The sequence below is a fragment of the Lipophrys pholis genome (genome assembly GCF_963383615.2).
Source record: "Lipophrys pholis genome assembly, chromosome: 13".
In the NCBI taxonomy this organism is placed as follows: domain Eukaryota; kingdom Metazoa; phylum Chordata; class Actinopteri; order Blenniiformes; family Blenniidae; genus Lipophrys; species Lipophrys pholis.
This window is the reverse complement of record NC_137632.1, coordinates 2,644,566-2,710,669: the sequence shown is the minus strand read 5'-3', so window position 1 is coordinate 2,710,669 and position 66,104 is coordinate 2,644,566. Positions and strand designations below refer to the sequence as shown.

Below are 66,104 nucleotides of genomic sequence, written 5' to 3'. Positions count from 1 at the left end.
TTAAATCGCACCATAGACACACACATTGCATCCACCTCTTCAAAACACAAAGACACACCCTTACATACATCCAACACACATATAGGGCAGGGGAAGGGCGGGAGACGTGGCTCCCCCCAGAACCTCCCGCTGGGGTCCCGCCTCGGCCCGGGGTGAGTGCGGCTGGGATGCGGGGGGCGCGCTCCCTCGGGCATGGCGCTCGTGGGGGGGCTGGGGCGTGGTGCTCCTTCTCCATTTGCTGTTGGATTGGTGGAGGTTGGGACAACGCGGTGGCCGGGTGGGGGCCCGGCCGGTGGCCTGGGGGGGCGAGAGTCATCACTCCCCCCCCGTCCCGAGTGTGTGTGTGTGTGTGTGTGTGTGTGTGTGTGTGTGTGTGTGTGTGCGTCTGCGTCTGCGTCAGGGGTGGGTGTCTGTGGGGGGTGGGTCAGGGGTTGGGTATTTCAATTAAGACCGGGGGGGAGGATCATGGGGCGGGTGGGATATGAGGCTCCTGGGGGTGTAGAGTTGACTGTCCTCCGACCGGGGCCTGCGCCGGCCTTCGCTTTCCTGGGTCTGGGGGCGGGGCTGGTCCGGGGCGCGGCGGCTGGGGCCGTCTCTGCCTTGCCGGGTTGGGGGGGGGGCGGTGGGTGGGCCTGTTCCCGGGGGTGCGGCGGGACTCGCCGCCGGGGTTGGGGGGGCTCTCGGCCCGCTCGGCCCGGGGGCCCTGCTCCGGCCTTTTCTCGGCTTGGCGGCTTGGGTCGGGGCCTGGGGCCCTGTGCCCTTTATCCTTCTCTTGTGGGCCCCTCTTGACTGGGGAGGATTCCTCTCTGCATTCTCCGTCGGGTGCTTTTTGGGCGGGGACGTGGCTCTCTGGGGTGGTTCGCTGGGGTCTCCCCGGGCCTGGGGGGCTTCCGTCTGCCGGGGTGGCGGTGTCCGGGCCCGATGGCCTCGGACCCCGGGGTGTCGCCACGGGTCCCCCCACAGCAGTTCCGGTCACACCCAGTGGACAAACCACACACACACACACACACACACACACACACACACACACACACACACACACACACACACACACACACACACACACACACACACACACACACACACACACACACACACACACACACACACACTTCCACTCCTCACGAAAGGTGCTTCTGAAGTTGCTTGTTCTCTATCATCATTTGCTCAAACTTTAAAAATCATGTTCCTCTTTTGTTGTCACCTCATTGTTAATTCATGTTCCTGCTTCACGTTCCTGTCTAGATAGAGCTGCTCAGGCTGGTTTAATCTAAGAAATCATTTTACTGTCTAGATAGAGCTGCTCAGGCTGGTTTAATCTAAGAAATCATTTTACTGTCTAGATAGGGCAGCTCAGGCTGGTTTAATCCAAAAACAGTTGGAAAATATTTGGATCAGTGTGATAACTGCAAATAATATATGTAGCACAACAAGGATATTGTATGTTATCCCCCTCCCCCTCCCCCCCTCCTCCCTCAACCTTTTTCTCTCTTTTCTCTTCTCTCTCTCTTTGAGCGTTCCCCCCCCGGTCGTGTACAGCAGCCATGCCAACTTCTGACGGAGAAGGCAACAGGAGGAGACTCCAGGTCTCTCCCTGTTGCAAGACCAAAATCTGTTCTGACTCCGAAGGCTCTCAATCACATCATATTGTTGGCTCAAGCTGCCGAACAGGACAAGGGCGAAAAAAAAAAAAAAAAAGAACCGAACTTTCTCATCAGAACTCTCCTTTCCTCTCTTTTACCAACGTCGCGCCGCACGCACACACTCGTCACCCTCAGCGATGGCGATTAGATAAACGCTCACACACACAGACAAGGAGCAACCAAACTGCTACATTTTGCCATCGTACCTCCGTACGGCCACAAGAGTTCTAACTGCATGTTCCCACATCCAATTAAAACTCCAGCGTTCAGAACCGGGCCAACAAAGTCGTTCGGTCGTCACGTGACCTTGGGAAGCATCTTTCCGTTGCAACAGCAACAGCAACAGCTCTGCGTCGGTGAAGAGCAACAGAAGCTCCCAGAGCCAAACGCCTCTAGTGGCTGTGTGGGTCGTTGCACTCCCTCGGTGTACCACCACCCGGTGGACGCTCCGAGTCATTGCATTACCCGGCGCCCTCTCGTGGCTGTCACGGTCATCACATTGACCCCCGAAGTTTGCCTCCCCCTGGTGGATGCTCGAGGTCATGACACCCATTCTCACACACACACACACACACACACACACACACACACACACACACACACACACACACACACACACACACACACACACACACACACACACACACACACACACACACACACACACACACACACACACACACACACACACCAAATACTATGTAGTGTGTGTGTCTAGTAGATTAGATCTCCATGTAAGATCACAACAACTGAGTCCAGTTTGTAATAAACTCTTTAACAGATCCTTGGAAGCACAGCAGGTCCCCAGGATCTGGAAGGACGCTGTCACTGTCCCGGTCCCTCTATCCAGTCGTCCCACGACTCTCAGTGACTCCAGACTGGTGGCCCTGACATCAATCATCATGAAAATCTTTGAAAAACTAGTGCAGTCTGAAATTTTACTGAAATTTTACTAAATACTGAGAGTGCAATTGATAAATTCCAGTTTTCCTCCAGGCCCAGAAGAGGAGTGGAGGACGCTACGCTCACTCTGCTCAACATGGTGTTTAAGCTCCTGGAGGGGAGGACGCTACGCTCACTCTGCTCAACATGGTGTTTAAGCTCCTGGAGGGGAGGGGGCGTCACCCACCGAGTTTTCTTCAGCTTTTAATACAATTCAACCACACAATTTAACCTTTAGAACGGAGACTTTTAGAACATTTTAACCTGAACAATAATCTTGTGGGCTGGATTATAAACTTTTTTACAAACAGAACACAGAGGGTGAGAGTCAATGGGTGTCTCTCTGATAACCTGTGCTCCTCCACAGGCTCACCACTAGGGGGTGTGCTCTCACCATTGTTATCTATTCTTTACACTAATATGTGTCAGAGCACTTTTAAAGACCGATTTATTTTAAAATATGCAGATGACTCGGTAATTGTGAGCCTGCTACATGCAAATGAAAACAGTCATGTCCCTTTCATTGACAACTTTGTCAGGTGGTGGGAAGACGCACACCTACAGCTGAATATATCTAAGACCAAGGACATGGACTCTGACTTCAGGAGAAACACACATACAGCTGAGCTCACCATCATCCAGGGACAAACGATTGAACAAGTACAATCATATAAATATCTGGGGACTCTCGTTGACTCAAAGTTAAACTTTAAAGAAAACTGAGGCAGAGAACAAGAAGGGACACCAGCGTCTGTTCTGTCTGAGAGAGTTGTCCCGTTTCAATGTGGACAAACCTTGATGACAATATTTTATCGTGGTTTTATCGAATCCGTTTTATCTTTCTCACTGGTGGTTTGGTTTGGAAACCTTCATTTAAAAGAGAGGAACGCTGTCAGTCAATTAATAAAATGGTCCAGTCTGCTGATTGGACAGTCACAGCTGAGATTACAGTCCCTGTACAACAGGCAGCTACAGCGGCTGTTCTCATCTCCATCTCTGGAGATGACTCCATCACCTGACCAGAGAGCTCCAGCTCCATCTCTGGAGATGACTCCACCCCTAGCCAGAGAGTTCCAGCTCCATCTCTAGAGAGGACTCCATCCCCTGGCCAGAGAGTTCCAGGTCCATCTCTGGAGATGACGCCATCACTAGACCAAAGAGTTCCAGCTCCATCTCTGGAGATGACTCCAACTTTTATGTCTTTCTGTTTGCTGTTTTTATTTATATTTATTGATTTTTATGCTTTTATGTTTACTGCACCACGGGCCAGCCAGAGAGAAACAGCATTTCGAAACCCTGTATGTGCTGTACATATTGTAGTATCGATAATCAATTTGACTTTGACTTTGACTTTGACATGCTGCATGCTCGCTCTACTGCATTTACATCTGGCAATGAGAGTGAGTACGAAGCAGCAAAGTAGGAACTGAGGAAGGCCATCACAGTACAGAGAGAAGCTGGAGGACTTCTACTCTACTGCTGACTCCGGCCGGATGTGGCAAGACTTGCAGCACATCACTGACTACTGGACCAGCTCCAGCACCATCAGCGCCTCAGACAGCTTGCCAGACGACCTCAACACCTTCTACGCACACTTTGAGACCTCCACCCCCAGCACAGAGAGGAGGAACCCAGATACACCCCCCCCCCCCCCCAATCACTCCAATCATTATGAAGTGCTTTGAGAGGGTGGTGCTGAGCCACATTCAGAGCAGTATACCGGACACATTGGACCCCCTGCAGTACGCCTACCGTCTCATCAGGTCCACTTCGGATGCCATTGCTGCTGCCCTTCACTTTTCCCTCTCCCATCTTGAAAACAAAGCCTCCTCCATCAGGATGCTCGTTATTGACTACAGCTCTGCTTTCAACACAGTCATCCCCCACAAGCTCCCCCACAAACTGCTTTCTTGGACTTCACCCCACCCTTTGTGACTGGCTCCTGGACTGTTTGACTGGCAGGCCCCAGACTGTCAGGATTGGGCACAGGACTTCAGCCAGCATTATCACGAGCATTGGCACTCTTCAGGGTTGTGTCCTCAGCCCCACCATCTACACCCTGTTCACCCACGACTGTGTCGCCTCCCATAAGGACAACAGGGAGGTGTCCAGTCTGGTGACATGGTGTGAGGACAACAACCTCACTCTCAACACGGACAAGACGAAGGAGCTGATAGTGGACATGAGGAGGCAGAGGGGTCCTCATCAGCCACTGTCTCTCTGAGAGCTGAAGTGGAAAGGGTGAGCAGCTTCAAATATCTCGGGGTTTACATCAGTGAGGACCTCACCTAGACCTTACCTGGACCTCACCTGGACCCTCAGCACCACACAGCTAGTGAAGAAAGCTCAACAGCGGCTGGACTTCCTGAGGAGGCTGAGGACATTTGAGACGTCCCCAAAGATCATCAGCAACTTCTACAGCTGCATGGTTGATCCCATCCTGAGCAGCTGCATCACCATGTGGCACGGCAGCACCACTGTCATGGACCACCAACACCTACAGAGAGTGGTGAAGACCACTGCAGAGATCAGCAGGACTCCACTGTCCTCTCTGCAGAGATCAGGAGGACTCGACTGCCCTCTCTGTAGACATCACCAGGACTCCACTGTCCTCTCCGCAGAGATCACCAGGACTCCACTGCCCTCTCTGTAGAGATCACCAGGACTCCACTGTCCTCTCCGCAGAGATCACCAGGACTCCACTGCAGGACTCCACTGCCCTCTCTGCAGAGATCACCAGGACTCCACTGCAGGACTCCACTGCCCTCTCTGCAGAGATCACCAGGACTCCACTGCCCTCTCTGCAGAGCATCTACAAGCACAGAGTCACAAGAGTGAATGTGAGACCAGCAGACTGAAGAACTCTTTGTTTCCCTCTATCAGACTCTAAACAGCTGACAGGAGTCCATCAGACTATTCATGCCCCCCATACCTCTCGTTCACACTGAATTTACACAACTTCTGTACTGAATATGCACTTTAGATGCACACGTGAACAGTTCACATCTGTCCCATCTACTGCTGACTACCTCACACCTTATGTACAGACTGGAGCTACAGTATTTACACTTCCACCTTCAACTGTATATTTTATATTCACTTGTATATATCACTTGTATTTTGCAGTTTTAATGTATAGGTTTATATTTCTACTGCTTAAGTTTATTATAGTTTTTAATTATGTGGCGTTCAGTGTGGGCAGCAAAGTAAGAATTTCATTGTCCAGGGACACACGTTTCTTTACTGTACACACACAATAAACACTTTGAATCTTGTGAATTATTTATGAATTAATACGCCTTTGTTAATAAATGCCTGTTAGCTAACGATTCTTGGTGATTATTGTGTATTTATTGTTGACAACTCACTGGTTTGTAATAGTCTGTGCTCAGATCTCACACCTTCCCTTTTATATAGGATTGTTGTATTTTACACAGTAATATTAACTAACTTAAATAAACCTTTTTCTAAAGGTGACTGATATTTTGGTATTAGCTATTTCCAGATTCTCTGGTGGTGCCCCTTTGATTATTAATGAATAAATAATGAATTTATTCAAATTACAAATTTTTCATTAAAATTTTTTTTTTAATAATTCATTAACTCTAAGTAATTAATCAATTACTTTAGGAGTTGTTAATGAGTAAGTGACAGTTTACTTCCATTAATAATTTCACTATTTCATAAAATTACTTCCTGTGATTTATTACTTTCGGTAATCTATTACCTGCAGTAATTTAATGCTAATAACCAACCATAAATCCCAACACACCTTTGGGAGCCGTTGTCAAAATGTTGTGTTTTCAGTGGCTCGAAGCATCGTTGCCAAGTAAATGGAGACTCAAAATACAATAAGTTTTGGCGTTTTCTTTTGAAAAATGGTTGTGTGAACGGACCCTGAAGGTAAAAGCTTGAACTGACGAGGTAACGGACATCCAGCTCTACTGGCAACTGAAACTGTTGATCAAAGCTGGGAACCGCCCCCTCCTATTTAGAGCCATCCAGTCATCTTGTTTCCTGAGTAGTCCACATGAGGTTGGGGTCATATGGAGAGTGAAGACGCCCAGACGTCCCTGTTACCCACAACTTCCTCCAGTTCTTCTGGGAGAATCGGGAGCCACAGACCCACCCCAGGAAAACCTCTGATGGAACACTCAATTTGTAAGAGTGGGATTCCACTTTGATTCAACTTTCTCAGGAACAATAAGGAAACTCATTTCAGCTCTGTGTATCCAGAATGTTATTTTACTTCAGTCGTGACCTCAACTTCCTGGCCAAGGTGAGGGACAGGATGTGGACTAACTTGTCAAAAGAGCTTTGGTGTGGAGATCTCACTGGGCTCCTGCAACAAGCCTGGGAAACAAACATTACGAAATATATGGAAATTAAAAAACGACTCAGTGAGCGGTTTGTGTCCTCATTATTTTGGTAGGCACACAAAGAGAAATAAATAGACAAAAAGGTACAGGAAGTGAATTAAAAGTAAATTTACATGAACAAAGGAGACATAAAAACCGTCACCGTAAACGTGGATCAACAGAAAGTCACTTGTCGTCTCTTTTTAGACTTTGCGACCTCTGAGGAGGATTTTCCACATTTTGAAGCGGATACACCTTTTAATATGAGAAGTTGCTGGATTAAAACTCAGCAGTAGAAAAATCCCAGGATAATTTTCCGGCTCCTCTCAGCGGAAGCCCACCCTCTGCCGGACCTCTCTGAGCACAGGCTGGGCCAGTTCCCGAGCCCGCTGGGACCCCCGGGCCAGCAGCCCCTCCAGGTGAGCCCGGTCTGCCCTCAGTCTCTCCAGCTCCTCCCTGATTGGCGTCAGCCTCTGGATCACGGCCTGAGCCACTATGTTCTTGTATCCCGCCGTGTCGACCCCCCTGGCCTGCGTTACCGCCTCCTCCACGCTGATCCTCTCCATGGCGGCGTGGATCGTCACCAGGTTGGAGACCCCGGGACGAGTCTCGGGGTCGAAGGTGACTTCGGAGATGAAGTCTGTAACAGCGCGGCGAATCTTCAGAGCGATGTCGTCGGGAGAGTCGGTAATGGTGATCGTTGCCAAAGCGTAAGGGTCCGACTTGGACATTTTGGCTGTGGGCTGGCGGAGGGATTTGACCTTTCGTGTCGAGCCTGAGGAGGGAAAAGAGAGATGTGGCTAAATGAAGCAAACAGAGGAATACCACTGGTGACCTGTGGGGGCAGTGTTGAGCAGCATAACTCATATACAACTAGCAAAAGTAGACGACAACAGAAATAAGAATCTCTTCAAAGAACCACTGAATCTGCGTGGATATGAATAACTCTACAACATGACCTCACCTGGACGTCTAGACAGAGAAGCTTTGATGACTGCGGGAGGAGTTTAGAAAAGTCTTCACCAGCAAAGTAGGAAAGATAAGGCAACAAATCATCTTCCCCAACCAAATCTTGAATACTACTAGGGGTACGAATACTTATTTTAGTTGTTTGAAGCAGTTTTATTGATGTTTGGATTAGATCCCACATGAAACCATGAACATCCCCCCGGCTAGCTCAGTTGGTAGAGCAGGAGACTCTCAATCTCAAGGTAGAGGGTTCATGTCCCACGCCGGGCGCCACCTTCCTGTGGCTCACCACCTGCATGTGATCTGGGTGACGGTGCTCAGACTGACACCCCCGCCACCCAGAAATGGATAAGAGGGAGAAGATGGATGGATGGATAGAATGAAACCATAAACATGCACTGCCCTCTACTGGGTGTACTGATTAACAACTACAGTAAAGGACAAATGACACGCAAAGGAAGCATATCTGGTAATGGGACAAGAGTTGGCTGATTGACGCTGATGTTCACACTTATTTTTCAGTCTTAAAATGGAGGGAATGTGGTGTTTTTGTGATTTCCATGTGTTACGTGTCAGTGGAGGAAACTCCTTTCATGTGGCGCTCCAGTCGCCTCACAGCCAAGTGAAGAGTGAAAAGCCGATGGGGCATTTACCAAACCGAGCGGTTTACCTCAGTGGTAAATTAACTAATTTGTGAAAAAAACAACAAGTCAATATGTTTCTTATGACCTGCCTCGTTGTGTCATACACTCTTGACTGAGGTTAGCTCGTTCTCCCTCGTGCTTTCATCGCTAGACGTTGCCATCTTTGATGTGACGCATCGATGCACATCATCACTAATCGATGTATTTACATCAACGTGTCACCCCAGTACTGACTAATTTAATTGGCTGATATATCGGTTATTCATTCCATAATGTCAGAATCGGCCCCAAAATACCCATACCAGTCACGCTCTACTTTAAACAATATTGGAAACACTGAAAGAAGAGAAGGATTTGATTTGAGACACAAATGCAAAAACACAGCCATTTCCAGGCCTGTGAACTGGGGTGTGGTTCACTTATTGAAGTGTTAAACCTGCTGATCAAACATTGGTGCACATCCCTACCCATACCCCCTACCCCCCTATCCCCGTCCGGGGTCTAAGGCCCCGTTTACACGACAACATTTCACGTGACAACACCTAATTTGCTTAAAACAAAATGAGAGTGTTTCAACTGCAGCAGCAGACACACCGACAACGACGACGACGTAAGTAAGTAAGTAAGTAAGTAAATTCTATTTCTATAGCGCTTTTCACAGACATGGAGTTACAAAGTGCTTCACAGTAAAAACAGATAAAAACAGATAAGAGAGAAAACCATCTTAAAAACACAACAAATGCCGAGAGTCAGTGGCAGCGTGGGTCGATTGGACTAGAATGCTTTGGCAAACAAATGTGGTTTTAGGCACTTTTTAAAGATGTCCACTGAGTCCAGAACTTTTTAAAGATGTCCGCTGAGTCCAGAACGTTTTAAAGATGTCCACTGAGACCAGAGAGCGCAGGTCCAGTGGGAGTTCATTCCAAAATCGGGGCACAGCAGCTTTGAATGATCGGTCTCCCCGGGTTTTAAAACAGGTACGTGGAACCTTTAACAGGTTCTGCCCAGACGATCTCAGGCTCCGAGTCGAGCTGTAGGGCTTTATGAGGTCAGCAATGTAAGGAGGAGCTTGACCATGTAGGGCTCGAAGCGTTAGCACCAAGATTTTATATTGAACAGGAGACTCAGCAGGGAGTCAGTGAAAAGATCTTAACACAGGGGGAGATGGTTCCTCCTGGTGGTGGTGGTCTAAAGTCTGGCGGCTGAGTTCTGGACTAACTGTAACCGAGCAGCTCTTTTTTGTTGAGGCATGTGAATGAAGAGGCTGTTGCAGTCGTCCAGGCGTGAGGACACAAATGCATAGATAATCATTTGGAGCTCTTCTCTGGACATCATGGATCTGAGCTTGGCGAAGCAGTTCTTTACCAGCTGTCTACAGTGATGATCCAGGGACATGGACTGGTCAAAGATCAGCCCTAAGTTCCTCAGCTTTGTTTTGGCTGAAAGGCTCAGTTCACCCAGGTACTGTTTGATAGTGGGGGTAGCACTATCTGGGACCATATTAAGTGTCTCAGTTTTGACAGAGTTCAGTTGGAGACTGTTTTCACTGAACCACTGCTTCACTTGTGTGAGACAGTTAATTGAGCTCAGTTTGTAGAGCTCAGAAGTTTTAAATGAACAGTACAACTGAAGATCATCTGGTGGTAGGACACGTCACTGAACTGTTGGATTAACAAGAACAGGAGAGGCCCCAAAACAGAGCCTTGGGGCACACCGTACAGCAGATTGCCGGACTCTGACATTATATGGTTGACAGACACTCTGAAGGTTCTACCACTCAGGTATGAAGAGAACCATTGAAGCACTAGTCCCGACATTCCAATCCGGTCACGTAACCTGTTTATCAGGATCAGGTGGTCGACTGTGTCGCAGGCTGAGGAGAGGTCCAATAGGACCAACACCGTGCATGTCCCCGAGTCTGCAGACATCACGATGTCACTGGACACTTTCAAAAGAGCAGTCTCTGTGGAGTGGTGTTTACCAAACCCTCTGTAGAGTGGTGTTTACCAAACCCTCTGTGGAGTGACCCTGATTGAAACGTATCAGAGATGTTATGAGACTCCAGAAATGATGAGAGTTACAATGAAACCACTTTTTCCAGCAGTTTGTCCAAAAAGGGAAGTTTAGAAATGGGCCTGAAGTTCCTGAGGTCTGATTGGTCCAGATTGGATTTTTAAGTTTCGGTTCCACAATAGCGTGTTTGAGCAAATTAGGAAACCTGCCTGAAGAGAGCGCCAGATTAAAAATCTTGGTCACCCATTGTCCTGTTGTGTCAAAGGTATTCACAAAGAGCTTAAAAGGCAGTGCATCTACAGAACTGGAGGAGGGTTTCATTTTAGCCACCAGTGCAGAGACGTGTCCAAGACACACAGGATTAAAAGAGGACCACAGTTGGGAGGAGGTTCAGTGGGAGATGGGCTACATAAAGAAAGGTGGGGTTTTAAGCTTTATGTCCCGGATCTTGTTGATAAAAAAGTTCAAAAGGTCATTGCTGTCTTCCTTACAGAGGACAGGAATAGCCATAGTAGCAGGGGACACAATGGAGTCCATAGTGTCAAACAACACTTTAGGATTTCTTTTGTTGGATACAATCAGTTGCGAGAAATACTTAGTTCTTGTCTCCTTGATGGTTTTGTTTAGGGAAGACACTAGATCCCTGAGATGTAGTCTATGGACTTCAAGCTTGGTAGATTTCCAACAGGATCTTTTCAGATTCCTGATATTGTCATCAATCCAGGGGCAGGACAGATTCGAGAGACATTATTGGGTTATAGCGGTGCCACCTGGTGGAGAATAGAACCACGTAGTTAGTCTGCCGGGCCACAGGAGGGCGCTGTTGCTTGATTTTGTAATGAAACTACACAGACGTGTGTGCAGAGAACAAAACACTATAAAGGTGAAGAAAATGGAGAGAACCTGACATCCGTATGGACTGATGAGGCATCGGATGATATCAGGGAGAGTCTCAACTATTAAACTACTGATCTGGACCATAAAACTAGAATACGACCGCGAGTCAAACCACTACGGGTCGTACCACTACGGGTCGTACCGCTACGGGTCGTACCACTACGGGTCGTACCGCTACGGGTCGTACCGCTACGGGTTGTACCACTACGGGTCGGACATGTTTGTTTACACCTGGATGATCAGGAGGGAGGGGAGGGAGGGAGAGAGGCTCAGTAAGAGGCTCTGTAGCCTCCATCAGTCTCTGCAGGAGGGAACAGTGACCATGAAAGAATCTTCCTCCTTGGGAGCCGAGATAAAAACTTGAGGGATACAGTGGATCAGAACACCGGTGCCGTGTAAACAGAACCCCCAAAAGGGAAGGAAGTTTTGCGGATACACTCGTATTCATTGTCGTGTAAATGAGGCCTTAATCTACCCCAATCCGTCTGCCTGTCCTCTCCTCTCCTCTGTCCTCTCACCCTAACCCGAGTCTGGTTTTGGTAAAGGTTTCTTCCTTCCTTTCCACCGTTGCTCATGTGGATTTGTTGGGTTTCTCTCTGTTCAAAGCACCTCGAAATGAGTGTGTTGTATTTGGTGCTACGGAAATAAAGTTGAATTGAATCTACTAGGCACAATTAATTACAAAAAAATGGTCACTTTTCTTAAAAAAAAAAAGGTTAGACTGACGTCTGAAGCGCCTCGGCCCTAAAAGGACCAAACACAGGATGTGAAGCAGCGTTTCTCTAACTGTTGTGCGTAATGACGGGATTCCTGCTGCTGTTTTAACACCTTTCTTCCTTTTATAAGCTGTTGATGAGTTCTTAGCTGGTAAAATTCCCACCGCAATAATCCGACATGCATTGTGCTGCTTTTAAGTCCTCACACAGCTTTTATTTAGGAAGTCATATCCGTCCTAACATCTGTCCAACATGTATCTCCTTTACATCTTTTGGTTCCACGTTAAAAATAGTGTGAGTGCAGAAGGGTAAACTTTGACTTTTTATTACGGCGTTCAGTCCAGACCTGGATCGCACAGTCGTTAGCAAGTTTTAGTGCGCCTTCAAAGTTTTACAAGTACTGACATGTAAAGAAATCCCACTTCACTAAGCTGCAGTGTAGAAAGTCCAAATAAAACTGTTGAGTCGGATAAACTGTCAAAGGAAAAACTGTAAAACACAAGATTTTGAAACAGAGAAACTGCATGCCTTCATTTTGCAAACAGGAAACACAGTAAATCGGATTATTAGTGTCACTGTTGGTAACTGTTGGTGATGAGCCATCATCATCATCATCATCATCATCTAGTTTCTGTTGAAGAATGTGACTTGATGTCATTGATTTTTTGTGTTTTAATGTCAGATGTGACTCATGCTATGAAATACACCATCCAATACAACTCTAAAGCAAATTTTGGTTGTGTTTATATTTCACTGTAAATCAGGGAGTTAGACACATTTTAGTTCAGCTGCCACATGCCATCTCGAGTGGAGTCAGTAAAATATGGGTATAATAATCTTTAAATTTAAAGTTTTTCTTTGTCGTGGCGCAGAGTACCGGTATACGTAATGAAAATGTCTATATTTTCACAAAAACCAAACAATTCCTACTGAAAATTACTGCATTCTTGACATGAAGCCAATTTTAATAGAATAGAATAGAACTTTATTTATACAGCACCTTTCACAGACGTGTGTCACAAGGTGCTTAACAATGATACCTAACAGCATGGCGTTGAGACTAATGCTCGTCTGCTCGTGGTCATGGCAGCATCACATATCTCAGCTGTTGTGTTGCTACTAGTGCTGTCAAAAATAACGCATTCATTTAAGTAATTGATTTAAAATGTTTAATTCGGAAACATTTTTTTTACATAAAAACAGCAGGTTGCCATGTTGGCTGACCAGCAGCCACCAAACTGCTAGAGCTGGAGGAAATACTGGTAAAATATTAATTTCTTCTCTTTCTCTCTTTCCCAGGCTCTCCTGTGTACTGTGTGTGTGTGTGTGTGTGTGTGTGTGTGTGTGTGTGTGTGTGTGTGTGTGTGTGTGTGTTACAGTATATCATTGCCACTTTGTTCATGTAAGAAATTACAACTTTGTTTGTAGAAATATTCAAATTCTCAAAGTGGTGGACCTGCACTCTAACAAAACCCAGACTTACGTTAGATGTTTATTAATTCATTTATGTTTTTATTATTTTGCTGATCTTGAAGCTAAAAGGACGTTATAAAAATAGTCTTTGAGTTTAAATATACTGTAGTCTCTGTGTGTTGAGTCGACATTAATACCGTGGTTTTACCTGAATAAATATCCATTACAAGCTTCAGCCTTCAGTAGAATAACAATGTGATTAATCACAATTAAGTACAGAAAATTGTGCAATTAATTCGTAAATTTGGTTAATTGATTGACAGCACAAGTTGCAACACTTTAGATACAGTATTTGCAAAAAATTCTTTGAATTGTTTACAATTTGCTCGGTGGTTTGGCAGGATTGGAGCCTCTTGTGGGCTGGTTTTGCCCGACAGGCCTTATGTTTGACATCTCTACTGTAATGTGTGATCCTGTTGTGTTTGGGGAAAAACATGTTCATGTAATGGAACTTTATTATAGGAGGTAAATAAACAGCATCCATCCATCCATTTTCTTCCGCTTATCCGTTCCCGGGTGGTGGGGGTGTCAGTCTGAGCTCCGTCACCCAGATCACATTGACCCATTAAGAACCTTCCTGCAGGTGGAGAGCCCACAGGAAGGTGGCGCCCGGCGTGGGAGATGAACCCTCTACCTTGAGACTGAGAGTCTCATGCTCTACCTACTGAGCTGGCCGGGGGTTATAAACAGCATCAAATGGGGAAACATGTTTTAAAAAGTGAGTACTTGTATAAATACTCTACACTAGCAAACACTCAACTGTAAGTACTCAGCCTATAAAACAAACTGATATCAATACATTTATTGTTTTAATATTTAACAAAAGGTAAATATAATGTTTGTTTTCATTGGTTCTTGCAAAAAACAACATTTGGGGGTTTCTATTTTGAAGTTTCCTGAAGAATTATTATTATTATTTTTTTAATCCTAACAAAAAGATCCACATTGCTTTCTATTGCTTCTTATTCATAAAAAAAGTCAAACCTGGAAACTCTCGTCCATAAATACACAGATTAGAAGCTACACATATGAGTAATTTGTAAAGACAAAGCAGAGTGTCAAAGTTGTTTAGATCAGATAAATCCATTGAGAGAAAGTTTCTACAATAATACATGTCAGTGTTTGATGTCATTATAAATTTCAAAAACTTAAAAAAGCTCATATCTGATTGAGAGTGTACATGGGTGGAGGTTTCTTACTCAGCAGAGCGCAGGGTTCAGGGAACAGCTCTCCGTAGTGGTGGTTGAAGATGCGAGCGAGGTCCTGAGCCAGTTCCAGATGCTGGACCTGATCCTCTCCGACGGGGACGTGAGTGGCCCTGAGAGCAGAGCCCAGAAATGAGCCACAGGTGAGACCCCTGAAGTCACCTGAATTAACAATCCAAATTGGTGGGTTTGATTTTGACAGTCACCATAATAACAATCCAACTTGGTGGTTTGATTTTGACAGTCACCATAATAATAATCCAACTTGGTGGTTTTATTTTGACAGTCACAATAATAATAATCCAACTTGGTGGTTTTATTTTGACAGTCACCATAATAACAATCCAACTTGGTGGTTTTATTTTGACAGTCACCATAATAATAATCCAACCAAGTACTTTTATTTTGACAGTCACCGTAATAACAATCCAACTTGGTAGTTTTATTTTGACAGTCACCATAATAACAATCCATCTTGGTGGTTTTAATTTGACACTCAACATATAAACAATCCAACTTGGTAGTTTTATTTTGACAGTGACCATAATAATTCCAACTTGGTGGTTTTATTTTGACAGTCACCATATTAACAATCCAACTTGGTAGTTTTATTTTGACAGTCACCATAAGAAAAATCCAACTTGGTGTTTTCCCAGTGATCTTTATTGTTCTCTGCTGTGTGTGTGTGTGTGTGTGTGTGTGTGTGTGTGTGTGTGTGTGTGTGTGTGTGTGTGTGTGTGTGTGTGTGTGTGTGTGTGTGTGTGTGTGTGTGTGTGTGTGTGTGGTTTGATTACAAAAACAACCAACAGCACCAACTAGTGGCCTGGCATGCTCGCTATACTGTCTTCAGTGTTTCTATCATTTTCCAAATGTTGGAGTGTAAATGTGAAACTTTTCTGAAATGAAAACGCAAAAACTGTGCTTTCTCTTGAAACGAGGCCATTTTCAAACTGACACAGCAACTTCTGCAACTTTTCACTTCACTGCCAATGGGACATTTGCCTCAGACTCAGTGTGACGAAGGTCCAAACGTCACAGTTGACAAGTCAGACGCAGTTTGCACCTCATGAAAACCTTCAAAATTGACAGAAGTGATTTCAGTGTAAATTTGGAATTTCAAACCGATGCATTCAGCAGCAGCTGCTCTGGAGGAAACTCTTCCTGATGGAAACTGACAGAATAAAAACTAGTTTGATGTTGGAGCATTTTTCTATTCCGCTCCATCTGTGTGTCACTTTACTGTTAGTTTACGATTTAAGACATACTTGAAATGACAACATTCTAAACATGGAAAGAAAATGAAATATTGCCTTGATGAGCATATTTAAGATGAAAATCTCACTTGTAGAGCAGAATGTCAGCGGCCTGGAGGACCGGATACGTGTAGAGACCCACACTGCCTTCGTTCTTCAGTTTGCTCTTCATCTGGAGGAAAAGATGCATCGTTCAGACAGAAAAACAATCTGTCAACATTAAAAACCAGGAAAGGTGGAGGCAGGCTGGGGGAGGGGCTGTTCCTTTCCCCCCACAAAGAGCCATTCGCACTTCTACGACTCATCGACTCGCAGACAAACGGGACACGGATGAGGTGACGCAACATTTTTCAGCGTGTTTGAGATCCACTCATCTGCTGGGTAAACAAGAGGTGTTTTCTGTGTCCCCCCCCCCCACCCCCCTCCACCCCCACCCCCCTCCTGGCTCCACCTCCCATATGTTCAGTGCTGGAGGTCACTCTCAGTCAGCTGTCCATCCAGAACCAGGAGCCCCACCGTCCCTCACCCCCCCAGCGAGGGGGACCTGGAGCGCGGCAGCAGGGGCCAGCCCACCCCAGCCCACCCCACTAACCGCTGGCCTCCAGCCGGGCTGGTACTGGGCCCTGGGTGTCTTGGACTCTGCTGTCCGGCCGACATTATTTCAATGTACTCTGCACCAGCAGGTTTCATTAACATTGTCATCATGTTGAGATTGTAGTAATTTCCCAGTCATTGTTTAGTTTTATGAAAATGTTGGAATTTCATCATGTGTATTCTGCGTCACAACAAAGAAAACCGTGAAAGTTAAATTATTTAAAGTCGAAGCTGTCGGAGCCGCCGCTGCAGGAAGGAGCAGCTCTTTCTGAGAGGAAGTCATTGCAGAATACAGATGTTGTACTCACCTTCCATTGTGGCAGGTGGCGTAGGCGAGGCATGCTGGTGAGGCAGCCGAGGATCCAGGACAGCTCAGTGTGCTCGGACACCTGCAGGAGGGGGGGAGAGGGCGGAGACATCATCATCATCATCATCATCATCATGTTCTATATACATTATCTGAGCGAGGATGGCTGGACGTGGAGCTGATCCCAGGGGGCTGAGTACATCACTGGACAAACAGACACAAGACTGATTGTTGTTTTATGGAAAGCCCAGAAAACCTGCAGAAAAAAGCCAGACATGCACAGGGAGAATATGCAAACACCACACAGACTGGAACTCTTACTGTGGTGAGGCAATAATGCTTTTTACTGACGTGGAATGAATAAGACATCTTATTTTGATGTATGATCAACATACCAGGAATTTCTTTAGGCCTTTCTAGGCAGCAGAAAACATAATCAAGGACAATTACATGTAGTTAAATAACATTTAAACGTATTCAAATAAAGCCATAAAACAATTATTAATACAACCTTTTTTATTTTCCTTATAACTACTAATAAAGGAATTAAACACTCAAACGCAACATAAAAGAACCTCCAATTTACCAAGTCCTTTTTTTAATAAACAATTATGTAAAAATGACTTAACTTAAAAATACTTAACTTAATGATTTGGGCCATTTTAATGTAATAAAGCAAACTAAACTAATAAAGCATAATCAAATCAAACTTTATTTATACAGCACTTTTCATACAAAAGGTTGTCGCACAAAGTGTTACACACACACACACACACACACACACACACACACACACACACACACACACACACACACACACACGATCCAGGAGAGAAACCCCCTCCTGGGGGGAGAGAAACCCCCTCCTGGGGGGCCGTCCACACTGAGAGGAGCCACAGCCTGGAGCTATGGGGCCCCGCCACAGGGGCCCCCACCCAGCAGGTCAGGAGCCCACACCACGCTCACTGAACCACAGTGCTGAGCTCCACCGCCGTGGACACAACAGTCCCCAGGAGGACGCCCCCCACAGGCAGACCAGACTCAACTCCCAATGCGGAGCGCCCCCATGAGGAGGCGCTGGGATAAAATAAATAAGAGCTTTATGACATGAATCAATAAATGAAAATATACGAAATAGAGCTAAAACATTGGTTACATCAGACAGAAAAATAAAACATAAAATAATCAACTAATAAAACTAAATAGGAGCTTTTAAAATGATTTGATAAATTAAATAAAAAAGATTAAGCTAAAACATTGACTACATTGATTTTACTGACTTTATTCTTCTTTTTCCTATAAAGTCAGTAAAATAGTCAACAAATTAAAAGCTAAATTAAAAAGGTGTGTTGTGAGCCTCCGTTCATAACATTTTGCCAGTACTTTATTGTATTTACATTATTGAAGTAGCAATAATAACATTTGAAAATGTAATGACTGCAGCCAGTGACGTACAAATACATAAATGGGACTGATTTTCTTTGGAATAATAGATTTTCATCCCTTTTCTGTGCCGTTTGTAAATGACAAAGACGTCATATTTATTGAAGAAACAACAGAAATCTGTCTCAGTTATGGAGAAAGTTATAACCTACAAACTCTTTTTGAAAGTATTGTACAACAACATTGACTTTACTTCTTTTAAAATAAGTAAAACTCTTATTTTATTGACTGTGTTACATTGTTGGCCATTAGAAGATTGTTGGTTGCTATAGCTCATTGTGTGGTATATCTGTGCATATAACTGAGCTATTTTTAGCGTATCTAACATCATTTTATTTGTATAAAAGGGCTATTTTTATTGTTGTCCATTTGATTCTTGTAAGAATGACTAAAAATGTGAGTTCCTTTCAGGATTACAGCATCTGTTGGTCTATTTGGAGCTGCTTGGTGGTGTAGTGGTGAGTGCTCCTGCATCGCTGTGAAAATCTCCCTGGTTCGAGTCCAGCTGGAAGTTTTCCCTTTGTGAAGTTTACAAGTTTGAACTGTGTTTGTGGGAGTTTTCTTTCCTGGTTTCCTCCTCCAGCCCAAAAACACACATCTGAGGTTATATGGTGACTATGAATTACTCGCTTTATGTAATTCAGGGTTACAAGGGGGCCTGAGCTGATGTGAGCCAATTCTTACTAAATTGATTGTGCACTAAGTCAAATGTTTGAAAAAATGTCAGTAATCTCTTATTCTAAACACATTTGTACAATAAATGTCTTTACTTTCTTTATGTACAGCAAAACGCATGCACCCAGTAATCAGAAGTGAATGAAACAATAAACAAACATAATATATAGTGTATGCCTGCACACATACAGATCTAAAGTTTAGATTAAAAAAAACAAGTATGTCAGTAATTAAGTGCTGAATGTTTTTATGTAGAGAGTATTTCTAATTTCTGGCTTTGCTGTCCATGCATATTTAAATACATTTTTCAAGTGCAAGTTTCAGTTTTTATCCTCCTTTTGGCAATTTATTGTAAAAAAAAAAAAAAAGAGAGAGAGAGATTTTAAGAAACAAATTGCATGTGGATTAAATTATATAGATGCTAATGTGCATTGCAAAGAAGTGGTGAGGAAGTAAATATTAATAGTGTGTAGCCGCTGCATCTGGCTGGCAGGGCTAAATGATCTCCAATAAAACACAGTTTGAAGGAAACTGTCCTAAATGTTGTGTGTGTGTGTGTGTGTGTGTGTGTGTGTGTGTGTGTGTGTGTGTGTGTGTGTGTGTGTGTGTGTGTGTGTGTGTGTGTGTGTGTGTGTGTGTGTGTGTGTGTGTTGTGGATAAATTCCTTCTCCTTCAGCAAATCAAAGTTTATAGTTGTCGGCCTTTTTCTTTTCGTTCTGAACCTTGTTCTCTCGTTCTCGTTACATTCTGGAGATCATGACGTCGACACCAGACGGCCGAGGCTCAAAAACAGGATTTCTGACTCACATGTATGAGGATGGTGTCGATTACACACTGCAGATACGCAGCAGTGAGGACAGATGTCAGTGAGAACGCATGACGGGGAGCAAAAAGACTCATTCATGCGGCAACGCACAAATAAATACGTCTCATCTAGATGCGTATGAATCCGCAGCGTCGGTCGTTATGAGGGCAGGAATGTCACTCGTGACTGTGTGAAACATCACTCCTGATTTATTGAAGGAAACTGATGGTGTCTGACTTTAGTTTATGAACTCAATAGAAACGTATTTTGGATATTTAAAAGTAATATAATTGCCTCAAGTGCAAAGGACACCAGGCTTTATTGTAGGTAACATGACTTCTCTGATATTACCTGTGAATAGTGAGGAAACTTTACCATATTTTCTGGACTATAAGTCACATTTATGTTTCCCTGTTCAGACGTGACTGCAGTGTTGGTGATGCTGGTCCAGAACCTTCGGGGAATTTGTTCTTCAGCTTGTATCCCATGATTAGTACTTCTTTCTTTTATCCATTACAGTAACCGTTTCTGTTTTTCTCCAGTCACCCACAACTTTCTCACACTCAGAACACATTGATGCTGTTTCAGTTTTCTGCAGCACATTACGTCTCTCTTGGTTCAAATTCTGCCGTGTTGCTTTTTCTTTTTGGGAACGTTCTTGCACCGTCAGTCGAATCGAGTAATGATGGAGGTTTTCTTTTTCTGTGGTGCTGCAGCAGCTTTCTGTTGTCATGCAGTGAAATACAAGTTGGTTCTCAATTAAAATCCCATGACTTCTCAAACAACTAAAACAAGTGGAGCTTATAGTCCAAAAAGTAGGGTACACAGAAGGTCAGAGAGAGAGAGAGAGAGAGAGAGAGAGAGACAGAGAGAGAGACAGAGAGAGAGAGAGAGAGAGACAGAGAGAGAGAGAGAGACAGAGAGACAGAGAGAGAGAGACAGAGAGAGAGAGAGAGAGAGACAGAGAGACAGAGAGAGACCGAGAGAGGGAGAGAAGAGATAAAAATGGCAAAATAGAGTGAGAGAAATAGAGAAAGAGACACCGAGAGAGAGTAAGCGAGAAACAGAAAGGTATATACAGAAAAAACTAAAGTGATATACGTGACACAAATGAGGACGAGACAAAGGGCAAATAAATGGAGATATTGAGATCAAACTAGAAATCAATGTAGAAACAGAGAAAGATAGAAAGTGACAGAGAAGGTGAAGAAGAAAATATAACATAAAACAATATGCATATCATCACACACACACACACACACACACACACACACACACACACACACACACACACACACACACACACACACACACACACACACACACACACACACACACACACACACACACACACACACACACAGTGAAGGAGACCATACTTCAGATCATATCAGCCCAATGTTGACAGTCTTTTCTCGTCACACTGAGGCTCCGTTTACACGACAACGTTTCCCGTGACAACACCTAATCCGTTAAAAGATAAAAGGAGAGCGTTTCCACTGCAGCAGCAGACACACTGACAACAATGTAGTTAGTATGCCGGGCCACAGGAGGGCGCTGTTGCTTGATTTTGTAATGAAACTACACAGACAGAGAACAAAAGACTATAAGGGTGAAGAAAATGGAGAGAACCTGACATCCGTATGGACTGATGAGGCATCGGATGATATCAGGGAGAGTCTCAACTATTAAACTACTGATCTGGACCATAAAACTAGAATATGGACCGCGAGTCAAACCACTACGGGTCGTACCACTACGGGTCGTACCACTACACTATGCGGCCGCCATGTTTGTTTACAACTGGATGAGCAGGAGGGAGGAGGAGATGAGCAGTAACAGGCTCTGTAGCCTCCATCAGTCTCCGCAGGAGGGATTTGCACCGTGAAAGAATCTTTCCACCTTGGGAGCCGGATTAAAAACTTTGTGGATACAGTGCATACGCAATCTGGTGCCGTGTAAACGGACCCCCCAAAGGTGAAGAAAGTTTTGCGGATACACTCAAATTCGTTGTCGTGTAAACGGGGCCTAGAATAAAAACTCTAAAAACTGCAAAGTCAGCAGTTTGAAGAACAGCTAACGGTGGTCTCAGCTCAGTAAATCCACTTTTCTCCTCGGTGCTGCTATAAAACCCGGTGGTATCGAAAGTGAAGGCCATGAATCAGCAGATCCACAAATCCTCAGAGCTCAACTCGTCACCGGCTCTGTTCGCTTTTTCAATGGAGTTGAGTGTTTTCTTTGGGCAGCCGAGGTATTTTTACATGTGGAGCAGGCGTGTTGAACACGGGGGCCGCATAGTTATTTGGCATGAAGCTAAACGGTGAATAAAAATAGTGCTGGACGTGTGTGAGGAGGAGGAAAGGTGGCAGAAAGACACAGATGGACTAAACATAACTCCCCCACAGACCTCGTGAGAAAACCTGGAGAGAAATGAAGACCCAGCGGGGATCAGGAGGACGATGGAAAGCAGTCTTTTGTTCTCTTCTAATTTTCTACCTGAAGTGTGTGACGTGCCGTGAATGCTGTCGTTATCCTCTGCATGTGGCTGAAACACGTCTCAACAGCTCGTTTCTCCAGTTTCCAGAGTGGACAGCACCGATGAGAATCAGAGAAAAGGATAAGCCCTAAATGTGGGTCTGCATGTCAGCAGATAAACATCAGCCCACAGCTGCAAAACAAACTGATTTTAAGTCGTAAAGAGAAAAAACCGTCACATTCAAAAGGCTTTTTGCTGGTCCAGTCCCTTCAAGGTGAAATTATTCCTCCTCTGGCCCCTGAACTAAATATATCCCTGCCTAAAGCAGTTCAATTTGAAATATTCACAGTAAAAACATTGAAGTGATTCAGTTCAGATTTGCAACTATTTCTGATCAAAACCTCGACTGTTCAGACGCAGAAAGCTTTTGGTTATCATGTTTTCTTAAGTGTAGTGTGGAGCGCCACGCGGCACGGCGCCACGCGGCGCGGCGCAGCAGCTGGACGAACAGGAAGCACGTCAGTACCTCTTCTTCCTGCTCCGTTCCCTGCACGTGAAGGACCCGGGCACACATGGTGTTCACCCTTTTGTACCGTTTATGGGATTGGATGTTCTGCTTCTTTTGTTTTTTACATGTTCGAAATCAAACTTCAAATCAAAGCAACCAAGCCTCCATCATCAGCTGCTCCAACCCACCTGAGACTGCTGGAAGAGCACCACCCTCTCCGGGTCGATGCCGCAGGCCAGCAGGCTGGCCGCCATGTCCAGGATGCCGGCGCGGAGCCGTGCCGGGTCCTGGGGCTGTGTGATGGAGTGCAGGTCCACGATGCTGTACAGCACAGACGGGTACTGGTTCTGCAGAGCCACCCAGTTCTCCAGAGCACCCAGGTAGTTTCCCAGATGAGGTACTCCAGTCGGCTGGATCCCGGAGAACACACGGCCACATCCTGACGGCTCCTGCAAACCAAGCCCAAACATGACTCAACTGATTCCATCGGCACTTTACTGAATCAGCATTCAGACTGAATTAATATTTAACTGTTTGGCCTCTTGACAGAAGTAGAGTGAAGTAGAGTGTCTGTATGTCACACATGTACTATGTTCATTTCTGTGCTCTGTCAAAGTACAGGTGGCAACTGACCTCTGAGAATTAAAGGAGTGATGCTCAACTGTCATAAAACTCTTTGTTATAGAGGATCAACAGACTCATTTCAAAACCAGAACACTGAGGAATTTAGGTTTATTGGCCTTTCTGTGTAGTGTGCGTACTCTCTCTCCTTTCTGTGTACTCTCTCTCCTTTCTGTGTAGTGTGCGTACTCTCCTTTCTGTGTACTCTCTCTCCTTTCTGTGTAGTGTGCGTACTCTCTCTCCTTTCTGTGTGTAGTGTGTACTCTCTCTCCTTTCTGTGTAGTGTGCATACTCTCTCTCCTTTCTGTGTGTAGTGTGTATTCTCTCCTTTTTGTGTGTAGTGTGCGTACTCTCTCCTTTCTGTGTAGTGTGCATACTCTCTCTCCTTTCTGTGTAGTGTGCGTACTCTCTCTCCTTTCTGTGTGTAGTGTGCGTACTCTCTCTCCTTTCTGTGTGTAGTGTGCGTACTCTCTCTCCTTTCTGTGTAGTGTGCATACTCGCTCTCCTTTCTGTGTGTAGTGTGCATACTCTCTCTCCTTTCTGTGTAGTGTGCATACTCTCTCTCCTTTCTGTGTAGTGTGCGTACTCTCTCTCCTTTCTGTGTACTCTCTCTCCTTTCTGTGTAGTGTGCGTACTCTCCTTTCTGTGTACTCTCTCTCCTTTCTGTGTAGTGTGCGTACTCTCTCTCCTTTCTGTGTGTAGTGTGTACTCTCTCTCCTTTCTGTGTAGTGTGCATACTCTCTCTCCTTTCTGTGTGTAGTGTGTATTCTCTCCTTTTTGTGTGTAGTGTGCGTACTCTCTCCTTTCTGTGTAGTGTGCATACTCGCTCTCCTTTCTGTGTAGTGTGCGTACTCTCTCTCCTTTGTGTAGTGTGCGTACTCTCTCTCCTTTCTGTGTGTAGTGTGCGTACTCTCTCTCCTTTCTGTGTAGTGTGCATACTCTCTCTCCTTTCTGTGTGTAGTGTGCATACTCTCTCTCCTTTCTGTGTAGTGTGCATACTCTCTCTCCTTTCTGTGTAGTGTGCATACTCTCTCTCTCCTTTCTGTGTAGTGTGCATACTCTCTCTCCTTTCTGTGTAGTGTGCATACTCTCTCTCTCCTTTCTGTGTAGTGTGCATACTCTCTCTCCTTTCTGTGTAGTGTGCGTACTCTCTCTCCTTTCTGTGTCTCGTGTGTGTACTCTCGCTCTTTTCTGAGTGTAGTGTGCGTACTCTCTCTCCTTTCTGTGTTCCGATACCAACGTAAATCACGGATTGTAGAGTTCTGCTCCATGATCCTGATCTGCTTCATGGTGCTGAAATGACTCCACAGTGTTTCCCTGCTGCTGCTCTGCTCGCTGGCTGCAAACTGTGGACTGGATTTCCTGAAGGGAGGCGGGTCTCAATGAGACGTGGAGTAATGAGTCAGCAAATCCATCCCACATTTTCCAGCCAGCGAGCAGGCTAGGGAAGTAGCACTGTGCTATCCATCTTTTCATGACAACATGTTGCCGTTTGGACGGATTTTACACTCAAAACACCACAAAGCAACACAGCAACATAGCAATGTTAGCAAAGCAACACAGAACGTGGATGTTAGCAAAGCAACACAACAACGTGGATGTTAGCAAAGCAATGCAGCAACGTGGATGTTAGCAAAGCAACGCAGCAACGTGGATGTTAGCAAAGCAACACAGCAATGTGGATGGTAGCAAAGCAACGCAGCAATGTGGATGTTAGCAAAGCAACACAGCAACGTGGATGTTAGCAAAGCCGCAGCACAGCGAGGCAGCGCTCTGCAGCGCTCTGCAGCCAGACGTCAGCGTTTTCAAACTCCAGCTCTTGGAGAACAGCACTGACATCAAAACAATGCCCAGCAGCTCCTCCAGGCTGTCAGCAGGCGATTCACACCTCCGTGAAGCTACGTCCTACTCCACGCTAAACTCCCTGAAAATAGTCCCAATGGTTGGAGCTGCGTTAGAGCTGGAAACATTGTGCTGCTGCTGCCTTGCTAAAGAATTTCCCCAGGGATTAATAAAGTCATTCTGAGGTTTTAAAGATAGAACTAGTTTATTATGAGATGATGACGTCACGCAGACCCCCACAATGTCCACATGGAACAAAAATACTTTGTACTGCTTCCTGTTCTGACCTGATACTAACCTCAAGTTGTCTTTTGAGAGAATACATGTATACATTAGTACATTTCATACTTTACTGTAGAAAGGAGTTTATCACAGCCTCATAAAAAGTCAACATTAATGATAATAATAATATTAAAGCAAACAGCTCTGCTATCAGAATAGTTCAGTATCGGCAGATACTGTATCCACATTCAGGTATCGGGATAGAATCAGGAAGTGGAAAAAACGTGGATCGGTGCTTCTCTTACGGGCAAATGTGGAAAGGCCTTCACACTTATGTTTGATGATTCAACTACTAAAGCAATTTCCATTTGTCTGTATTACTTTAAATGTATTTATGTATGTTTTTTACAAAAACAGTTGGTGTGAAATGTGTTTTTTTTAACCAAATCAATTTTTACCTAAATAGAGCTTCAATAAAATCAGGAATTACCCTCAAAAACCTTTGCATTGTTTTGGCCCTCATCGACCTATGTCAAATAACTTTGTGCATCTTGCTCGTGCAGTCTGTCGTCTCTTCTCTAGACCACCCTGCATCTACATTTGTTAATCTGTCTTTCCTGGTTGATATCTAATGTCCACTCTGTCCTTTTCATGCTTCACTATCCATCTGAGTGTGGTTCCGTTAAAGGGTTGGGATTTGTTGTATTTGGGTTTATATAAATAAAGCTGCAGCCTGCAGACACAGAGGAGTTGGTGTTAAACTTTTGGCACGTTGGAGGCCAAAAGCAGCAGCCATGCTTGCGTTAGTGAGACGCTAACTCCACGCCTCACACCTCTGTTCTCTCCCAAACACATCCAGCAGGAAGAATGCATCACCTCGATGGCCAACAATATCACATAACCTCCATCCAGCAGGCTTCAAAGCCTCCGTTACCCACAACTGGAAAGGACCTGAGAAGAATAGAGTGGAGGCTGAACCACGGAGGTACATCAAATAAACCGACACGTGGCTGAAACCAAGTCAGCAGCATTTGAAGATGGCCTGTATTGAAGAGAGCATCAACTCTGTGAGGAGGAGGAGGAGGATCACTCAGTGTGTTTGTATTGTTGGACAAATGCTGAGTTTTTCTTTCTGCGGAGCATCAGCGGGCCAGAACGTTTCACTTCATCTGACATTGGTCCAGTCAACTAAAACTTGACTTTTAATCAGACAAGAGACAGGACCACAGCAGAACGGCACCTGCCACAGCACATGCCGCCACACTGGCATCCAGCAATAAACATTAACAATGGTGAATACATGGACATTCAAATGGACAGACATGTTTAGACGATGTGTAGAAGAACTATTTACTACGGCCATGTTGCACATGCACAGTAGCAGTTTTCGTCGTCCACACAGAGATGGAGGGTTTTCAAAAAGTTGTGTTTTCCCCCCGTTTACACAGAAACACAGTGTTTTAAAAAAGCACCACTGAAAAAGTTGTGTTTTCAGTGGCTCTGAGCACCGTTGTCATATAAACGGACCCCCAGAACGCAACAGGAGTTTTCTGGAAATGGGGTCTTAATCATTTGTGGCAAATAAAAGGTGTAAAGGGCACCACCTTGCTGAGAGTCCACCTTTTCTGTCCCATATTAACCGATGATAAACTTTTAATATGTGATTGCGTGGTGGTGTAGGGTTTTCACACATAAAGTAAAAGAAAGCCAAGTTTAATTCCTTTCTTTCGACCTTAGTGTGCCGGTCAGTCTTAAATATGCACGTGTATTTGCACTCTGACGGGCTGTCAACCTGTACAGGTGTAACCTCCACTTTGTCCATGGTCAGCTCGGATTGAAGCGCCCCCACGACTTTAACTGGAGTTTAAATAAAAGAGCTGAAGGATAAACTACCGTTAAAACCCAAGTTATCCAATTCACTGGATTAATGGTTAAAGGAGAAAGTTGAGCTACATTGATGGCAGCTCGTTTTCAATCTCTCCTCTGCAGAGCCTCTGGGATCTCCATGTTATCGCCTCTAAATCTGAGCGACGATCATATGTTCCCCGGCTACACTTCTCGAGGTTATTACAACTAATCATTAAAACCTGAAGCTTTCAGAGGAAATCCTCTTCAGTCACCGCTGAGAAATGGGTTATCTTGACAGCTTGCTGAGCTCCATCACATTCAATCTGACTGAGGCTGCGGCTCGGCACAGCATCAGAGATCAGATAGCAGCTGCTCTCTCACCAGCGAGGCCCGGAGCTTCTACATCTCTCAACCCTGAGGGATCGTGTAACGACTGCTCTGAGGCCAGCCCGCTCCACCAACATCTCCATCTACTGGCCTGAGGGAGCAGCTCTCTGCCCTGCAAGAGCGAGGCAGGAAGGAACTGGGTGCTTATGTCATTACCAACAGGGTAATTGCACTGGAGTGCCATTGATGCTGAGAGCCTCTTAAGAGGTGTCAGGATTGATTTGGGTGCGGACGGGGCCCCGGGTCTGGCTCATGTGTGTTCTCACCTCGAGCTGACACGCCAAACGCATGTTCCCCCCTCGGCCGCGGCCCCCCAGGGGAGGCCATTAGCCATGCAGACATGGTAATGGTGTCATTTGAGCCAATCGAGTGTCAAATGAGAGTCAACGCCGCGGCTCACGAGCCACTGGGCAATCATGGGTTACGCCGCTTCGCCGACACCTCCATGTTACTTTTGGTTGGAGGAAAGTGTCTCGAAACACGTGCGTCTACAGCTGTTGGAGGGGAAAGTCGGCTACACAAGGATGTAAATCAACGTCTGCACGATGACAGAGGAGACAGCAAATGTTGTAAAGCAATTAATGTGTGCAATGAATACTACACAGGCAAAGCCAACAGTAATAAAACATTATCATCCAGCATGCGTTTGCCTTGGACTAAATTAAACCTGTGCTGCTGTGCAAGTGAATCCATTCACTTGTGAAATACTTGCAGAGTGACTGACTTCACATCTTAAGAGGTGAAATTACATCTTGTGACTCGTTACAGCATTTCCAGGAAGATAAATCAATCACACCTTCAATATTTATAACCACATTTAAACACCTTCAGTCAGACATGACAATATCATCACAATTGGCTGAAATGTGACTTTTGACAAGTCTAACTTGCTTTTCTTAAACTTCTACCTGCTTCTTTTGGACAAAAACAGCATTTAGCTGCAATGCATTGCATGACCAATTTTACAGCTTCATCGGAGAGTGCTGTATCATGTGACCTTTTAAGGGCGATGCCACTCGTGCACACCTTTATGATCCAGCAGGTGTTTTGAGAGGTTGAATGCGAAGGAAGCACAGAAGCTAATGTTTATTCAAGGCGGCCAATTCCTCACAGGTCATGTGGCAAAAGGTCCAAGTTACCCACAGTTGGACAAACAGAATTAGTTATAATTGAATTAGACACTCCACATCCAATGAACACAACTTTAGTGGAATTGCAACTATTATGAAAAGCTCGCAGTAGGACAGAGTAAAATGGCAGTTTTATTCAGGTGTATAATAGTAATAAGTTAGTAATGTGATCCTGTCCAATGTGATGGGGTTACGTCCTACTTTATTTCACCACACAGGGTCTTAATGGGTCAAAAGCAGCAGTCTGATTCACTTGTGAAGCTGAAGTTAGTTACTTGAAGAAAGATGGCCTCTAAGCACTTTTTAAATGACCCAACTTACAAAGAACAAAAAAATGCTAAACTACCAACATGCAGACGGCACTTATAAACGGTAGACGTGTGTTAATTACAGACTGAGTTTGGATTCAGGCGAATTCCCAACAACTGAAATCAGAAAACTTTATTGTGATTGCTATAAAACAACCAAACTTTGTCAGTGCAATCAGACTTCTTCTCCGAGCAGCAGATAAACAGGAAGTAGATCAAATTTGTATAAAAATAGTATAAAACGAATCTTAGATGAATAAATAAAAACAGGTATGTAAAAAAAGGTAAATAAAACAATTACATTGTCCCTGGCTGAAAAGTGCAGCAGTGTTGGTTGGGTGGTGGGGGGGGCACCTCCAGGGAAGAAGCTGTCCCTTTGCCTGTTGGTCCGAGTATTTATATTGCGGAACCGCTTTCCTGTCGGGAGGGGGGCAAACAGGTGGTGTCCGGGGTGAGTTCTGTCCATGGGGATTTTGGTGGCTCTCCTCGAGACCTTCCAATTCCATCAAACGTTTAATACATCTGTTTAATGAAATTCTGTCTGTTACTTTTACTCCTTTCGAGTAATTCTTTTAGTTACTGACTTTTCTGATTATTCCAGACATTCTTTGGTTATTATTTATTATTTCTTGTTTTAAATTTCTCTTTTATGATTTGACATTTTTAAATAATACTCAGATTGGGTTAAGAAACCTTTCTGATGACTGTATCGCGATATGATTTGCAATAAAAAGTAGATAATGTCAAAGTCTTCGGTCTTTTCTTCTATTAACATTAGTCTTTCTCTTGCCCTGAATTAACAGTGGCTGTGACGAGGCCCGTGGTTTTAGTGGACATTTTTTCTTGATTTTTGTGCTTCTGACTTACACATACTGAAACCTGATTACCCAAAAGCTCAGAAAAAAAGGAGTGCAGATCACAGTTGTAGGAAGTTGACGAGCTCCAGTTTGAAAATGATGAAATATGCCTGCTGGTGAGTGGTGCTATCTCCCCTATTGTCTCCTCGTCTGCAGCTTTGCCTCAGTAATCAGATGCCTGCCGATGACACAGAGCAGACTCGCTTGTTCTCTCCTCATATTTTACTCTGACAGGCACGGCGCTGTCGTACTGCACCGTGGCAAAGGTGATGAAAGCTTTCTTCATCCACGTCTGCCATATGCTGAATGCATTACGCGCCGTGTGTGCGCGACATTAAAAGCCAACAGCTCGAGGGTTACATACACTAAAAAAGGCCATGTTTTCACACTTGCAGCACCTTTCCGGGAATACGTGTTCATTTGTCTGTGTGTGCGGTAATATCCACAGGGATGGAGGTCGTGTGCAAACACAGACGTACGTCCGCACGTGTCGTAGTCTTTGCCTACATCAACATCGGCCAAGCTGTGAAGGTGTCTGTCTGTATGAGTTTGACAGCTCACATCGAGGATCAACCCGGAGGAAAAAAACCCTCCTGTCAGACTATCAGAAACACTAATGTGGCCAAATCCTGTGCACAAGCTGCCTTATTAAAGGAAAAACAATAGTCAACTGAAATTGTTACACTTCATTTATTTGAGGATCAAAATGAATCAGTGCTGCATGTCCCACAATTCCAGAAAAGATTTTATTCCAGTCTTAAACGGAAACTTTCTCCCCTTTTCTCTCCAATGGCCCTCCAAAGCCTCCGAACATCTGCTTATTAGGACATGACAAATGCTGGATTTATCGTTTATGTGATACAATAAAATTACACCCACAGAAAAGAATGTAGCAACAACAAACAGTACAAAAACCAGATGCAAAAAAGTGCAAAGACTGAGACGAGTCTCGGATCCACAGAGACCAATATGTCATTCAGACTCTTTTTGCCAGATTTCTACCATCGTGCAGCTGGAGTAAGGTATTCTCGACACAAGCATTGGATATCCAGTCCAATCCTGTCTGATGGCACATGGCACGATAACCCCAGACATCATGCCCAAAGCCCCAAATCAACTGAAAACCGTTTTCTTGAGGGACCCAAATTTCTACATTTGTAAACCTATTCAACCCCACCCACATTAAAACTTATATAAATACAAAAATAAATTGAGAAGCCACATAACACACAATATGTGAAATAAAGTTTATTTGTTGTATTCGACTTCATTTTTCTCGGAGGATAAACTCAAATGTTTTACGCACCGCCTCGGTTTAACTGGTGCCGCCTCAGCTTTAAGACGATTTTCAACACGAAAAGATAAATTCAGCTCTGATTTTCTCTACTGCTTCACGTTGTATGTTAACTTTTTGTTTTTGACCAACATGGCGCTCCACCCTCTGTTCTTCCACTGCCATCACTTCTAATGTAAACACTGAAAAACTTCGTAGTTTTGTGACAGAAATGTATTAAACGCAGACTCTATTTTAAAGATGCAAAACATTTTTATACCCCTTTAAGTCAAGAGGGCTCAAAAAAACTAATGCACAAAAACAAGGTCAAGTCACACCAGGTGTAAAGAACAAAGCTCAAGGCATAAGAACATTAATATCACCTGTAGAGGTGTCATCACAATACTGGCCTGATGCAGGCCTATTGGCGACTGTTTTTGTTACTGTGAGGGGAAAAAGTCGCTATCTGACACTAAGTGGATGCAAATTCATACTCGGCGATGCTAAGCGGCAAACGCACCGTTAAGTCCTAATTTAAAGCAGCTGCAGCTGCGCTCTGTGTGATCAGAGGCCGTTAATAAAAAACATGATTCTCCTGTTTCCAGAGGAAGCACTTTTTGCTCTTTGGTGTGGAAAACACGTCTGATTTTCATAGAAGCGATGTAAAGCTGTGCAGACGAGAGCAAAACAGGACAGGAAGTGCTAATGCTAAAGACATAGGGTCGCCAATAACCGTCAATATAAAATACCTCTTGTTGCACAGTTTGACAAGTTGGATATGTTAGCGTGTGTTGACATGTGCCGATAGGAACACTTACAGTGAGGTACTAAACAGCATCCAGTTACAATAAAACATTGAAATTAATTCCAAGAACTGTAATTGTATTAATAAGCGTTTCAGAAACATTGTGTTTCTCCCCATTTACAAGGAGTCTTTTCAAAAAGTTCCACCTTGAGAGGCATTTTCAGGAGCTCCGAGCACCATTGTTGTTTAAACAGAAAAATGCAATGAAAGTTTTTCGTTTTCACTTGAAAACTTTGTGTAAACGAGGCCACAGTACCTGAAAGTAACTAACTTCAAGTACTTGTACTTCCCCTGAGGGAAAAATCATCTAAACCCAAGTAAGAGTTGTGGCACTCATACTGACCACATAATTTACTCATTGTACATTAAAATACATCTTCTACACTCATATTTAAAGAACCTGAAGATAATATGTGCATGTGATCCCGTGACAGAACACAGAGGAGCTGAATGAGGGCGGATTTGAAAAGGCTGTGTACACTCTTTTACTGTTTGGTTTCCAGTAACTTCGATTGTCTTTAGGCTGCCTCCAGCATGAGTTGGATAACCCCGGCAGTTCACTCATGAGGAGAAAGCTGAGTCTGACCCTCCCATACAGAACACAGCAAATTGTTATTAGGTTGAATTGCTAATATATATTAAACCACTGATTAGGGGCCTTTAATTGTTTCTACAATGCATCATGATGCTGATGTCGACAAGCAGTTAAAGATTGGTACTTGTACTCATCTTTTAAGGAAGTGTTATTGGTGCATCCCTTAAATTATCATTGGTCAAACTAGATGTTTTTCTGATGTGTCATCAAACAATGTGAAGTATGTTATCCCTTCCAGTAGTCAGCAGCTTTCAGAAAATGTTCTTAGGCGGAGACTTCAAATCAGCTGCATGGGCAGTTTATCTCGCTATAGTGTGTGTGTGTGTGTGTGTGTGTGTGTGTGTGTGTGTGTGTGTGTGTGTGTGTGTGTGTGTGTGTGTGTGTGTGTTTAAAAAAAAAAAAAAAAAAAAAAAAAAAAAAAAAAAACTTGATTTTTGTAAACCTGAATTTATTTTGAGGATATAGAGTTGAGATTGGGTTGGAAAGTTGGAATGTTTAGGCAGCCATGTTTTGTACTTTGTGTTTTATTGTATATAAACAATAAAAAAAAAATTCTGGGAGGTAAAAGTATTAAAACTAGATCTTCATTATTGAGCAACTGGAGCTTCCAGGCCGTGTTATTCATCACAGTTATTCATCACTCTGGTGGAGCCAGAACATTTCTTCTCTCAGATCTGCCCCCGGGCTTCTTTTCAGGGCTCATACATCATATCAGAGCCTCAGTGTCCCGGAGTGGTCCACTGCCATCGCTCTCAGCATAGAGCCGGAGGCCGGGCACGACAGTTACCACCTTTTTACAGCACCAATTTCAACACGTTGCAAAACCACCTGCGGGGGCGCCGCTGCTCGCCCCGCTGCTCGCCCCGCTGCGAATTACCATCAGCTCTTTGTGGGCCTGGCGAAGGAGCCGCAGATCTGCAGATGCATCTCGTGTCGGCGGAGCGTCATGACGGGCCTGTGGACGGAGGATTTTCCGCAGCGCTCCAGCTGTGCATTCAACACACAGGATCCAGTGTTCTTCTTCTGTCACGGGCGCCGCAGGCGCCCCATTAACACCGGCATCATGCTGAAATACACCCCAACACACCTTCCCCCTGTTCCTGCGTATCTTTCTTCATCTCTGTCTATTGGCTCACTATGGGACCTGTTAAAGCAGACGACCAACAGAGCTGCACTTCAGTGAAGTATCAAACAAGAAATGGGCTTTAGTGTGTCCCCTCCCCTTTATGCTTGAAGGTATGTGTGTGTTTGGCCGGTATGGGAACACACACCCCAGCTTGAAACAAAGTGTGTGTGTGACCACAGAGAAAGCACACATGTAAACACACCAGCAAAGCAAGCAGTGGATGAAATGTGTCTACAAAATAAAGGGTGAAACAGGAATAAAACTATAGTCGAGGCAAGACTCGGGCATTTCTTTTCTTTTTTCCACCCTGTTGGAGGGGCAGGCGAGGGGAAGGCCCAAAAGGAGCGCTTGATTAAATCTGCGGTTGACGTGTGGGACAGGTGAGATTGATGAGGTTCCTCTGAGCTTCACACTGTGCGGAGAGCGGGGGTACAGGAACAGAACGATGCAGTGTGGCGGGCCAGGGCTTGGGGCCCGCTCGCGCCGTGGGGTCCCTCGGCTGATTAATGGGACTGGAGGCCCTTCAAAAACAGCACTCCCCGCAGACTGGGCCCGACGGTGCTCCAAAAATAACCAGGCCAGGGAAGGAGGAGTGGGGTGGAGGGGGGCCAGAGCAGCAGCCCCGGCCTTCTGAAGGAACCAGACTTCAATGCAGCCTGGGGGGAGATAACCGAGAGGAGCAGTGCCTACTTAAGACAGGAAACTGTGATGTGGCTCATTAGAAGCTAAACATTTAATGACTCCTCTGGTTTATGGAAAGTGACTAACACTGACAGCGGAAAGTGGATCAATGGCAGGATCGGATTACGAGCTAAAATGTGTGAAAGAGGGGGGTGAAACTGTCACACCACCAAACCTTAGAAAAAGATTTACAGAAGAACTGAGAATACTTTTCAGACTTATCATGAGACTTGCATCTCATTTCTATGAGTTTGTTGTGCCTTAAATTTTACCAGCATCATCTTATTATTTGCCTGAAATTTTCTTTTTTTTGTGAACAAAATGTTTTAATTAATTGACTCAGATTAAACAAGATACAACACTTCTTTTTGTTTTTGTGTTACGTAAAAGAACGAAACCCACCCCAAAAAACAAAAAAAAATAATAATCATGAGCTTAGATTCAGCAGCATGGTGAAAACAAGAACATATTGCCAGAGCATGTATGACCAGCCTCAAGAGCCGCCGAATTAACCAAGAACATAAACTAAAACTTCAACTGAAAACAAACAGGAAAGAAAGGAAACAAACACAAGGTGTGCCGCCTTCTACTAGCTGACATCTCCATGAATACAACATCTAAAAAAGTTAGAATCCAGTGTTTGAGGAGGCTTCCATCGCAATGCGACCATCTCTTTAGCAGTCGTGATACCAGCAAGTATTCACCGCCTCACTGCCCTTGACAGACCCAGCCCAGATAAATCATTCAGTAGTAGAACTGGGACAGTCACTGGGATAGTTACAGATGTTAAGTTTGATAGTTGAGAGGCCACATTAGTCCAGAAGTGCTCAACCGGAGGACACTCCCACATCATGTGACTATAAGTACCTGGAGAATTCAAATTTCAAAGGCTGCAAGACGGATCAATTTCATAACATGTAGTCTCCGTGGAGTAAGAGAGGTTCTATGGACATAATTAAAGTGAATCTGCTGGTGACTCGGGTTGCGGGAAGCCTCCCTGATATTTTTCCAAACCTGCTCCCACTGAAAATCAGGATCTAGAGCAGGCTGATCATTCCTCCATAACCTGTCCGGTGGTACATCAGAGTAAGAAGATCTCAGGGAAAAAGAGTACCGGTACAGTTTGAAATAACAGCGGCTTAGTTTCCATTGTGTAGCAATCAAATTATAAAGAGGGTGGATCGATAAGGTTTGCTGTAGGGGAATACTGTGTGCATTAAGAGCATGTCTGAGTTGTAAATAAAAAAAGAAGGAGGGCGGCAAGGCTAAAGTGTCTCTTACATCCTGACATTTACTATATGAATTTCCTGATTTCCTGTTCCTGTAAAACCAGCCTCAGATGTCTGAGGATTCACACTACAACGGAGGGCGTGTCCTCACTCTGCAGCTCTGCTCCAACAGCAGACAATGGTTTGTGACACTTGGCTACTAAAAGACGACCAAAGCTGTGTCCTCACAAATGTCCTATACAGTTCAGAATGTTGACGATTGACCAAGGAGGATTTAAAAAAGCTCTCCACATTTCACCCTAAAATAAACTAATTTTACTTCATTAATGCCTTTGGGGAAATTCCCTTTCTGCTTTCCCACGGTGGTGATCTGTCGCTCGGTGGAGATCGAACCTGCAAACATCCGATCCCAAGTCCGCCTGTCTAACCTCTCGGCCACCACTGCCCCGAGTGCCCCTATGGACTTCTGCACATCTCTTTGCCCCAAAACCAATTCAAACAAAGCCCTGTTTGAAAGGTGCCGGACTGAATTGATGGCGACCATCCTACTGAGAAGGTGCTGGAGGTGGATTGCACACGTCTCCCCCCCAAAAAGCCTCTGTCACCAAAACGTCCTCACACTGGACACCAGAGGGGAAGCCAAGGACCAGTCGTCTGAAGATCAAGTGACAAGGGACAGTAGAGAAAGAAATGCAACAAATGGGAAAGACCTGGAGCAGCTTTTCAGCGATGGGAAAGGACCAGCAGAAGTGGTGGGATGTTGCTGCCCCGCTCGCCACGTGGGGCAACAGGCATGAGCAGCAGGTAAAACAGAAAACCAATAGTAAAGCGGAGTTCATTTCTGATATCTGTTAGTCAACCAGCAGGTTGGTTCCATTGAAGAGTAAAACAGCTGCAATTTAAAAAGTGGACAAACAGTCGTGTATTTGTGAATTTGTCTCCGCCACATGCTGCTTCTCAGCTGTTTTGGTTTGTCGTGATTGTCGGTTCAGGACGGCTGTGTCTCATTTTCCTCTTGAGCAAAACAACACGCCAACATTAGCTTTGTTGAGTGATTGCTCAGTAAGGCTATAGAGGCAACGTGATTGTGACTTTTAATAGCAAATGTTGTGGGATCACAAGATAATCCAAGTCAAATGGTCTGAGGAACATAGAGAGACTTTTGAACAAGTAATTACAGCTCAAACTTTTCGCCTCATGTCCGAAAAAATGTTTGGAACTCAAATAAAAAGTGAAAGTCCCAGTTGAACAGTCATGTGTTAAACAGTTTTATGGGACAGAAACATTAGTCTCGAAGCATAATCTTAGTAAGTACGTCCAGTACACAAGAGTAGACGGAGATAGTAGTGCAAGTACATCTAAAAATGTCAAATCGGTTCATCGATTTGTTGAGTTGCAGACTAACTAACACACTGCTGAGGGTTTCAGGCTTTTGAATAAATAAGCCTGAATTACTCTTCTGTATAGTTGGCTTCTTTTAATTTCAAAAGTCGAGAAATACTTGAGAATTCTTTTCACAAACTTAAATTCATTATTTAATACAGCATCCAGCCCAACACACACAGGATTATTTTAGAGATTAAAAAAGTTTTGTTAATAACACCACAGAGCCATCCAGCTTTACACCATTTGGCTCAATGATTAATATTGCTCATGTAAATAAAAAGCAAACCAGGTTAAAAGTGACATTTTCCTTTCTTTCCGGCTCTTTCTGGAGCGGGAAGCAGCACCGCAAGTGTGAAAACAACCTAAAAGTGACCTGACATTATTCAGGCCTGCTAAAACCGAAATACAACAGGTCTACGATGACATGTGGAGCAGCTGGAAAAACCCCAAACAGCTTAATTCATACCTCGCTGACTGGTGGATAAACATGGTGCTGCCAACGCTGCTTCTTTTTTTTGAGTTTTGAATAGTTTCATTAAACCATTCCTCTCTCTCTAACTCTCACAAGTGTGTTTGATTTTGACTCAATGGCAGGAAGATAACGACTGACAGCAGAACCAATACCTCAACAAAAAACAAAAGGAGGCTCAGTGAACACGTCATGAAACTCTTTTTGTAATAAGTGTCTCAACGAAGGGAGCGTCTGTTGATTCCAGTTAAAACACTGGATAAGTTTTCCATATAAAATACAATTGTTTGCAATAGCCTCAGGAAATGCAGTGTTGCTGCTGTCTGACTTTCATCTTTCTATTTATATTTGAAGTGTTGTTGTGTTCTATAATAGCAGACACACAGCAATGTTCTTAGCAACTAACAATTTTTCAACCAACTGAACAATAATATTGTCCTTAAAAATGGAAAATTCACAGAAAACAAAAAAAATCACTACTGTACATTCAAACGCAGCATTTTGCTCTGAATTTCCTGAAGGTTGTACCTGCAACTAAGTTGAGTAGAAGAAGACGAGCTGCTTTATCTTCTCAGTCTAGACGGGATCACAAAGTCTCTGGGTAAACGATGTCAAACTAGCCTGAGAACAAGGTTTTCCAAGTGAAAACGCTAAAGTTTTGTTGTATTTCAGTCATCTGTTTACACGACAACGGTGTTCGGAGCCACTAAAGAAATTGTTTAAGAGCAGCTCCTAAGGTGGAACTTTTCGAAAACGCTTGGATTAGTTGTTGTGAAAACTGGTGAAAATGCAACTTTCTGGAAACTCTCGGACTCCACCTTCGTCTAGAAGGTGGAAACGAGGCAACTGCGCATGTGCACCACGGGCTTAGTAAATAGTTCTACACATGCACAAGTAGATGGACAATAACAAACATGGCGGCCTCCAGAGTGTCATGACTCCCAAACCATATTCTCCTGGGACTTGGTAGTTTTACCGTTGAGAGTCATCGTAATAACAATCCAAATCGGTCGTCATGTCCATGTTCTCTCCATTGCCAATGTTTATAGCGTATCTATTTCTTTTCATAAGTGTACAAAAACAAGCAACAGCATCTACTAGTGGCACGGCATGAAAAGCACATCGTTTTCAGTGTTACTGTCGTGGAAATGGACATTGTTCTCAGAACATTGCATGTAAATGTGGAACTTTGTGAAACGAAAATGTAATAACAAAGCATTTTCATTAAAGTGTTGTAAAAGGTTCTAATCTATGGTTCTGATGATTCAGGAAATGTGTTAATTTATGTTTGTAATTTCATGTTTGTATAAATTAGTTAAAAGGACTTTATTTTGAAAGTGTTTAAAGGCAGAACCTAGTTCAGAGAGTTTATGGTTCCTGCGGTGGAGTTTACAGACAGACCACACAGTTAACGAACTCAACCTCACGTAAACAGACTTTAACGGGGAAAAAAGAAAACGAAAGACTCTTTTTCATGACATGCGGCAAATGAGGTACTGTTCCATCATATATGATTGTATATTTATGGAATTCTATCTGTACAATGTAAGAAAATAAAGGCCCGCTCCAAAAGAACCTGTGTCCACGGTGGTGAAGAGAGCTCCACACGGCCTCACACCACTGGCAGCAATGATATCCCAATTATCCAAAAGCCTGTATTGAGTGTGGTGTGCAGCATTTCTGACACAGCCCACATGCTACCTTGTTTTCATTGTCATTGTTTTCAAACACTGACAAACTGCACATTTCTTCAGTACTTTCAGGAGAATGCTTCAGGGAGGGAGACGGACGTCTGACGGCTCTGGAGCTCTGACTGGTGCCGGGCAGGTACATAATAGTTAAACAGCCTTGTAATTAAATCAAACTTTAATATTTGGCACTTGCTGGTGAGAGGGCCTTTATTTATTTATTATTGCACACATTCCAGCATTTATTTGCAACGATATGATAATCCCTTTTAAAAATGTGCCGTCTTTCTTTGCCATGAAGTTGACAATTGCATTGTTTTATTCAAGCGTCTGATCTATATCTTAGCTTCCAACATAAACACTGACTGTTGAACTGACCGACACTTTAAATTGACAATAAAAGGTTCGATTCTATTCTCATACATTGTCCCACCAAACTCATTAGTGACCACTATATTTTTGTTCTCAATTGTGTGTGGGTTGACGCAAGTAATTACATTATATGTGTATTCTGCCAAAATAGAAATTCAAGATAAACGATGAGCTGTGACAAAAGGAAACTGCTTAAATATGTTAAAACTAACAAGAGCCGATTCTCTGATTCTGTAATCCAGCTTCACTCCATGGATATTTTTTTGTGAAAGAGAAATCTGCTGACATATGGGACTGCTTTAAGGAAATGGATCATGTGCACTACATCCGAGTCAGGGCCCTGGCTGCAGAATGATTACCACAGTCCCAATTACACAGAAGGGACTGCTGAGAATTAGCGGGCTTTTTCTGACAGTGAAAAATAAATAGGGCAGTTAATGAACATCCTCGAAGGGGAAGCCATGTTTCCTCGCTCTCGCCGGCCTCTTCCCTCGTGGTGCGGCAGCCGCTCTAATGGTTTTAACTGACAACTGAGTAAGTGAATTTGGAGTCGAGGAGAAAAGAGGCGAATTACAAGTCACTTCCTCTTTCCTGGAGCCCGGGGCTGACATGACTGATATCAGCTAATAACAGGACCACAGGCGAGGGGGCAGTTGGATGGGGGGGCATTTTTACAGCTGATCCGAGGCAGGAGGGTTTTAACTTTACATCCAATATGGAAAAAAGGAGCAATATTCTCCACTTGAGCCGATAATAATTGAAGAAACACTTTACCATATGTGAAAAATACTGAAAATCTGACAAAAATAAAATAATACTCTTGTTTTGAAGGCTTTTGGACCTTTCTTGGACCACTGCAAGTCACTTTGAATAGATCTTAACAATGTAGGGCGACAGTACATTTATAAGAGTTAATTTAACATGAATAACCTCGACTTCTGGCTGTAAATCCCATATTTTAGGATTTTAAGACATCGCTTTTGGCAGTTTGTTGATTGTTATTTTTGCCGGAGGAGCGAGAAGGAAAGTCATCTAATATAAGTAATGTGAGCTTTTCTATTATGAAAAGCTCACATTTCTTTTAATAAAAGAAAGAAAAATACTGTTGGCTAAAATCTTAAATTATCTTCTTAATAATTTCAAGTGTGAAATACTGATTTAAAATGATTATGTTATCCTTCAGAACAGTAGCGGATGTGGGGAAAGCACAGCAAAGCCTTTCAACGCTTCTGCTTCATCATCACTTCCATTTTCTTGCTGCATCAGCTAATCGGGGAAAACTCAACTGGAAATATAATTCATCAAAGATTTTGTACCGTGGTAGGACTAACAGTAAAATGTAGTAGTACTGTCTATTCAGCCAGGACTGCCTGCCACAGCAAACTAATGCACGTTGTCCGTCTGTTGGGCCAGTTTGTTCACAGGATGTCCGTAATGCCACAACAGGCCACCAGGGGGTGGGAATGGACGACGACCAACTATTAAATACTAGCAGCAAATCTATATAATATTAACTTGGGGCTCTTAATCAACCAGTACTGACACTAACTGGATCGTAAGCCAGTGAACACAATACCCAGAATCCTTCACGTTTTGTAAATCATCATCATTACTTTATTAATTCATTGGGGAAATTCTTTTTTTCCTGCATCAACCTATTTTCTGGGTTGTGGTGAGCAGCCACATTACGGCGCTCCGTGGAGCTGATGGGGGAGGAGGATCTTGCTCATGGACCCGCAGTTGTGGCCTTTCTGCTGAGGGATTCGCTGGTGAGACCAGGGCCAGATGTTTCATGGTGGCACAAGGGGCAAACATCCAAAGCAGTAAAGTTCCTTCTCCATCCGAAATGGACTAAAGTTATTTTGCACATTTTCAGTCTCAGCAGCCTGAAAGTACTTTATGCTCGTAGTGTGAGACACATGCCGCCATGCACACGCTGTTCAATCCCCATTCAAAGCAACTCAGTGTTTTTACCAAGGACACATGGACGTGGCAGGACAGGGCTCAAACTACCAACTCTATGATTGGAGGACAGCCCTCTCTACCAACTTGTCGTTTGTTTTCAGTCAAATCCATCAATGTGTGAAGCTCCCAGTTCAATATATCATAAAAAGAAAGTAAAGCTTTTAAATCAACCTGGACTGGATATTAACGGGAAAGAAATCCAACAACAAAAAACGTGATAACAGAATAACAGTTTTAATAATGAGGTCCAGTGAAATAGTGAGCGACTGCACTGAACAGCCAGATGTCGAAGAAAAGAATAAAACTAAGATGAAATATTTTCCATAATAGTAACAGGAAGAAGTGCATTATTCTTTACGGAGGACAATTATCCACGTGAAATTAAATATATCCACTAATTGAACGATGGAATCGTTTTCCCTTCTTATTAGTTTTAATATAAAAAGAAATAGAGAATGTTGACATTCATTTTTATCACTCCTCCAGCTTTTGGTTCCCCTCTGTGTCAGCGTCTTCAAAATATTCTGGATAAGTATTACATCAGCAGTCAGGGCAGCAGGTAATGATGAGGAATCGGCACATCTGCTCCGGTTTTTCTCTTGTTTTTCGTTTGGAATTATTTCTCATCTACTGTGAACTGCCTCAGAGATATCCCTCATTAGACTTCACAAGAAATTAAATCTAAAACCATGAAAGTTCAAAAAGCCGTCTTACGCAGACTGTCAAAAGCATGAGAGAGAGGTAGAGTAACTCTTCCTCCTCAGTGTCACTCTGCAGCTTTTAGCACTTTTTCCAGTGCAGAAAGCCTCGTCCTGTTTGACGCACATCACACCTTGCAGCATTGTGAGCCGGCTGCTGTTTGTGCGCTCGGCTCTGCACATTTGGAGAAAAGTGAAACAAATGAAAACCAACACTTCATTTCTGATGTTATTGCTGGTAACGAAGCGCCGCTGCGATGCTTTCAGAGTTCTCCCACTCTGGTCGCACACCCCGGCCTCTCCGGAGACTTTGTCTTAACAAAGCACAGGCGGGACGGCAGTGAAACGCTCGTCCATCAACCACTAACAGGGCCGTGTGCAGCAGGCTGACGTCTTCTACGGCAGCGGAATGTGAAGAACAGCTCAATGTTTTCTACGCTTGTGACACAGAAACAAACTGCATGTTCTTATGTGTGCCGGGGGACTCGTTGTTTGCCTTGACACCCCATTTGCTTCGCTAAAGCAGCCGTGCAATGATAGAAAACCCTAAACTGACTAATAACAGGCGTGTTTCTGAAAACCACTAACGTGAAAAAGTTACACTTAAGCAGTGCTACTGTGGATATGAGGTTACAAGTCAGACAGAGGAAGAAAACTGCAGGTAAAACCGCCGGCAGACAGACCAGAACACAAACGTTAGCCATGAAAGAAAGCTGCAAGTTAAACATGTATTCTTATCAATCAGCTGCATCACAGAAAATATAAAGTAGGTAGTATTTAAATTCACACGTAAAATAATTGTATTTTATATATATTTATATATATATATTGTGTAGGTTTATTCCACATGTTAATCATGTAATGAGATGTGAGGGGGGGGGGGGGGGGGGGGGGGGGCCCCTCCCTCTGTGAGCTGGTGGAGGTGACAGCCAGTGTGGAGGTTTAACTGAAAGCAGTGGCCATAAATACCAAAACTTCCTGCTGCAGCTTCCCTGGTTTCCTCCAGCATATGTTTACATTTTAAACTAGTGTGACAATTTAACAGTAATACTTTAAATACTTTCCCATCGCCTACTTCCTAAAAACAACAAAGAAAATTTAAGAAACTGCTGCATCAGCAGGAAAGAACAAGCAGAAACACAATGTTTTATGTTTTCAGGGTAAAGGAAGGGACGAGAATAGTTCTAACATTCTCTGTATGTCCAGCATACTGTATATCATTTATCCATCTTTTAAATCACATTTATATATAAAGTCGGGTCACAATGAGCTCAAACGGATCCCATCTGGGCAGGAGACCCTACCGACAGGTGGTCAGACCATCGCAGGGCAAACAGAGAAAACATTGCACAGACACACTTCGAGGAAATTAGACGGACCAATGAACTGACACACCATGTCTTCAGGCTGCAGGGCAGCCAGGGGAAGTACCACGAACACACAGGGAGAACATGTCACCTTCAAACCAGCAGGGGTTGGTAGGAGGGCAGCCACTGGCTGCAGTCCCACTTCTGTGTTCCTCACCACCTTTTAATACGTTTGTTGTTTTGGAGGCAACTGTTGGTGCAGCGGGTGGTCTTCCTGTTTGCAACCCCCAGAGTCATTCTCTTAATATTAAAATGTCTTTGGGTAAACCACTGGATCCCACCTTGCTTTCGTTATGCGAGTGTGACCGGCCATGGAAAAGTGAGTTGACACTGCTGACGTGGTCAAATTCAAAACATAAGTAAACCCCATTCACCTTTTTTTTGTACTAAAACTTTTGGATTATTTTTTAAATTGCTGCATCTCACCCCAGAATATACACCGTCTTTAATGGAAGTGATAGGAATAATTTAGCACAGAAACAAATGTCTTTGAAACTCCTGTTAGTGTTTATTAAGTATGACATTTATCTAAAAATAAAGTTGTAAATAACCTGACTGCTGTAACCCGACAGAACAAATAACAGAAAAAGACTAACTGGAGAAAAAAATTATTCAGTGAAATATTATCTTATGTCACTATCGTTCTTTAAGTCTACTGGAGACTTCCCATTATTCTCTCCATCATCTGTGTACCTGGAGGTTTGATCTGTACCCATCCACTCTGCAGGGAGAACATTTAGACGTGCTCGTTGCTCCCTGTCCTGATCATGTTTCCACGGGCCTGTAACCTCAAATACATCAAATTCATCCACCAGTCAATTACTTATGAATTAAGCTCGTTGGAATTTTTCCAGCTGCTCAACGTGTCACACGGACACACACACACATATATATATCTATATATATAGATATATAGATATATATATCAAGCTGAATTTAAATCAAATGGAAAGTTTTCACTTTAAAGAGAACCAGATAACACTGCAAGACCCCAGGGATGGTATTCATGTATACATGAAGATGATATCTGAATATCTGTTGGATGATAAACTAAAATATTCTTCACAGGGATATCTCATATGGTAAATGGATTTCACTGACATAGTGCTATATTTCATTGCTTTGTCAGGCCCCAGAGCGAGTGGAAGGAAGTGAAGCTGACGTTAAAACTAAGTATGGTTGAACTTGGGACGATGCTTCGGAAACATGCAAACTTCTCACAGAACGGTCCAGTCTCACAAATAAACCAGGTTACCTTGTTGTGAAGTAGGTGTTAGATACAATGTACATACAGGTAATAATTTAATAAAAAAATTAAAAAATGTCTTCTGGGCAAATATTTGATCTTAACGCCCACATTTTATAATACAGATGGTAGGATGATTCTACTGTACAACATAACTCCCTATTGTTATGTTCCTTCTTCCTTCCACTTCGGAAACGCAGTCAAGCCAGCCGCCACTCCGTTTAGCGGTGCGCCTACACACTATGCATTACCATAAGAGCATTCTCAAACGGATTTCAAGATAAAGTGACGTTTCAATGAACGAGACCTCGCCTTCATTCAGACAGTTAATAAAACACAAATTAATACTACGGCTAATAACAGGCAACAAGACAGCAAATAACTGAATGCATTAATACTTGGACAACTATTATGAGTAAAGTAATTATAAAATTTACTGCATGAGAAAGCAACAAAAATAACTATAAATAGAAAACTAATTTTCTGTCAGTGGCGTATTAATATTACTATAATACAATAATCATGTGCCCATTCTGATGACGTCTTTCAATTAATAGCCCAACAAAACAGAATATCTTTGAAAAAATCTGATTAATATTAAATTAAATCCTTTTGTCTCCATAAAACAATCTAATTTAAGATTGATTGACCTATTCATTTTGTGTAATATCAAAATAAGAGCCCTCTGAAATAGCACAATTGGGCTCACATTGATATAAATTCAAACTGATATTAAGAGGAATATCCCTGTTATCATTCAGTTTTTCTATAATCAGACTGATAGTAGGCCATCTGGGAATGTCACTCACCAAGTATCAACCCAATCTGATGTGGCATATCAAAATAAGAGCTCTTTAAAATAGCACGAGGGCTCCTATCGCTCTAACTTTGAACTGAAATTAAATGGAAATTCCCTGTTGTCATTTCACTATTCTATATCAGAGTGATAGTAGGCCACGCCAGGATGTAACTCACAAAGTCCCAGGTAAATCTGATGTGTCATCTCAAAATAAAAGCCAATTGAAGGTTTCAATATGACCAAACACTCAACGGAATATTTCTTGATTTAAAGTAGGATTACCTCCAAATGTCCTGGTTATCATGAAGTCATTCCACATCATAGTGATAGAGGGCCATCCCAGGATACCACTCATTGAATTCTGTGTTTGATGAATTTCCAAAGTGCTCTTATTTTGAAATGACATATCAGAATTTGATTATAGTAACTGAGTTGTATCCTGGGGTGGCCCTCTATCACTGTGAGGTTGGAAATATGGAATTAATCAAACTGGCGATATCATATCGAGTATATTTGAATGACTTTTATTTTGAACTGAAAAATCAGATAAAATCCTAATAAATCAGATCAAATCCTAATATTGACTTAATGGTATCCTGGGATGGCCCTCTATCACTATGATGTGGAATGAATCCATGATAACTCGGAAATTTGGAGGTAATCCAACTTTAAATCAAGAGCTATTACGTTGAGTGTTTGGTCATAATGAAACTTTCAATTGGCTTTTATTTTGACATGACACATCCGATTTAACTGGGACTTTATGAGTAACATAACCACTGAAGTGGTCTACTGGTTATCTGACATGGAATGATTCAATGACAACAGGGAGTTTCCATTTATTATCAGTCTAAATTTAGAGTGATAGTTGCTCAGATGTGCTGTTTCAATGGGCTCTTATTTTGATGTGCCACATCAGATTGAGCTGATACTTAGAAGGTCACCTCAGGATGTCACTCACCATCAGTCTGACATGGAATGGTTCAATGATAACAGGGAATTTGTTTTAATATCAGTCTGAAGTTAGCGTGAATGGAGCTCTGATGTGCTATTTCAGTGGGCTCTTATTTTGACATGCCACATCAGACAGGGCTGATACTTGGTGAGTCGAGGTGGGAATTGATAAGATTTGATCAAAATCAATGTCATTGTCAATTCTGCTTTTCAATCCAATTCCTTATCAATTCTCCTAACGATTCCTGAGTGTTTTGTTTCTTCTGCACCAAAAGGAACAATTGTTTGTTTTGGAGACTGGAGAGGAATGTAGAGGTGACGTAGGAGGAGGAACTCGTTCTCTCGGTCTGCAGGAAATGCTGTGTTTTCATATTGTGTTGGTGCTTTGTTTGAGGGGATATTCAACACAGAATGATCTAATACATAGACATACAGCAGTAGACCTCTACTAGATTGTGTATGTCTACACAGTACACATACTCTAGTAGATTGCTTACTCTATAGAGTGAAAACTAGAGGCTCACACGTATAGTGAAGCTCTACTAGCATATGTCTACACTGTCGGCTCGTTGGAGCAGACATTCACTACAAGGGACAGATTGACGGCAGAGTTCATTTATTAAAAGTCCCTCATTAGTCCTCAGACAGGACATTTCTTCACCAAATGGACCGTCGTCAGCAGTCACACAGGGTGGTGCTCTGGGGAGGTGATGGAGGCTGGGGGTGTAGAACAGGAGGAGGTGATGGAAGCAGGGGGTGAAGCTCAGGAAGAGGTAATGGAGGCCGGGGATGTAGGTCAGGAAGAGGTAATGGAGGCCGGGGGTGTAGCTCAGGAGGAGGTGATGGAGGCCGGGGGTGTAGCTAATGGAGGCAGGGGCTGTAGCACAGGAGGTAGTGGAGGTTGTGGGTGTAGCTCAGGAGGTGGTGGAGCCCGGGTGTGTAGCTCAGGGAGCCATGATGCAGGTTGTTTTGACTATCAGAGTAACCCTGAGTACCGGAGTAGAACCAGCACACACAGAGAGAGAACATGAAAACTCCACACAGAAAGGCTCCTGCTGGGATTTGCACCAAGACTTTTTTTTGGTTTTGTTTTAACTGGACCTTGTGGCTGTGAGGCGAGAGGCTGTGGACTCTGTGGATTCAGGACGTGGTGAGAGGAACATGTATTACCGTATCCTATTATTTTAACGTTTATCATTTCCCACTTTAGACCTTCTTCCTCCATGTTTTCTCCTGGTTGAAGGAGGTCTGCATCGCAGAGGGTGACGTAATGCAACGCACCGCAACGCGACTTGGAAATGAATCGTTAAGAAGAATCGAACACATTTAAGGTGTACGATTCCAATGGAATTGATCCACTGGAACTGGTTCTCAGTCAGAACCGGTTTTTGATCCCCATCCCTATAGGTGAGTGACATCTCAAGATGCACTACTAGACATCTGATACGGAATAGATGAATGACAAGAGGTTATCCGTTTCCGGGTCACGGGGGTGACAGTCTGAGCACAGTCTGTCACCCAGATCACATCGCACCATTTAAGAACCTTCCTGCAGGTGGTGAGCCCACGGGAAGGTGGCGCCCGGCGTGGTACACGAACCCACTACCCTGAGATTGTGAGTCGCATGCTCTACCAACTGAGCTAGCCGGGGGGGGGGCTCTTATTTTCATATACCATATTCTGACCTGGCATACTATCAAACTGAAGTTAAATGACTTATGGTTTATATCATATACAATCGAACCTAATCTAAGTCTGAATTGTGCCATGATCTGCTGCTCTGTTGGGCCTTTAATTTGAATAAAGTAATTAGAGTGGGCTGATATCTATAGTATTATAATAACATTAATACGTCACTGACTGAAAATATGTTTTGTTTTTTGCTTCTGCAAGCAATAACATTTATTAAAATGATATTTTTAATAGTTTGTATCAATGATACATTCATTATTTTCTTTGTTGTTATGTGTTATTATTAGCCGTAGTATTATTTGTGTTCTATTAACTATCTTAATGAAGGCGAGATCTCCTTCACTGAAACGTCCCTTTTATTTTGAAATCTGTATGCGTATGCTCTTACGGTAATGCATAGTGTATAGGCGCACCACGAAACAGAGTGGCGGCTGGCTTGACTGCGTTTTCCGAAGTTGGGGTGCTGGCTTAACACCAGTCTTTACAGTCCACGTGACACAACGTTTTAGATCAACAGCGTTCATTAATCTGCCACATAACAAGGAATAGTTTAACAGAAACAAGTTATTTAACGTCACTAGAGGTTTTGCAGGTATTCTCCGGAGGTCGTGTTGACAATACATATCAAATAACTCCGAACACGCCTCCGATTGAACTACAACCTGTTAACACAACTGTTAATTATGAAACTAATAAACTGAGTGACCCCCTCGTCATCTCCCGAGTTAAAACACCCATAAGACAAGTGTAAATGAAACTCTAAAAACACGGTTAAAATCAGCATCTGGCTACACGCTAGACCCCCTAAAGGAGCTTTCTTTTCACACGCAGCACGCACCTTGTTTCCCAGACTGACTCCAGCGCAGAGAGACCTTTTAGAGAAGTTAAACTTCTGAATGAATCTGGAAAGATGTTTTAAATGTGTCCGTAAGGGGAGCGCCATCTTGGATTGTGACGTCACAGGACAGCAGCTGCGGAGGGACAAAAATCAGGAGAGCGTTTCAGAATTTATTTATGCATCGTTTTCCAGCAATGTAAGAGCAGCACAAGGACTTTGGGAGATGATCTCTCATTCTGAGTCTGCAAATCTTCCTCAACTGTCGTATATCCTCCTCACTGACTATTTGTAACCTGAGAGCTGAAACTAAAACCTTCTCTAAACATAAATCTAATCACTGTCCTCACAGCATTAATCATTGTGAAACCTGAAACATACACAAAAACATATCTCTTCATGAAAAAACGTTCCATATAGTATAACTCGACCTGCACATTTAATGCTGTATCTTCATACAAAACATGTGGAAATGTCACATTTGCACACGCCTTTGCATGTTTATACAACAAAAACACTCAGTTGCACAAACACTCACCATTGATGGTAATTTATCTACAATCCAATCCATTTGTTAAAATAAAGTACCTTTTTTTGGTTTTGTGTTTATTTCTGTTTTATGAAAGGGTTTTATTGTGTAACCGACATATGTTTTGTATATGTTGATGAAATTTCCCAGATGTAATGAAAAGATTCCAGGGTTGCTGGTAAAAAAAGGTCAAATACATAAATAAACATGTTGTATTACTTGTTCAAATCACAACAAAATACTCAGAAATGTTCCGTTTTGGGGGTTTTCACACTGACTTAAGACACAATAATTAAATCCTTGTGTCATGTTATGAAGTTTTAGTTTTCAGAATCAAAGGGAATGAAAAAGAAAATCACAAGGAACACGAATTGCTTTATCTGTGATATCCGGTCTTACTTTTCCCTGAAGAACTTTCAATAACAAATCCAATCTGGTGTATTCCATATAACCACAGTGTTTTAATCATTAGGTCTCAGACCTTACAATATAAGTCGGAGATTGCTGATATTACCAGTTTCTTCTGAGGGACTTGTTTTCTGAACTGTACACCAGCTGCCTGCACTGCTCCATATGCATGTCTGAGCTCTGGAAGAGGGAAGATATGCGATTCCACGCTTTCCCACCACCATATGTACCGTGGGCCCATAGGAAAGTGTCAGACATGTGCGGTTTTCTCATTGTCTGTGGCCTCCATGTTAATTGAGTAGTGTTGTGTCTGGCTGCTTCCTTAACAACTGAACGTTCCCAGCGAGCAGCAGCTGCATAAGCCCTCTACCCTCCCCCCCCCCCCCCCCCCCCCCCGTTATGAAGTGGCCATGTACACACTATAGCCCAGTGAGTATGCTCCACACTGGCTAATGTTACAATATGTTTGCAGGGCACGCCGGCCGCTCTCGTTCTCCGAGACGTCTTGTTTCTCAAACATCTGCTCATGATTTTTTTTTTTTCACCACCACCCCTCCACCTTTTTGCATCTGGTTGCATTTGCAGCACAAAATACAGACTATCATTCCATATTCATTATCATTTCCCGAGGCGCTGACGCTCGCCTCTTTGGTGCGCCGGACCGAGGGACCTGAGCCGATGGGTTCTCTCACGCCTGAGCGATGGGAGTGTGTGTGTGTCTCTTTGTGTGTGTGTGTGTGTGTGTGTGTGTGTGTGTGTGTGTGTGTGTGTGTGTGTGTGTGTGTGTGTGTGTGTGTGTGTGTGTGTGTGTGTGTGTGTGGTTTTCCTGACCACCAAGTAGAGGTTGGCCTCTTGTGCTTTGTTCCCCTCATCCTTTCTTTTTCTTTTCTATTTGGGCGACACAGTGTGTATTAGGACGATGCAGTGAAGAGAAAACAGAAGATTTACTGTCTGTGAGGAGCGTCACCATCCGTCAGTCCATCCACAACACACACACACACACACACACGCACACACACACACACACACACACACACACACACACACACACACACACACACACACACACACACACACACACACACACACACACACACACACACACACACACACACCACCCTGATATTTCATTAAATTGTAATGAAGAAAAAACAGTAAATGAAACATTTTTTTACAGAAAAAGTTAATACTTTTTAATACAACAAGACAATCTGCAGCCATTGAATATTAAATGTACAAAGATTTTATATTTATCTAAAAGAAAATAGAAAAGGGAGAAAGTGAAAGCAGGTTATGTATCAATCTGCCATATGAGAGTTGCCCTCAAAGGTAAAAGCAAAATTAGTCTGAGTTGGCCCAGATTTAATATCAAAATGTGTAATATTAAAAAACAAACCATCGCTGTGCTGGATAAATCAGTAACTTCTGTGATTTAAAAACAAATGTGTTCAATAAAATCTGTGAACTGTCGGTAGATATTGAAATGGTTGCATATCAGTTACAGACTATTTCCTTCATGATCAAGCAATTTGCTAATTTGCTCGACAATTTGAGGACATATATGCGGTTATTTCTTTTTTCTTTCAATTCAAGTGTTAAAATCTGTCCATCACTCAGTCTGAGGCCGAGAACAAACAGAAACTCAGCGGTGGATCTCCTGAGACCAACGAGAGGCCGGTCAGGTGACGAGTGAAGACTTTGTGCTTTCATCAGGGTGCTTCATTTTCCACCCTGGTCAGGCTCTCTGCACCACCTCCACCTCCTCCTCCTCCTCCTCCTCCTGCACCTCCTCCTCCTCCTGCACCTCCTCCTCCTGCACCTCCTCCTCCTCCTCCTCCTGCACCTCCTCCTCCTCCTCCTGCACCACCTCCTCCTCCTCCTCCTCCTGCACCACCTACTCCTGCACCTCCTCCTACACCACTTCCTCCTCTTCCTCCTCCTGCACCTCCTCCTCCTCCTTCTCCTCCTACACCACTTCCTCCTCCTCCTCCTCCTGCACCACCTCCTCCTCCTCCTCCTGCACCACCTCCTCTTCCTCCTCCTCCTGCACCACCTCCTCCTCCTCCTTCTCCTCCTCATCCTCCTGCACCACCTCCTCCTCCTCCTGCTGTTGCACCTCCTCCTGCACCTCCTCCACCTGCACCACCTCCACCTGCACCACCTCCTCCTCCTCCTGCACCACCTCCTCCTGCACCACCACCTCCTCCTCCTCCTCCTCCTCCTCCTCCTCCTCCACCTGCACCTGCACCTCCTCCTCCTACATGTATGTTAATCCCTTCATTCATCCTCTTGATGATTCGCTGACCACTCCACCCATTCATTCATTCATTTCAGATATTTTTTCATCAGTTTACATTTTGGGAATGTCTTTCTGTTTTTCTGAACTCCAAATTCAATAAAGCTTTACAGAGATTTTTATGTATATATACACACATTAAATCAGGTTAATATCTAACACACACACACACACACACACACACACACACACACACACACACACACACACACACACACACACACACACACCCACACACACACACACACACACACACACACACACACACACACACACACACACACACACACACACACACACACACACACACACACACACAGCTCCAGAGGGATGTTGGTAGGAAGGTCCAGCTGGTGGCGACCGACACTCCACCTGTCATAATACAGCCAGGCAAAGTATGATGGGAGGATGGGGAGGGCTGCTGAGTGAGATGCTCCAAGTGTGTGTGTGTGTGTGTGTGTGTGTGTGTGTGTGTGTGTGTGTGTGTGTGTGTGTGTGTGTGTGTGTGTGTGTGTGTGTGTGTGTGTGTGTGTGTGTGTGTGTGTGTATTCTGGACTCAGGACCCTGATGCTGACAGACAGCATCTCCCCTCTGACATCTTCAGGCGTTTGGAGTCTGCAGGACATCTACCACCCAAGTGAGAGGACGGATGGAGGGATGGGTGGAGGGAAGGATGGACGGATGGATGAAGAGACAACCAGCAGAATGACAGGCTCTACGACAAGCAGAGGACGTGTGAGCCGAACGGGCAGGCCAACAGGTGATGGATAACACAGACGGCCCAACACACACACACACACACACACACACACACACACACACACACACACACACTTCAATTACTGAATAGTAGAATTTGGCTGTAAAAACATGGAATAATAATAATAAAGTACAATGTGTGGAGAATGTGTCAGTGATTGAAATGTCGGCGACCGCACACAGCCTGCGGCCCCGCCCCCTCACCGGCCTGCTGTTCTCACAGTGGGAAGCCTCCACAAGCATAATAAACATTCAGGACAAAGTATTTTGTGTAAAGCAACGTTTGCTTCCCCAAGGAGGATCTGGATTTCATTACTAATCGGTGCGACTGTGCACGTGGGAAACGGTCCGTCAGGTTTTCTCTTCCTCTCTGTGCAGACGCACCATAAACACATGACAGGCATCAGAAATTCTTCTGCTATATTGTATTTTTATCTGCTTTTTTAGTTCCTGCTATGTGTGCTTCTTTCTCTGTACTATCCTGCTGTACCAATGCAAATTTCTCCACATGCGAGATAAATAAAGGGATATCTTATCTTAAAGCAGCCGGCAGGATTAATCGATGGCTGGTGAACACATTTAATTTGCCGAATGAAGAGAAATCAGGACTTCATTGGAGTTATTGCTTGAAAGTAGTAGATAAAGATTGTAGTTTTATCGACCACTGCTCCCACATTATGAGAACAATAGAACTGCATACTACACACAGTTGCAAACGTCTCAGTGTCAACAGTTTGAATTAACTTCATAACTTCATAAGGTTGCTGTGGAAAACCGTGTCAGTCCAAAGTAACATGAAATAAATATTGTGCAAATTAGGATTAGCCTTGATTAGCCTATTAACTCTATATTTCAGCACACACCTAACACCCCACTAAAACCAGGGAACATCAAATACCTCAGCATTAACATCTCAGCCAAACTCTCAGATTTGGTGAACTTAAACTACCCCCCCCTTATTAAAACAATAGAGGAGGACCTCACTCGATGGAGGACACTCCCAATCTCACTTATGGGGAGAGTAGCAACAATCAAAATGATGGTCCTGCCTAAAATGAACTCCATCTTCTCAATGATCCCAACAAAACCACCAAAAACTGCTTTAACACTCTGGATTCTCAACATTCTGATGGAAAAACAAACCATCAGGTAGAAGTTTAAAAACACTCCAGAACACCAAGGACCAAGGTGGCTTAGAACTCCCAAACTTTATAATTATTATCTGGCCAATAAAGTACTTTATGTAGTAAAATGGATGAATCAGAAAGCCTTAGATGAAGGCTGGCTAGACGTTGACAAAACCTTGTGTGAAGATCTCCAGACCAGAGATCTTCCCTTCTTCAGTCCTTCATCAAAGAACCCAGCTGCTTTAAAAGCATCAATAGAACCAGGTCTCTGACAGCTTGCTGGGAGGTTCTTCACCCCCTCTGGAACAATCCTGACATCCTGCAAAGAAAGAAACCAAGAAACTCCCCAAGATGGCAAAATAAAGGAAGAAGAACCTTAGAAGAACTTTTCTCCAGTAACTCTTTGATTCCATTGAATGAGCTAATAGAACCATCTGCTATCAGTCAGAACAAGTATCTGGAACATCTTCAGCTTCAGTCAATAATACCAAGTCAGTGTAATCTAGAAGAGATTGAGCTGAACTGACCTCAGACAGTGACAAAGCTCCTGAAGATCTCAGCTCCTAAACCTCTTTCTAACATCATCTCAATCCTGTCAGCTTCAAATATCTCAACATCCCTTCAACCTCCAGATGGGAAGAAGATCTCAACATCAACAGACCCAACGTTTTGTTCACAACTCCGTACTAATACATTAGTACACTAATAACACCAAGATACTGCTCATACAGTACAAGCTCCTTCACAGAGTACTTTACAATACAAGCTCATTCACAGAGTACTTTACAATACAAGCTCCTTCACAGAGTACTTTACAATACAAGCTCATTCACAGAGTACTTTACAATACAAGCTCCTTCACAGAGTTCATTACACAGGACAAAGGATGTTCAAGATGGGTCTCACTTCCACTAACATATGTTCAAACTGAAGAGGCCATCTCCTGATACTATCTACACTCTGTGATCTCCCTGATACTATCAGTCTATCTGGTGCTTCCTGGGCGGGGGCGTGGCTCTCTGGGGTGGTTCTCTGGGGCCCTTCGGGTCTGGGGGTCTGGGTCCGGGCCCGATGGCCTCGGACCCCGGAGTGTCGCTACATGCCCCCCCACAACATTTCCAACCACACCCAGTGGACAAACCACACACACACACACACGCACACACACACACCACACACACACACACACACACACACACACACACACACACACACACACACACACACACACACACACACACACACACACACACACACACACACACACACACACACACAACAATGAGATGTGTTGCTGATGTTTCTTGCTTTCTACCATCATCCGTTCAACTCTCAAAATCATGTTTTTCTTTTGTTGTTGCTTCTTTGTTAATTCATGTTCCCGCTTGAAAATCATCTTACTGTCTAGATAGAGCTGCTCAGGCTGGTTTAATCTAGAAACTCATGTTACTGTCTAGATAGAGCTAAACCAGCGATAAACCAGCCTGAGCAGCTCTATCTAGACAGTAACATGATTTTAAAGCAGGAACATGAATTAACAAAGAAGCAACAACAAAAGAGGAGAGAGTTTTGCGTGTTTGAGCAAATGATGACAGAGAACAAACAACTTCAGAAGCACCTTTCGTGAGGAGTGGGAGTGTGTGTGTGTGTGTGTGTGTGTGTGTGTGTGTGTGTGTGTGTGTGTGTGTGTGTGTGTGTGTGGTTTGTCCACTGGGTGTGGTTGGAACTGTTGTGGGGGGGGCCCGTAGCGACACCCCGGGGCCCGAGGCCATCGGGCCCGGACACCACCACCCCGGCGGACGGCAGCCCCCCAGGCCCGGGGAGACCCCAGCGAACCACCCCAGAGAGCCACGCCCCCCGCCCAGAAAGCACCGGATAGAGAATGCAGAGTGGAATCCCCCCCAGGCAAGAGGGGCCCACAGGAGAAGGATAAAGGGCACAGGGCCCCAGGCCCCGACCCAAGCCGCCAAGCCGAGAAAGGCCGGAGCAGGGCCCCTGGGCCGAGCGGGCCGAGAGCCCCCCCAACCCCGGCATGCTCTATGATCTGATGTCAGAGGAGGGGATGCTCTATAATCTGGATTAGAAGAGGACACTGCTCTATAATCTAGATGTTACGTGAGGAAGGTGCTCTATGATCTGATGTCAGAGGAGGGGGATGCTCTATGATCTGGATTAGAGGGGGAGATGCTCTGTAATCTAGATGTTAGATGAGGAAGATGCTCTATGATCTGGTGTCAGATTAGATGGGTGCTCTATAATCTGGGTCTTAGAGGAGGAAGATGCTCTATAGTCTGGTGTGAGAGGGGGAAGATGCTCTATAATCTGGAGGTTGGGCAAGGTCGATGCTCTATAATCTGGATGTTAGAGGAGGAGGAGGATGCTCTATAATCTGATGAGGACGATGCTCTAAAATCTGGATTTTAAAGGAGCATTATAGAGCATCTTCCTGCTCTATAATCTGATGTTAGAGGAGGTCGATGCTCTATAATCTGATGTTAGAGGAGGACAGTGCTCTATAATCTGGATGGACACCAAACGCTGGAGTGACCTTCATTTGTCCATACGAGCTGAAACTCTGACACCACTTGTGCTTCCAGAGCAGAACTTCTGCTCACGTCCATGTTTCCCTCAGGTTTCATGGCAAAACACCAGTGAACTGTTTTCTCAGCCTTTGGCTGTTATTCCTGTCGGCAGATGAGTTCCTCCGTGACGTAATCCCATCTTGTGTGGCGTGGTGATGTTTCAAGTGACATGAGCGCCGACTTCAGGTCAGTCCTGTTTATGTGTTTCGTTTTATTTTCTAAAATTGTGCACTCATTTTTGAGGAGTTTATTTTTAGGTTCATTTAAAGGACAATGAGTTATTATGACATTATATGAATGTGAATCATCTCAATATATAGTCCAAAGTTTGGCTGAATGCATGAGGAGGAGTTGATATTCTGTAGAAGTCCTTCATTAAAGGAGCTTGAGGAGTCTGGAGGTGAATATTGATCTTCATGACCCAGCAATGAGTTTTTAAATGAAGCCCCACACACCCAGACTTCTAAACTGTTTTCATCCTTGGGCCTTCACAGCTTTAAATAGCAGTTGACCTGGACACTGCAGTCCTGCTCCTCATGCTTTTAGAAAGTCTCTCCGTATTTAATTACTACTCTTTTAACATTTTTAAACTTTAACTTATGTATATCATGAGTGCTTTTACACTGTAACATATATATGGGTTGAAATGTGTTTTCCACACTTTGTTTATATTTTGATGCTTAAGGGAGCAGCACCTGCAATTTCATTATATATCACTCATTAACTGACCAATAAAGCATTCCATTCTATTCCATTCTATTCTATTCTATTCTATTCTATTCTATTCTATTCTATTCTATTCTATTTATATTATTAGATATAATATTATTGTTATATTAAAATTTAGTGTGCATGTGAGTTTGTGTGTGTTTCTGAACAAGCAATGAAAACCTCTGCAGATTGACACTGTGTGTGTGTGTGTGTGTGTGTGTGTGTGTGTGTGTGTGTGTGTGTGTGTGTGTGTGTGTGTGCGTGTGTGTGTGTGTGTGTGTGTGTGTGTGTGTGTGTGTGTGTGTGTGTGTGGTGGGGGAGGAAGGGGGGGGGGGGGGGGGGGGGGGGTGTCCCACAGGGAGGCAGCCGGTTTCAGCACCTTGTCTCATTGCCTGTTGTAGTGCTGACAGGAGGGGGGGACACTGAGTTACAAGGGAGCAGAAAGGAGGGGGGGTCAAAAGGGGGGTCATGGGGCAGGGTGAAGGGGCACCTCTGCAGCTTCTGCACTGTGTATATTGTCATTAAGTTCATGTTTCATATATGAGGCTCAATCATTCTTATTTCTAAACAAGCAAACTAAAGCTTGTTCTTCTGAATAAAGTGAAGCGACGTGTAACTGAACGATCTGGGACTTGATTCAGTTTTTCTATTTTGAGCTCCAGAATAATATCTGTTCATGATTGTGTGTGTGACTGAGCTCATTTGAGAACTCTTTGAAGGGAATCTCATTGAGCACCATGTGGGACACACTTCATTGTCCACAGAAACACAAGTTTGTATTGTGGCACTCGATTATAATTGGATCCTACTTTATGTTCATTTTCTGCTATCTGATATTTCAACTCTAATACTTTTCATATTTTTCCCAGAGTTTTAGTTTGCAGATTCACAATTTTATGATTTTAAAATAGATCAAGTAAACAATGAGGAATCATTAGATGAAACCTAATTATTAGAATCAATATAATTTATACTTTTTACATTTAACTCTGATATGAGAGAGAAATATCACTTAATGTTATTAAAGTATAATCCAAAGCCATTATTCGCCCTTTAGTTCAATTTAGAGGCTTAAATGAGAGTTTGTAGTCGGGCGTGAAGCAGACGTCAAAACTGATGAAGGCTGCAGACTGAGGAGGAGTGTGAGGTTGAGGTGGTGTGCAGGGATGAGAGGATGGGAGAATGAGAGGATGAGAGGATGAGAGAATGAAAGAATAAGAGGATGAAAGTATGAGAAGATGTGAGGATGAAAGGACGAGAGGTTGAGAGAATAAGAGGATGAGAGAATAAGATGATGATAGAATAAGACTATGAGGATGAGAGAATGAGAGGATGAGATAATAAGAAGATAAGAGGATTAGAGGATGATAGGATGATAGGATGATAGGATGATAGGATGATAGGATGATAGGATGAGAGGATGAGAGGATGAGAGAATGAAAGAATGCGAGGATGAAAGGATGAGAGGACGAGAGAACGAGAGGATGAGAGGACGAGAGGACGAGAGGATGAGAGGATGAGAGGATGAGAGGATGAGAGGATGCCCAGTGTAGCATGTCATCAGAGCCAGATCCCACCCAGATGAGAGGGGACGTCCTCCTGATCCTACCCAGATGAGAGGGGGACGTCCTCCTGATCCCACCCAGATGAGAGGGGACGTCCTCCTGATCCCACCCAGATGAGAGGGGGACGTCCTCCTGATCCCACCCAGATGAGAGGGGACGTCCTCCTGATCCTACCCAGATGAGAGGGGACGTCCTCCTGATCCCACCCAGATGAGAGGGGACGTCCTCCTGATCCCACCCAGATGAGAGGGGGACGTCCTCCTGATCCCACCACAGCAGAGACTCGCTCATTCATCAGCCTGACAGAATCCAGAGGAAAATGAGGAGCTCATCCACCTCGCCCAGAGAAATGAGAAGTCACATGACAGCTTTTCCTTGTTTTCTCTGAAGTGTTATTACTCAAGACGTCTACGATCCTGAAGTCACATTCTTTTTGCTTCGGTCATATTTTCCTTCTTGTAAGAAACATGAGGCAAATCTAATTTCTGTCACTGAGTTAAGTAAACGAGACAAACAATGAAAAAGATGTATTTAAGTTATACTCAGACATTATACAGCAGTGCTGCGGTTCTCATGAGTATATCACCAAACTTTTCTAACAATATCCTGAGAAATGAGAGAGACGTTATGAAACGTGTGTAATGTTGGCCCGAATGATAATTTACAAGAAATGTTATCATGTGTAAATTATATCCTGTATAAGGGTGATAATCTATACCAACTTCACAGTACTGACAAACCCTCAATTATTCAATCGTTCCCTTATGAAAGGTTAATATTTACTGACAGCTCCACCACTCTTCACAGCAGAGATCTGAAGCAGCCATCAGAGAGCAAAGGTGTTGATGAAGCCACATATTACTGCCAACATGAGTTCAAAAGAAGAATTTCACTTTGCATTCATTTATATTTCTTGTGCAAAAAAAGACACGACTTTAGGTCAGAGGTCAAATATCTATGTCCTCCTATCATATTCATCTTTAAGTCTTATTCTGTTTTTGACCCATGATATTCATATTTTATTCCGTCACAACATCATCGACTGGAAGCTGCTGCACAGGAGCAAATCAGAGTTTGTTTTGAGGAGATATTTTATATTTTTGATTTTTTACAAAGTTTTAATCTCCACTAGTTTACAGGGAATACAGCAGCATTATGGGGAGTTTTTTATGAGTGAAGTACTCTAGGAAACATCTAAGCATTCTTACTAAACAAGGAACAACGCATGATTCAAACATTATGTATGTTTGAGTCATGATCAATCTGAGACAACCCAAAAAACCAGGCTGCTCTCAAAGGGGATTTTTCTTTTTCTTGTTGGCAGAGTCAAAGCTTTCTAATCAGGTATGAATTCTTCTCTATTTTGCCACAATCTTTTACATTTTTTTTATTTTCCCATGTCAGCGTGCGTCAGCGAGGATGATGCATGAATACTGATAGCACATATGTGCGTGCTTTAATGCATCTGCATGGGTCTGCTCACATGTGTAATAGATGTGTAATACCTGTTCCCAGGCCTCATCACTGCTGTCAGCGCGTCGGATCTTCAGCGTGTGATGGAGGATTGTTTTACATGCAGCTGGAACCGCCTGCTGTCTCTCCACCCAACACACTCATTTTCATTTCAGCCCGGCCGTCCGCACGCTGGCTGCAGAAAACAGAGCGGTCCACGGCGACTCTGTGAGGGTTTGGTAAAGCAGAGTGAGTCTGACTGTCTGCTGGGAGGGTGCTTATGCCTGAGTAGTGACGTACAGTACATAGAATACATTATATAGAGAAGGCTGTTTTCAGGCTCTGGCTCTGTTGGGTCCTGGGGCACGGCAGGACAGTTATATTGTCTTGTCTCAGAGGGGAGCGCCGGGACAGGAAAACCAAACCTCAAACCAAACATGAAGTTTGTTGTAATGCAGAGGAGCCTAAAGGTTCTGAGGAGGCAACATGTAAAGCCACAGACTGAACAGACGAGGAGTCGATAGAGGGGACGAGGAGTCGATAGAGGGGACGAGGAGTCGATAGAGGGGACGAGGGGACGAGGAGTCGATAGAGGGGACGAGGAGTCGATAGAGGGGGACGAGGAGTTGATAGAGGGAACGAGGAGTCGATAGAGGGGGACGAGGAGTCGATAGAGGGGACGAGGAGTCGATAGAGGGGGACGAGGAGTTGATAGAGGGAACGAGGAGTCGATAGAGGGGACGAGGAGTCGATAGAGGGGACGAGGAGTCGATAGAGGGGACGAGGTCGAGGAGCTGCAGGTTCCACTCGTTTACTCACAAAAGACAGCTTAACTGTCAGTCTGCTATTGTCCACCAGAATGAAGTCCTCGTGTCGGTCGCAGCGATCGAACAGACAAAAACTATCAGTTTGTGAAAACACATTTACTTTTAAGGAAAAAAAAGAAACCAGCGTATTTTCACTCCTCATTTATCTGGAAAAGAGTTCTGGAGGTTAGTGAAGATTCATCATGTTGTTCAGGAAACAGAATCAGCATTAACATTTCTACTCAACAGGCAGAAGAAGCCTTGGGCTTGTGATTATTACCCAGCATGCAGCAGGAACAGCGTCACTCCTGGTTCTCTGTCATCATTCTGGGTTTGGAAATTCCAGGATTAAAGCCGATGATGAAAATAAGAAAATGTAACCAGAGTACCTGGAGATGACAGTTAGAATGATATTATTTATGAAATAATTCCTACAACCATCATTATTCACTGTTTTCACCTGTGAAGCATTTAAAACCACTTTTGTTGTCTGACTGTGTCACGCAGACAAAGATTGATGGACAAATTACAGTGAATTCTCTTCTGAATAACAATTACTCTTATAGGTGGAAATGATTATTTCTAATCAATCCTTGAACCTAAATGTGTGAACTTAAATATAAATTATAATAAATTATTCTAAGGTGCTGATTTTATTGTGAGAGAAAAATAACATCATTGTGTAGTTTTTTGTTTTAGACGCATGAATTTAATTATATGAATGAACGTTTCCACTCTGACAGACGTGTGAGTGTGTGTGAATGTGAGTGTGTGTGAATGTGAGTGTGTGTGAATGTGAGTGTGTGTGAATGTGAGTGTGTGAATGTGAGTGTGTGTGAATGTGAGTGTGTGTGAATGTGAGTGTGTGAATGTGAGTGTGTGTGAATGTGAGTGTGTGAATGTGAGTGTGTGAATGTGAGTGTGTGTTTGTAGTTCAGTGTGTTCACTGTCGACACTGTGTTTCTGTGTGTGACTTGTACATGATGCACTCCTCACCTGCAGTAAAACATCTGGACCAGTACAACATCTAGACCAGTACAACATCTGGACAAGTAAAACATCTAGACCAGTACAACATCTGGACTAGTACAACATCTGGACCAGTACAACATCTAGACCAGTACAACATCTGGACCAGTATAACATCTAGACCAGTACAACATCTGGACCAGTATAACATCTGGACCAGTATAACATCTAGACCAGTACAACATCTAGACTAGTACAGCATCTGGACTAGTACAACATCTGGACCAGTACAACATCTAGACCAGTAAAAAACCTGGACAAGTACAACATCTGGACCAGTACAACATTTGGATTAGCACAATATATGGACCAGTAAAATATCAGGACCAATACAACATCTGGACTAGTACAAATTCTGGACCAGTATAAGATCTGGATTAGATGCATGTCGTGTCATGTCCTGCTGGAGCAGCAGATTCATTAAAGACCCACACACACACACACACACACAACACACACACACACACACACACACACACACACACACACACAGTTTTCGTCACAGTGTTTAATGATTTTCTCTTAACTGGTCAGTTTGTGTTGAAAATGAGAGTAAACAGTTTATCAGAGTACCGTCAGATCCACAAACACTCTGAGAGAATACTCTGAAAATGTGCATATATTGCCACAGAAACTCGACTGAAGTTTATTTGTACTGCATAACCCAAAGTGCTTCACATCCATACATAAAAACATGATAAAACATTGCAGCCATTCAAAAAACAGAAAGAGAGAAATAAAAGGGGATTAAATACACGCTGCTATACATACCAATACAAACAACATGAAACAAGAAGCTTATAAGAGTACAAATACAAAGGGAAGTGTTCAAATCTCTGCAAATACACAAAATAAATACTACAAAGTCTCGAACTTGGATTTGAAAATGTCTATGTAAGACAGAGAAATGAAAATTTCTCTATTAAAAACAGGGAAAATTGATGGTTTTTCATCAACAATGCAAATTTGGGTAAAATGTCACACGTTCTCTCATTAACAACTAATTTATTTCATGAATGTATTTCAATCCTACAACAAAATCAATGTCCTGATTGTAATACATCTTGTGTTTTCTACTTTTTGGTATTTTCAAGTTAATTTAAAACGGGAACAAATTACACAACAACCTTAAACCTTAAAACGATGGAATCCGCCTTCTTCAAGGAGAAAATTCCCATAAACGTGTTGATTTTTGCTCATTAGAAGTGAGCAAGGCATAAACTGGAGAGGAACTTCAACCATCAACTCAATCAGTCTGATCGATGGACGACCGCTCTGGTCCTCATTCAGACATCAACACACACCCAACAAAGGTTCACTTTATGTTCTGCTCTAATTTCCCATCAGTTCGATATGAATTGTAAGAAACGTGTTTTGCACTGAAAGTTCATGTAACAAACTGAAACATGTCATCAAACCACAGGACTCAGATAAAGAACTGAACTACCAACTGGCCATTGATGTGAAAATATAAAGCTATTTTTAGCCCGGCAGTGTGGCGTGTTTCCTCGTGGTCCCATCTGGAAACAACCTCCGCAGACATGAAAAGCCCCGAGTGAAGCCTCGCTGCCACGACAAGAGACACCGGCGCTTCCCAGCAGACGTGTTTATGAGCAGAAACATGATTCAGAAGAGCGGCTGTGAAATCACGGGTCACTCACCATGAACTTCCTCTCATTTGTGTTCCCTCTCCAGCGACGTCGCACACTGCAGCTCCTCCAATGGACAAGGTCTCCAGTGACTATTCTATAGAAAACTCCTGGGTACGTTTGGGAGATCGTGTTTAACAAAAACAGCAAATTCAGCTGATTAAGACGTAAAGTTCTGAGTTGATTTTAATCAACCAGGAAACACACTGAGACACAGAAACTTCAGCCATCATCCAGACTTTCAAGGCCTCAAATCAGCTTCATTGTGATGAAAACTGAAGATTAACAAAAGGTAAGACGTCCACATTTGTTTTGGTCTGAATGATTTTTCATCCAATTAAAATCATCAAATAATGTATTTGGATTCCATTTGCTGGAAGGCGCCTGTAAGCTGGAAAAGTTTTCAACAGTCTTTGAGTTTTTTCCCTCCTCGTGCTTCACCTTCCAATAAAATACTCTCCTGAAGATACAGCTGCCTGGAAAGAAAGCAGAAAAACCCTTCGCACTCTGTAATTAAGGATATAATGGGGAGTAAATCATTTTACAGTCACTTGTTTCAGCGTTATAAATACCAGAGTTTGCACGTAGAAGTGACAGATGTACCGAGGGATGACGGTGAACAGCTCAGCGGGCCGGTTAACAAGACGGACAGGAATTTCCTGAATCTGCTCAGTTACAGTTTGAAGGCGGTGAGCAGCTGCTGTGACACAAACAAACAAACAAACAAGCAAACAAAGAATACAACAAATGTCCCTTTTCCTCTTTCAAACATTCACAGATTTCCAAAATATTTGGATTTGACCTCGATCTTTTTAATTACTTAAATCAGGACATGGCTTGAGGTGTCATGTGGTGTACAGTCATTAACTTTTGGCTGCAAAAATCTAAATTTGTTTATTTATGCCACCAGCTATTACAGAGAAAAACAGTTATATAAATACAAACAATTAATACATATATTCATTTATGTAAAAGCTATTATAAAATACAAACCCCAGCATATGTGGGTATGTTTCGATGTGCTTTATTTTAGTAATATTGCTCTATTACATCTACCAGTGGTTCAAAAGTGTGAAACATCCACAAAAAAATCAACTATGCAGTTTTTCAGTTTACATATCAGAAATCTGTTTGATTAACATGAGCATATTGAGTTTCTTGTTGTTAAATGGTTCATTATAATACATCTTGTTCAGATAATATGAATAAATGGAATTCAATCTACTTAATATGAATAGATGGAAATGTGTGACATGATTAAATTACATTAACTCAACAAATGATTTTTGTGTTTGTGGAAATTAATGAGAATAATTTTTTTCATTCTCCTGAAGGCGTGCCGGGGAGCTTGGTGGGGGTCAAGCGCCTCCTTTTCCAAAAGGGATTTTATTTTGGCGAGGAATACGCGATGATAACTGAAATGGTAAAACAAATATCATATTAAAACACATTTTTGGAACTTAATTTATTGTAAGAGTAATGTAAATCATTAAAAATGATAAATTAATCCTAAAACTGTGATGATAGTTCTAGACTATATAGAAAGGTTCACCAGACATTTGAAATTGAGAACATGTCACTGACATGACAGGTTTTCTGACTGTTCCTGTCCATGGATCAAACAAAAACAGTTATATCACATAATATGATGAAAATCTTAGAAAGTCCCTTCAACCAATGGTTATTAAACACACGTGTGCACGGTGGTTCAAGCTGTACATGTGAAAAAGCTTTGTCTGATACTATACAAGGATTTCACTCCGTTCAAGTCAATCCTATGAATAAATTCTTCTCAATGAATAAAAATAAAACCTAAAACCTAATGAAATATCCTAAACACAGCAGAATAATAAAAATCAATACGCATATCTAATA

General features: G+C 43.3%; 1 protein-coding gene across 2 annotated transcripts; it reads right to left on the bottom strand.

The window, feature by feature from the left end:
- Positions 1-6,809: 6,809 nt before the first annotated feature.
- Positions 6,810-49,446, bottom strand: wars2 (tryptophanyl tRNA synthetase 2, mitochondrial). Of its 2 annotated transcripts, XM_080477796.1 has the most exons (7): positions 49,320-49,428; positions 23,110-23,370; positions 22,434-22,508; positions 17,016-17,096; positions 16,203-16,285; positions 14,855-14,973; positions 6,812-7,718 (listed from the first exon to the last, which is right to left on the bottom strand). In XM_080477796.1, exons 1-7 carry the CDS (start codon positions 49,422-49,424, stop codon positions 7,270-7,272), a joined length of 1,173 nt encoding a protein of 390 aa, XP_080333922.1. In that variant the 5' UTR covers positions 49,425-49,428; the 3' UTR covers positions 6,812-7,269. The 2 variants fall into 2 exon arrangements, with proteins under 2 accessions (XP_080333923.1, XP_080333922.1); XM_080477797.1 differs by lacking the exon at positions 22,434-22,508 and having other exon boundaries at positions 6,810-7,718; positions 49,320-49,446.
- Between the last annotated feature and the right edge of the window lie 16,658 nt (positions 49,447-66,104).

Excerpts from the sequence above, each read along its gene's own strand:
- wars2 (XM_080477796.1), bottom strand. The coding sequence starts at position 49,424 with ATGGCGCTCCCCTTACGGACACATTTAAAACATCTTTCCAGATTCATT. Across the intron at positions 22,509-23,109 it reads TGCTCTTCCAGCAGTCTCAG|AAACGAGCTGTTGAGACGTG; the intron begins GTGGGTTGGAGC and ends TGGAAACTGGAG. Across the intron at positions 17,097-22,433 it reads CGGCACGTCACACACTTCAG|GTGTCCGAGCACACTGAGCT; the intron begins GTAGAAAATTAG and ends CCCCTCCTGCAG.